The sequence below is a fragment of the Salmo salar genome, chromosome ssa06, assembly GCF_905237065.1.
Source record: "Salmo salar chromosome ssa06, Ssal_v3.1, whole genome shotgun sequence".
In the NCBI taxonomy this organism is placed as follows: Eukaryota; Metazoa; Chordata; class Actinopteri; order Salmoniformes; family Salmonidae; genus Salmo; species Salmo salar.
The window spans coordinates 10,770,675-10,842,763 of record NC_059447.1 but is presented as its reverse complement, the minus strand read 5'-3'; the positions used below and the strand labels follow the sequence as shown (position 1 = coordinate 10,842,763).

General features: G+C 45.3%; 2 protein-coding genes across 3 annotated transcripts in view; both read left to right on the top strand.

The window, feature by feature from the left end:
- LOC106594110 (protein sidekick-2) overlaps positions 1 to 18,951 on the top strand; it is a 416,824-nt gene extending 397,873 nt beyond the window's left edge. Inside the window, exons 41-45 of the mRNA XM_045719726.1 lie at positions 1 to 41; positions 307 to 447; positions 2,882 to 3,026; positions 10,433 to 10,562; positions 16,563 to 18,951. The exon at positions 1 to 41 is cut by the window's left edge and continues 124 nt beyond it. Coding sequence (XP_045575682.1) covers positions 1 to 41; positions 307 to 447; positions 2,882 to 3,026; positions 10,433 to 10,562; positions 16,563 to 17,096 — 991 coding nt within the window. The 3' untranslated portion in view covers positions 17,097 to 18,951. The remainder of the gene's footprint in view (positions 42 to 306; positions 448 to 2,881; positions 3,027 to 10,432; positions 10,563 to 16,562) is intronic.
- Positions 18,952 to 26,078: 7,127 nt separating this feature from the next.
- Positions 26,079 to 60,321, top strand: LOC106606328 (cdc42 effector protein 4). 2 transcript variants are annotated; one of them, XR_006770125.1, is made up of 3 exons: positions 26,079 to 26,409; positions 56,860 to 58,243; positions 58,364 to 60,321. XR_006770125.1 is itself a non-coding variant. In XM_014202482.2 (2 exons), exon 2 carries the CDS (start codon positions 57,081 to 57,083, stop codon positions 58,185 to 58,187), a length of 1,107 nt encoding a protein of 368 aa, XP_014057957.1. In that variant the 5' UTR covers positions 52,020 to 52,376; positions 56,860 to 57,080; the 3' UTR covers positions 58,188 to 60,319. The 2 variants fall into 2 exon arrangements, 1 of the variants encoding a protein (XP_014057957.1); XM_014202482.2 differs by lacking the exon at positions 26,079 to 26,409 and adding an exon at positions 52,020 to 52,376 and having other exon boundaries at positions 56,860 to 60,319.
- Positions 60,322 to 72,089: the final 11,768 nt, after the last annotated feature.

The following is a 72,089-nucleotide window of genomic DNA, read 5'->3' as shown; positions in this document are numbered from 1 at the left end:
CGGCTATGGCTCCCCCAGTGCTCCTTCACCCTCTATCTCTGGTTAGTTATGCTTGCTCAGTTATAATAAATGTCTGAATATTACAACATACATATGGATGCCTTTCCCAGACCTGGATTGAGCCTATTCCAGGACTAAAAACTATTTTAACCAATGGAATTTCTATTTGACTTACATTTTAACTCTGTACTTGTCTCCATCTAGGTCCGGGAAACCAGCCCATACAGTATAGGTTTAGTTAGTGACTTGTTCTTCCTCTTGGTACAGATGTCTGTTATCTAGCTCTCTTGTGACTCTCATCTCCAGCCCAGAAAGTGTCTCCCTTCTATGAAGAGTGGTGGTTCCTGGTGGTCATCGCTCTGGTGGGCCTAATCTTCATCCTCCTCCTCATCTTCATCCTCATCATCAGGGGCCAGAGTAAGAAGTACACCAAGAAGGCTGACTCAGGTAGACAACACAGAGAACTGCTCCATGTGTAACTGTCCTCTCTGATTCGTGTTTCTTTCAACTTTTTGTTCCATTCCCAACATTCCATTCCCAACATTCTATTCCCAACATTCCATTCCCAACATTCCATTCCCAACAGTCCATTCCCAATATTCCATTCCCAACATTCCATTCCCAACATTCCATTCCCAATATTCCATTCCCAACATTCCATTCCCAATATTCCATTCCCAACATTCCATTCCCAACATTCCATTCCCAATATTCCATTCCCAACATTCCATTCCCAACATTCCATTCCCAAGTTATTGATACTTTTGAGGGGCGGTTTCCCGGACACCGACTAGTCCTGGACAAAAAAATTATGTTTCGATGGCAATTCACCATTGATCTATCTTTTCAGTCCAGGACTAGTCTTAATCTGTGTCTGAGAAGCTGTCCCGTTAGGAGAATAGCCCAGGTCCATCAGTCGTGATTGGAACATCTGAAAACTATTTATACAATTATAAAAATACAGCATGACCATTGTAATATAAGACCAAGCTAAAAGCACTATCAAATTCAATTATAGCCCATTTAACAGTAACAGTTGTCACAAAGTGCCTTACATAAGCACAGGTAGACAGGAGAATGAGAGACGAGAGGTCATTATTGTCCCCTGTTTAGTAAGAATGTGTATCGATCTGCCAGTGTGAGTGTTCAGGGTTTGTTCTGATGTTTAAGCCAATAGTCATTCAGTCAGTACACTGTGTGTGACTTCTGTCCCTAACCCCACAGTGCCAGACTGACGCTCTGCTGAGTCATCCCAGGTTAAATCACTGTTGGACTCTGGCATCACGGGTTGACTGCCACTGCTCCTCCTCTGCATTTTTTGTGGGAGCACTGATGGCCAAATCCAGTAAAATAATCACTTGATAATGACCTGTTAGAACTCACAGGGATGGAGAGAAAGAGAGGGGGAGAGGAACAGGAGAGAGGAAGGGAAGCATAGACAGAGAGGGTGAGAAACAGGAGAGAGGAAGGAGTGGAAGAGAGGTCAAGCCTGCTGTGATCTCACACCATTACCTTGCAATGCCCCGTTAGTATTTAGTGTGGTGTTGAGAGTGGTCCTATAGTGTCCAGGGGTCCTGTAGGGGTCAGGGGTCAGTCAACAGGGCTTTGGCTGGTCCAGGAGAGACAAGGACCATGTTTTTCTGGGACACAAAGAGCCCCTTTTAGAGCCTGCACCCCCAGCTACCCCCCAGCCACCACTGGCAACACAGCCATTTTGTACCACTGACAAGTTGTTTGTTTTACTGTGGTCCAAACTTACCACCAGGACCAAGCACCAGCATGGTGAGTCACACTAACCAGCCAGGAGGAAGAGAGAGGAGAGGTCACTGCCCCCTAAACACTGACCTGTTCACCGGACGTGCTACCTGTCCCAGACCTGCTGTTTTCAACTCTCTACAGACAGCAGGAGCGGTAGAGATACTCTCAATGATCGGCTATGAAAAGCCAACTGACATTTACTCCTGAGGTGCTGACCTGTTGCACCCTCGACAACCACTGTGATTATTATTATTTGACCCTGCTGGTCATCTATGAACATTTGAACATCTTGGCCATGTTCTGTTATAATCTCCACCCGGCACAGCCAGAAGAGGACTGGCCACCCCTCATAGCCTGGTTCCTCTCTAGGTTTCTTCCTAGGTTCTGGCCTTTCTAGGGAGTTTTTCCTAGCCACCGTGCTTCTACACCTGCATTGCTTGCTGTTTGGGGTTTTAGGCTGGGTTTCTGTACAGCACTTTGTGACATCAGCTGATGTAAGAAGGGCTTTATAAATAAATTTGATTGAATTTGATTGATTTATACTGTGTATGAGGGTATATATTTGGGCATGTGGGTCAGTCAAAACATGGTTTTGTTGGATCAGGGCCTGGCAGCTCAGTAGAGTCTCTAACAATAAAGGTTTTATAGTGAGACTGCTGATTAACCTTAGTGCTAAATCATTGATGGTGTTGATGTGAGCAAGACCAGCCTTTCAAAAATAATTTCACAGCTATCGATGTGAGTGCTCTGGGGCGATGGTCATGTAGGCCTTCTGGGCACAGGGACTATGGTGGTCTACTTGAAACATGTATGTATTATAGACTGGGTCAGGGAGAGATTGAAAATGTCAGTGAAGATACTTGCCAGTTGGTCAGCGCATGCTCTGAGTGCGTCCTGGTAATCCATCTGGCCCTGCGTCCTTGTGAATGTTAACCTGTTAAAAGGTCTTACTCACATCGGCTATGGAGAGCGTGATCACACAGTCATCTGGAACAGCTGGTGCTCTCATACATGGTTCAGTGTTGCTTTCCTCGAAGCGAGCATAGAAGGCATTTAGCTTGTGTGTGTGCCCTGCCCCTACAATGGACTAACCTTCTCCCAGTGTCATCTTACCCCCACCTAGGGAGCCACAGTAACAGCACCTCCCTGCCCCTGTCCCATGGGGAGATGGTCAGGCTGGACGAGGGCCGTTTCCCCGCCCTAGAACTCAACAACAGACGCCTGTCTGTCAAGAACTCCTTCTGCCGCAAGAACGGCATCTACACACGGTCAGTAACACACACACACACACACACACACACACACACACACACACACACACACACACACACACACACACACACACACACACACACACACACACACACACACACACACACATACACACACACAGTCAATTCACACACAGATGATTTCTGCATGATGTCTATTTGTTGTTGTATTCTACTCTTTTCTAAAGCTCAAATAGTTGTAAAGCATCTATTCTAAGGGTCATGTTTCACAGTAAACCATCTATTATGAGGGTCATGTTTCACAGTAAACCATCTATTCTAAGGGTCATGTTTCACAGTAAACCATCTATTCTAAGGGTCATGTTTCACAGTAAACCATCTATTATGAGGGTCATGTTTCACAGTAAACCATCTATTCTAAGGGTCATGTTTCACAGTAAACCATCTATTCTGAGGGTCATGTTTCACAGTAAACCATCTATTCTGAGGGTCATGTTTCACAGTAAACCATCTATTATGAGGGTCATGTTTCACAGTAAACCATCTATTATGAGGGTCATGTTTCACAGTAAACCATCTATTATGAGGGTCATGTTTCACAGTAAACCATCTATTATGAGGGTCATGTTTCACAGTAAACCATCTATTCTGAGGGTCATGTTTCACAGTAAACCATCTATTATGAGGGTCATGTTTCACAGTAAACCATCTATTCTAAGGGTCATGTTTCACAGTAAACCATCTATTCTAAGGGTCATGTTTCACAGTAAACCATCTATTCTAAGGGTCATGTTTCACAGTAAACCATCTATTCTGAGGGTCATGTTTCACAGTAAACCATCTATTATGAGGGTCATGTTTCACAGTAAACCATCTATTCTGAGGGTCATGTTTCACAGTAAACCATCTATTCTGAGGTTCATGTTTCACAGTAAACCATCTATTCTGAGGGTCATGTTTCACAGTAAACCATCTATTCTAAGGGTCATGTTTCACAGTAAACCATCTATTCTGAGGGTCATGTTTCACAGTAAACCATCTATTATGAGGGTCATGTTTCACAGTAAACCATCTATTCTGAGGGTCATGTTTCACAGTAAACCATCTATTATGAGGGTCATGTTTCACAGTAAACCATCTATTATGAGGGTCATGTTTCACAGTAAACCATCTATTCTGAGGGTCATATTTCACAGTAAACCATCTATTATGAGGGTCATGTTTTTATTTTATTTAACTAGGCAAATCAGTTAAGAACAAATTCTTATTTACAATGATGGCCTAGGAACAGTGGGTTAACTGCCTTGTTCAGTGAGAGAACGACAGATTATTACCTTGTCAGCTCGGGGATTTGATCTTGCAACCTTTCAGTTACTGGCCCAACGTCCTAACTACTAGGCTACCAAACGGCACCATGTTTCACAATAAACCATCTGTTCTGAGGGTCAAGGTTCAGATTAAACCATCTATTCTGAGGCTGAGTCATGGCAAAGATTAGGCTCACATTCTGAGGGGTCATGGCTGAGATAATAGCTCTCATTCTGAGGGGTCATGGCTGAGATTAAAGCTCTCATTCTGAGGGGTCATGGCTGAGATAATAGCTCTCATTCTGAGGGGTCATGGCTGAGATTAAAGCTCTCATTCTGAGGGGTCATGGCTGAGATAATAGCTCTCATTCTGAGGGGTCATGGCTGAGATTAAAGCTCACATGCTCAGTGCATACTGATTGATTTGGAAGAAGATTAATCAGGAGATCAACTGCAGTTGAAACATGCCTCTTTATCTTCAGACAATAACAACCACAGGATGGATGGAGTGATGGATTAGCTGTTATACAGTCTGATGAACCAATTATACATACAGCGTCAGCTCCATTATGGGTTATGTTCTGTTGTGCTTTCTCTCTCTGATCTGTGTGGAAGGACTGAGGTGTCTGTATTGAAGCACAGGCAGGGAGAGAGGTGGGGGAAGGAGAGGGGGGTAAGGCAGGGGGAGAGAGGAGGAATGAGAGGGGGTAAGGTGGGGGAGAGAGGAGGAAGGAGAGGGGATAAGGCAGGGGGAGAGAGGAGGAAGGAGAGGGAGGTAAGGCGGGGAGGGTAAGGCAGGGGGAGAGAGGTTGAAGGAGACGGGGTAAGGCAGGGGGAGAGAGGAGGAAGGAGGGGGGTTAAGGCAGGTGGAGAGAGTGGGGTTAAGGCAGGGGTAAGGCAGGGGGAGAGAGGAGGAAGGAGACGGGGGTAAGGCAGGGGCAGTGAGGAGGAATGAGAGGGGGTAAGGCAGGGGGAGAGAGGAGGAAGGAGACGGGGTAAGCCAGGGGGAGAGAGGAGGAAGGAGGGGGGGGTAAGGCAGGGGGAGAGAGGAGGAAGGAGAGGGGGTAAGGCAGGGGGAGAGAGGAGGAAGGAGGGGGGGGTAAGGCAGACTGATCACCGGACACAAACCCCTTTAAAGATTATCCTCATGGAAGACTTCTCTCTCTGTTGATTAGGTCTGAACTCAATGAATAGACAGATAGATCCAGGGCCAGGGCCTTTGGGTTGCTTTTCATGGCCAATGACTGGGGTAACTAACCGTGTTCACTGTTCACATATTACAAAGTTATTTCAGGAGTGCAGGTCAAGGAAAATGACCCTTTCCTTCTAGGGGCCCCTCAGTCATCAAGTACATAAAGTAAAGCAGAAAAACATCTGTTAGGTCATTGATTTTCTCCACCGTAATGTATGTTCTGTTGAAGGCCAGGTGAGATCTGTGGAGATGTTTACTGTAGTCTGTTCTGTTGAAGGCCAGGATGAAGTCTGAGATGTTTACTGTAGTCTGTTCTGTTGAAGGCCAGGATGAGGTCTGAAATGTTTACTGTAGTCTATTCTGTTTAAGGCCAGGATGAGGTCTGAGATGTTTACTGTAGTCTGTTCTGTTGAAGGCCAGCATGAGGTCTGAGATGTTTACTGTAGTCTGTTCTGTTGAAGTCCAGGATGAGGTCTGAGATGTTTACTGTAGTCTGTTCTGTTGAAGGCCAGGATGAGGTCTGAGATGTTTACTGTAGCCTGTTCTGTTGAAGGCCAGGATGAGGTCTGAGATGTTTACTGTAGTCTGTTCTGTTGAAGGCCAGGATGAGGTCTGAGATGTTTACTGTAGTCTGTTCTGTTGAAGGCCAGGATGAGGTCTGAGATGTTTACTGTAGTCTGTTCTGTTGAAGGCCAGGATGAAGTCTGAGATGTTTACTGTAGTCTGTTCTGTTGAAGTCCAGGATGAGGTCTGAGATGTTTACTGTAGTCTGTTCTGTTGAAGGCCAGGATGAGGTCCGAGATGTTTACTGTAGTCTGTTCTGTTGAAGGCCAGGATGAGGTCTGAGATGTTTACTGTAGTCTGTTCTGTTGAAGGCCAGGATGAGGTCTGAGATGTTTACTGTAGTCTGTTCTGTTGAAGGCCAGGATGAAGTCTGAGATGTTTACTGTAGTCTGTTCTGTTGAAGTCCAGGATGAGGTCTGAGATGTTTACTGTAGTCTGTTCTGTTGAAGGCCAGGATGAGGTCCGAGATGTTTACTGTAGTCTACTCTGTTGAAGGCCAGGATGAGGTCTGAGATGTTTACTGTAGTCTGTTCTGTTGAAGGCCAGGATGAGGTCTGAGATGTTTACTGTAGTCTGTTCTGTTGAAGGCCAGGATGAGGTCTAAGATGTTTACTGTAGTCTGTTCTGTTGAAGGCCAGGATGAAGTCTGAGATGTTTACTGTAGTCTATTCTGTTGAAGGCCAGGATGAGGTCTGAGATGTTTACTGTAGTCTGTTCTGTTGAAGGCCAGGATGAGGTCTGAGATGTTTACTGTAGTCTGTTCTGTTGAAGGCCAGGATGAGGTCTGAGATGTTTACTGTAGTCTGTTCTTTTGAAGTCCAGGATGAGGTCTGAGATGTTTACTGTAGTCTGTTCTGTTGAAGGCCAGGATGAGGTCTGAGATGTTTACTGTAGTATGTTCTGTTGAAGGCCAGGATGAGGTCTGAGATGTTTACTGTAGTCTGTTCTGTTGAAGGCCAGGATGAGGTCTGAGATGTTTACTGTAGTCTGTTCTGTTGAAGGCCAGGATGAGGTCTGAGATGTTTACTGTAGTCTGTTCTGTTGAAGTCCAGGATGAGGTCTGAGATGTTTACTGTAGGGTTGTATCTCTGAAGGTCTAGACCACGCTTCCTCTCTATCTATCTTTATCTCTTTATTTCTCTCCATTTCTCTTTCCGTCTCTCTCGCTCCCTCACATCAGTAGTTTACATCTGTGGGCTTAACGTCGGAGACATGCTGCAACAGCTCAAAGAAAATAGGTTTGTGAGGTCAATCTGTACAAAATACTAATGAAGTACAGAAACCAGTCATTGTCTTTATATGAGATTAGAATCATTTGGTGCATAAAGGTGGAAAAGAGGTGAGCCTGACACGGCTTGTACCGCAGAGCCATTTAAACCACATTAAACTGATGACGGCTCTGTCTCCAGTGCTATCTTTCACGTACCAGGTTACAAGGGGACCTTTACATAGGCCACATGAAATGGCTAAATCATTGAGATTGGCTAAGGCGTTTGGAAGACATCACATAACAGTGTAGTCTATGAAAGGGTTAAGGCAACAAAAGGATTTGGGAGGGAAGGAGGGAAGTTGACATGAGGAGGAGGGAAGTTGTGATGAAGGAGAAACTTAAAATTCAGAGGCATTAGGAAACAGAGAGTTTAAATAATTGATCAGTACTGCCTACCCATTTCCTCATTCCTCCCCTCCTGCCTTCCCCCATCACTTCTACTCCTCTCTCCCTCTCTACCTCCTTCCTTCCATCCCATCCTCCACCCTCACCCCACCCTCTCCCTCTCAGGGCAGCCGGTCGTTAACGAAGCTGCACCCGACTGGAGCACTTCAGAGAGAAGGGAGGCAGGATGCAGCACTGGTTCCTTTGATCCCCGTCCCGGGCCTCCTCAGTCAGGAAGAGACCAGCACTGTCCCCACCCCCTCCCCCAACCTCCATCCATCTAACACATTCCTCCATAATGGGTGCACTGCAAAACCACCCTGATTGAGTCCCAAATATCACTCTATTCCCTATATAGTGCACTTCTTTTGACCAGGACCAATATGTAACAGGGTGCCATTTGAGACACGGCCTCACTCTGGTTTCCCCTGCACTGGAGGAATCGGACTCTGAACCTAACACTATATCTTAATATCTCAACCACCATGAGGTCCGTTAGCTTAGCGCCGCAACACATGACCAACCATACCACAGGTTGTTTACCCCAGCTCTGATAGGCCCAGTAGAACCATACCACATGTTGTTTACCCCAGCTCTGATAGGCCCAGTAGAACCATACCACATGTTGTTTACCCCAGCTCTGATAGGCCCAGTAGAACCATACTACAGGTTGTTTACCCCAGCTCTGATAGGCCCAGTAGAACCATACTACAGGTTGTTTACCCCAGCTCTGATAGGCCCAGTAGAACCATACTACAGGTTGTTTACCCCAGCTCTGATAGGCCCAGTAGAACCATACTACAGGTTGTTTACCCCAGCTCTGATAGGCCCAGTAGAACCATACTACAGGTTGTTTACCCCAGCTCTGATAGGCCCAGTAGAACCATACTACAGGTTGTTTACCCCAGCTCTGATAGGCCCAGTAGAACCATACTACAGGTTGTTTACCCCAGCTCTGATAGGCCCAGTAGAACCATACTACAGGTTGTTTACCCCAGCACTGATAGGCCCAGTAGAACCATTCCACAGGTTGTTTACCCCAGCTCTGATAGGCCCAGTAGAACCATACTACAGGTTGTTTACCCCAGCTCTGATAGGCTGGGGTAAACCATATCTACAGTATTTCAATGAAATGTTTCAAGGACATAATATAATTTAAAAGTATCTGCATTAAGGTGCCTGTAATAGAAGAAAATAACTGCTTTTCTAAAGCTTCCAAAATATTTTTTACTAGGTTGGGGGAGTGCCAAGATGAATGCGTGGTGGCTTCAAAACAGCACTCCTGTCTTTCATCTAGTGTATATATGTAATAATAATATGCGTTCCAAATGGCACCCTATTCCCTATATAGTGCACTACTTTTTTACCATAGGCTCTGGTCTAAAGTTGTGCACTATATAGGGACTATAAGGAATATAGGGTGCCATGTGCACTAAGAACTCTCACAGAGCTGCTCCATGTGTCTCAACGGAGATCTGTGCCAAGAGGACCAGAGGAGCAGGGTCTGTCCTGACCAATAATAACTGGCTTTTGTCTGACGCTGTGACAAACACTCAACAGAACACAGGCAGAAGGAAGCCTGTTGAATGTCAAGGCAGCAGCGTTGTGTTGACCTCATGTAAAGTGTAACTTGACACTCAACAGAACACAAGCAGAAGGAAGCCTGTTGAATGTCAAGGCAGCAGCGTTGTGTTGACCTCTTATATAAAGTGTAACTTGACACTCAACAGAACACAAGCAGAAGGAAGCCTGTTGAATGTCAAGGCAGCAGCGTTGTGTTGACCTCTTATATAAAGTGTAACTTGACACTCAACAGAACACAAGCAGAAGGAAGCCTGTTGAATGTCAAGGCAGCAGCGTTGTGTTGACCTCTTATATAAAGTGTAACTTGAGTTCCTACTACAGACTTTGTAGGCTGTCCTCAAGACTGACTGACTGATAGACTGACTGACTGACTGACTAACTGACTGACTGACTGACAGAGAGATTGACTGACTGACTGACTGACTGACTGACTGACTGACAGAGAGACTGGCAGAAAGACTGACTGACAGAGAGACTGACTGTGGGGAGACAGACTGACAGACTGACTGACTGACTGACTGACAGAGAGATTGACTGACTGACTGACAGAGAGACTGGCAGAGAGACAGACTGACAGAGAGACTGACTGACTGACTGACTGACTGACTGACTGACTGACTGACTGACTGCACTGACTGACTGACTGCACTGACAGACTGACTGGCTGACTGACTGCACTGGCAGAATGGCTGGCTGGCTAGCTAGCTGACTGACTGGCTGACTGGCTGACTAAGAGACTGCACTGAGGAAACAAACAACAATACATTATGGAAAACAGCCAATAGGCCGAGCCACTCAACTTAATGGAAAGGGAGAACTTGGAGTTCTATGAGCAGCAAGCTTGAATAGTTCAGAAGACATTCTGTAGTCTACATGACTGAGGATGGTCACTGAATGTTTTCTATTCAGGACACTAACAAAGTGACTTAAAGAACTGTCATGGTCAGTGGGCTATGCTGTCAACCTCACGATGTGTTTGACTTTCCAACTGTTAGATAAGACTGTAACAGAGAAACAATACCAAGTTGTCTAACACTTAAAATTGACCTTGAATTTCTCTCTCTGTATTTGTCTTTCTCTCTCTCTTTCCCTCTCCCTCTTTCTCTTTCACCCCCTCCTCTCTCCCCCCTCCTCTCTCCAGGTCTCCCCCGAGGCCCAGTCCAGGCAGTCTACACTACTCTGATGAAGATGTCAGTACCAAGTATAACGATCTGATCCCTGCAGAGAACAGCAGCCTGACTGAGAAGCCCTCTGAGATATCAGACTCACAGGTACAGTTACTGTAGATTACAGCAGCCTGACTGAGAAGCCCTCTGAGATGTCAGACTCACAGGTACAGTTACCGTAGACAACAGGTACAGTTACTGTAGACGACAGGTACAGTTACTGTAGATTACAGCAGCCTGACTGAGAAGCCTTCTGCGATATCAGACCCACAGGTACAGTTACTGTAGACGACAGGTACAGTTACTGTAGATTACAGCAGCCTGACTGAGAAGCCTTCTGAGATATCAGACCCACAGGTACAGTTACTGTAGACGACAGGTACAGTTACTGTAGATGACAGCAGCCTGACTGAGAAGCCTTCTGAGATATCAGACTCACAGGTACAGTTACTGTAGATTACAGGTACAGTTACTGTAGACGACAAGTACAGTTACTGTAGACTACAGGTACAGTTACTGTAGGGGACAGGTACAGTTACTATAGCCGATAGGTACAGTTACTGTAGATTACAGCAGCCTGACTGAGAAGCCCTCTGAGATATCAGACTCAGAGGCACAGTTACTGTAGCCGATAGGTACAGTTACTGTAGACAACAGGTACAGTTACTGTAGTCGACAGGTACAGTTACTGTAGGCGAGAGGTAAAGTTACTGTAGACGACAGGTACAGTTACTATATCCTACAGGTACAGTTACTGTAGCGTACAGGTACAGTTACTGTAGCCGACAGGTACAGTTACTGTAGCCGACAGGTACAGTTACTGTAGCCGACAGGTACAGTTACTGTAGACTACAGGTACAGTTACTGTAGGGGACAGGTACAGTTACTGTAGCCGACAGGTACAGTTACTGTAGCCGACAGGTACAGTTACTGTAGCCGACAGGTACAGTTACTGTAGCCTACAGGTACAGTTACTGTAGCCGACAGGTACAGTACATAAACCCATCATGAGCTGAATTCTGTCAGAGTTTAGCGATCACTGTAACGTCTTTAACTATTGTAATGTCTTGTTATATCCTCACCTTCCCCCCTCTCATGTAGAACTGGTCAGAACCAATACATTGTCAGTACGAGGGGTCAGTTTCAAGTGAGCACCAATACATTGTCAGTACGAGGGGTCAGTTTCAAGTCAGAACCAATACATTGTCAGTACGAGGGGTCAGTTTCAAGTCAGAACCAATACATTGTCAGTACGAGGGGTCAGTTTCAAGTCAGAACCAATACATTGTCAGTACGAGGGGTCAGTTTCAAGTCAGAACCAATACATTGTCAGTACGAGGGGTCCGTTTCAAGTCAGAACCAATACATTGTCAGTACGAGGGCTCAGTTTCAAGTCAGAACCAATACATTGTCAGTACGAGGGGTCAGTTTCAAGTCAGAACCAATACATTGTCAGTACGAGGGGTCAGTTTCAAGTCAGAACCAATACATTGTGAGTACGAGGGGTCAGTTTCAAGTCAGAACCAATACATTTTCAGTACGAGGGGTCAGTTTCAAGTCAGAACCAATACATTGTCAGTACGAGGGGTCAGTTTCAAGTCAGAACCAATACATTGTCAGTACGAGGGCTCAGTTTCAAGTCAGAACCAATACATTGTCAGTACGAGGGCTCAGTTTCAAGTCAGAACCAATACATTGTCAGTACGAGGGGTCAGTTTCAAGTCAGAACCAATACATTGTCAGTACGAGGGGGCAGTTTCAAGTCAGAACCAATACATTGTCAGTACGAGGGGTCAGTTTCAAGTCAGAACCAATACATTGTCAGTACGAGGGGTCAGTTTCAAGTCAGAACCAATACATTTTCAGTACGAGGGGTCAGTTTCAAGTCAGAACCAATACATTGTCAGTACGAGGGGTCAGTTTCAAGTCAGAACCAATACATTGTCAGTACGAGGGGTCAGTTTCAAGTCAGAACCAATACATTGTCAGTACGAGGGGTCAGTTTCAAGTGTGTCACCACCAACTAGAATGGCCTGTTATTGACATAAGATAGCTGACATGACTGACATTTCTCCCTCCCACTCTGAGTTTCTTATTTATCATTATGTCTCTCTCTGTCTTTCCACCCTTTTTCTCTTTCTCTCCCCCTCTCTATCCCCCCCTTTCTCACTCTCTCTTTCTCTGTTTTTATATGAGTTATTATTTATCCCATGGGAAGGAAGGATTTGTCTGATTCTCATGTCCTCAACCCCTCATGGCTTCAGTACCAGTTCATTCTCAGACTCAAACAGGAAATGTCATGTTAATCTGGGGTACTTGACGTGTCAGTGTGTAGCAGACTGAGTTTTGCACTTTTAGGACTATTCTGTTGGTTCCATTGCACCAGGCAAGCTCAATCATACAGAGCTCAAACAAGGATAAGGAACAAAATAGAATGAGAACCCAGGTGTAGCATGTAGAATAGTGAAACAGACTGTTCAGGGACATTGAGAAGGTTCAATAGTAACATGCTGTAAAGCAATACATCCTTCTAATTGGCTCCTTTGTGCACAGCAATCATGATGTCACATATGTAAGCACATCGTACGATCAGGTCAAACAAAAACGTTTAAAATTAAACTTGTTCTATCTTACCAAAGAACAACAAATCTAAATGTGTGTGTGTGTGTGTGTCATCCTATCCCCTGTACCCTCAGCAGTATTAATGGTCTATTAGCTAGACAGACAGATGTTGTAGTTTCCAGCAGGAAAGAGACAGTTCATTTATTTGTCTTAGTGTCAGGTAAACAGTGACTGCCATGCAGGGGAGTAGAATAACAGTAGTTTGGGGCTCCTTGGAGAGAGAGCAGTGTTTATTCAGAGTTGGGTTGAACAATGTTGTGACTGTGCTGTACAGGTAGCTGCAAACACAGACAGCCAGGGTGTTGGAAGACAGATGTTACAGATGTTACTCTGACAGAGTCCCATACCCTCCCCTCTCTCCCCAACGTTCCCTCTCTTCCCAGCGTAACCCCTTTCTTCCCAGCGTTCTCCCTCTCTTTCCAGCGTTCTCCCTCTCTTCCCAGCATTCTCCCTCTCGTCCCGGCATTCTCTCTTTCCAGCGTTCTCCCTCTCTTTCCAGCGTTCTCCCTCTCTTCCCAGCGTTCTCCCTCTCTTCCCAGCATTCTCCCTCTCTTCTCAGCATTCTCCCTCTCTAATCAGCATTCTCCCTCTCTTCCCAGCGTTCTCCGTCTCTTGCTAGTGTTCTCCCTCTCTTCCGAGCATTCTCCCTCTCTTCTCAGCATTCTCTCTCTCTTCCCAGCGTTCTCCCTCTCTTCCCAGCGTTCTCCCTCTCTTCTCAGCGTTCTCCCTCTCTAATCAGCATTCTCCCTCTCTTCCCAGCGTTCTCCGTCTCTTCCTAGTGTTCTCCCTCTCTTCCCAGCGTTCTCCCTCTCTTTCCAGCGTTCTCCTTCTCTTTCCTGCGTTCTCCCTCTCTTCCCAGTGTTCTCCCTCTCTTCTCAGCATTCTCCCTCTCTTCCCAGCGTTCTCCCTCTCTTCCCAGCGTTCTCCCTCTCTTCCCATTGTTCTCCCTCTCTAATCAGCGTTCTCCCTCTCTAATCAGCATTCTCCCTCTCTTCCCAGCGTTCTCCGTCTCTTCCTAGTGTTCTCCCTCTTTTCTCAGCGTTCTCCCTCTCTAATCAGCATTCTCCCTCTCTTCTCAGCATTCTCCCTCTCTAATCAGCATTCTCCCTCTCTTCCCAGCGTTCTCCGTCTCTTCCTAGTGTTCTCCCTCTCTTCCCAGCGTTCTCCCTCTCTTCCCAGCGTTCTCCGTCTCTTCCTAGTGTTCTCCCTCTCTTCCCAGCGTTCTCCCTCTCTTCCCAGCGTTCTCCCTCTCTTTCCAGCGTTCTCCCTCTCTTTCCAGCGTTCTCCCTCTCTTCCCAGCATTCTCTCTCTTCCCAGCATTCTCCCTCTCTTCCCAGCATTCTCCCTCTCTTCTCAGCGTTCTCCCTCTCTAATCAGCATTCTCCCTCTCTTCCCAGCGTTCTCCGTCTCTTGCTAGTGTTCTCCCTCTCTTCCGAGCATTCTCCCTCTCTTCTCAGCATTCTCCCTCTCTTCCCAGCGTTCTCCCTCTCTTCCCAGCGTTCTCCCTCTCTTCCGAGCATTCTCCCTCTCTAATCAGCATTCTCCCTCTCTTCCCAGCGTTCTCCGTCTCTTCCTAGTGTTCTCCCTCTCTTCCGAGCATTCTCCCTCTCTTCTCAGCATTCTCCCTCTCTTCCCAGCGTTCTACCTCTCTTTCCAGCGTTCTCCTTCTCTTTCCTGCGTTCTCCCTCTCTTCCCAGTGTTCTCCCTCTCTTCTCAGCGTTCTCCCTCTCTTCCCAGCGTTCTCCCTCTCTTCCCAGCGTTCTCCCTCTCTTCCCAGCGTTCCCCCTCTCTTCTCAGCGTTCTCCCTCTCTAATCAGCATTCTCCCTCTCTTCCCAGCGTTCTCTGTCTCTTCCTAGTGTTCTCCCTCTCTTCCCAGCGTTCTCCCTCTCTTCCCAGCGTTCTCCCTCTCTTTCCAGCGTTCTCCCTCTCTTTCCAGCGTTCTTCCTCTCTTCCCAGCATTCTCCCTCTCTTCCCAGCATTCTCCCTCTCTTTCCAGCGCTCTCCCTCTCTTCCCAGTGTTCTCCCTCTCTTCTCAGCAGATGTAATAAAGTTCAGTGGCTTGGAAGACATTTCAGATTAATGTCTGGAACGGAGCGAATGAAACCGCATCAAACAGATGGAAACCATTCCACTCATTCCGCTCCAGCCATTACCACGAGCCCATCCTCCGTAATTGAGGTGCCACCATCCTCCTGTGATAGTTGTATTGTTCTCTGTCCATCTATAGGAGACTCTTGTTTACACGTATCAGATCGGTGCTCCTCAGGGCTTTGGGTGAGGTCCTGCTGTCTGTTAGCTGTGTGTTAGCTCTCTGTTAGATGTGTGTTAGCTGTCTGTTAGCTGTGTGTTAGCTGCTGGAAGACAGATCCCAGATAGTAGTAGGTCCTGCTGTCTGTTAGCTGTCTGTTAGCTGTGTGTTAGCTGTCTGTTAGCTGTGTGTTATCTGTCTGTTAGCTGTGTGTTAGCTGTCTGTTAGCTGTCTGTTAGCTGTCTGTTAGCTGTGTGTTAGCTGTGTGTTAGCTGTCTGTTAGATGTGTTTTAGCTGTCTGTCAGCTGTGTGTTAGCTGTGTGTTAGCTGTCTGTTAGCTGTGTGTTAGCTGTCTGTCACCTGTGTGTTAGCTGTCTGTCACCTGTGTGTTAGCTGTCTGTCACCTGTGTGTTAGCTGCTGGGAGACAGATCACAGATAGTAGTAGCCTAATCCACAGTCTTGAGTTTTCTCAGTTAGATGAAGACCATTATTACTTGTTTGTAATCATGCCCTTTAGACCTGTAGAACAAAGCCTTTAGTAAATCAGGTTGACAATGAATCATAATTCCCATAGGAAGTCTTAATCTTCCTATTGTGTTATCTGAAACTGTATTTGATGTAGCTAGTATCTACATCCCCCGTTCTCACTCCTTATCTGAAACTGTGCTTGATGTAGCTAGTATCTACACCCACCGTTCTCACTCCTTATCTGAAACTGTGCTTGATGTAGCTAGTATCTACACCCACCGTTCTCACTCCTTATCTGAAACTGTGTTTGATGTAGCTAGTATCTACACCCACCGTTCTCACTCCTTATCTGAAACTGTGTTTGATGTAGCTAGTATCTACACCCACCGTTCTCACTCCTTATCTGAAACTGTGTTTGATGTAGCTAGTATCTACACCCACCGTTCTCACTCCTTATCTGAAACTGTGTTTGATTTAGCTAGTATCTACACCCACCATTCTCACTCCTTATCTGAAACTGTGTTTGATTTAGCTAGTATCTACACCCACCGTTTTCACTCCTTATCTGAAACTGTGTTTGATTTAGCTAGTATCTACACCCACCGTTCTCACTCCTTATCTGAAACTGTGTTTGATGTAGCTAGTATCTACACCCACCGTTCCCACCGTTCTCACTCCTTATCTGTGTTTGATGTAGCTAGTATCTACACCGACTAAGTTCTCATTCCTCAACTAAAACCACTATTCCTTTTTGTCCAACCCCAGGGCAGCGACAGCGAGTACGAGGTGGATCAGAACCGGGGTGGGCAGCCGAAGACCCACTCCTTTGTCAACCACTACATCAGTGACCCCACCTACTATAACTCCTGGCGCCGCCAGCAGAAGGGCGTCTCCCGCCCCCCGGCCTACGGATATACCCAGCCAGAGCCGCTGCACCCCCAACCCCTGGATGATCAGGACCCCATCCAGCCCACCACCAACACCACCCCGAGACACCCTCCACCCCTGCCCCCACTACCCCCCCTGCTGCCCCGGGCCCTCTCTCCATCCCCCCAGCCCCAGGGCCTCCAGGGGCTCCATAGCCAAGGGGGTCTCATCCAGGGTCTGGCACCCCAGTGTCAGGGCACACTATTCAGGCCAAAGGGCAGCCGGACTCCCACTCCCTCGCTGCTGTCCTGTTCTGTGTCTGAACCCCCCAGCCAGCATGGGACCCTCCTGTACAGCAGTAGGCCTCCAAGCAGCCTGGGCTGTTCCTCCACGCAGCAGCCTCCTACCGCGGGATTCTCCTCTTTCGTTTGAACCACGTTTAACACACTGCTCCCAGTAGGAACATACATCCCAGAGGTCTCTTTTATCCCTCATTCACACTATAGGGCTGACCCTGAGCTCTATTGGTCTGGCTACCCCTCATTCACACTATAGGGCTGACCCTGAGCTCTATTGGTCTGGCTACCCCTCATTCACACTATAGGGCTGACCCTGAGCCCTACTGGGCTGGCTACCCCTCATTCACACTATAGGGCTGACCCTGAGCTCTATTCGGCTGGCTACCCCTCATTCACACTATAGGGCTGACCCTGAGCCCTATTGGGCTGGCTAGCCCTCATTCACACTATAGGGCTGACCCTGAGCCCTATTGGGCTGGCTAGCCCTCATTCACACTATAGGGCTGACCCTGAGCCCTATTGGGCTGGCTAGCCCTCATTCACACTATAGGGCTGACCCTGAGCCCTATTGGGCTGGCTAGCCCTCATTCACACTATAGGGCTGACCCTGAGCCCTATTGGGCTGGCTAGCCCTCATTCACACTATAGGGCTGACCCTGAGCCCTATTGGGCTGGCTAGCCCTCATTCACACTATAGGGCTGACCCTGAGCCCTATTGGGCTGGCTAGCCCTCATTCACACTATAGGGCTGACCCTGAACCCTACTGTGCTGGCTTGGACAGTTTCTTTTCACATGATCCTGTCCAACATGGTTCCATCTACTATAGTGGATGTGTAACCTGGCCAGCGCCGTACAGCTCACTTTAGCTCATAGTGAAAAGGGGATTCTTTTGTTGTAGTTGGTTTACATTTTTTTCTGCTTGTTTCTTAATGACAACTATTTTTAAAGGTGTTCTCTCGATATTATAGTAAACATTGCAGGCATCTTAGATATTATTTTTTCGCTCTCCCGTGTGTGTGTGTGTGTGTGTGTGTGTGTGTGTGTGTGTGTGTGTGTGTGTGTGTGTGTGTGTGTGTGTGTGTGTGTATGATTGAGCAAGAGAGAGTGAGAGAGAGAAAGAGTGAGTGTGACAGAGAGAGAGAGAGAGAGAGAGAGAGAGTTTCATTTTGTTTTAAAAGACAATCATTCAGAATGTTTATGATGCTTGGCACATTAATAATAGTATTTTACATGACAGCCACGACACGTGAACCAGGAAATTAGTATTTAAAGTGCAGCCTATATGAACAAGAGAACAGTACCACATCACAAAGGATCAGTGGACTGTGGACTATGTCTTACAGAGAATGACAGAAAACACAATTAAAGGGGAAAAGACTCAATGTGGGCTAGAAATATGAACCAAGGACAAACGTAAGAGTCAACTGTAACATGACGAATGACATTTGGTACCACGACACTCAATCAGCTACAACGGCTTCAACACCTTTGATGTTCTTCTCACTTAAACCCAAAACATTGTTGCTATTTTATATGTACATATGTGATATGCATTTGTCTTCATTTTGATGAACAGATATTTATTTCTTAATGGTATCTATCAATCACTTCTGTAATGGTAATGTTATCAATCTCATTAAAAAAGTATTGCATAATGTTATCTGTGTGCTTACAGCTACAGTACATTCCTCTGCAACTGCATAATGTTGAATGTGGTTTTTCAACACTTTACAATATGATTTAGGCTTAATTCCACCTATACATAGATAAACACCCACATTTGTTGTATTATAATATTCATTTGACCAAAGTATTATGGGACATTTCTAACGGGATGGAAACCATTGGAAGAAGGTGCCTGATCACATTAAAGGTCCATAAGGACACTTATATCACCTGTGTTGTTGTGTGCTGAAACTCACTGTACACATCAGAACCACATGACCATGGTACTACTGCAACAATAAATTATTTTATTTTCTACAAATTGTTTCTTTGAATGCCTCAAATTGTAAGCCTTGAAATAGATACCCAGACTCTGTTGAATGTTCCTGCAGTTTATTCAGTTTCTACCTGAAAGGTCAGCCTCATAGGTCTGGAGCAGATATCAAGGCACTCGCTAAAGTTAAATAATCAGGTTCAGCCTCATAGGTCTGGAGCAGATATCAAGGCACTCACTAAAGTTAAATAATCAGGTTCAGCCTCATAGGTCTGGAGCAGATATCAAGGCACTCGCTAAAGTTAAATAATCAGGTTCAGCCTCATAGGTCTGGAGCAGATATCAAGGCACTCGCTAAAGTTAAATAATCAGGATCAGCCTCATAGGTCTGGAGCAGATATCAAGGCACTCGATAAAGTTAAATAATCAGTAATATGTTGAAGTATGAATAACATGAACTTGTCCATGTTTATGTACAGTAGCTAGGCAACACTACTGAAAGAACCCCATCCTCCTTCACATAGAACACAACTCTGTCAGAGCCAGAGCCATAAAGATGACTGACACTAGATGCTAATAGGCAGATAGCTGACCTGATTCTTCCCAGCCACATCAGAGACAGAGCAGAGACAGGACAGAGACAGAGCAGAGACAGAGCAGACAGGGACAGAGACCGAACAGAGCCGAGATGAGACATGGACAGAGACAGAACAGAGCCGAGCCGAGATGAGACAGGGACAGAGAAGAGAAGAGACAGAGACGAGACAGAGACGAGACAGAACAGAGCAGAGACAGAGCAGAGACAGAGACAGAACAGAAAAGAGGGTGACAGAACAGAGCAGAGACAGAGCAGAGACGGAACAGAACAGAAAAGAGGGTGACAGAACAGAAAGGTGACTGAGACAGAGACAGAACAGAACAGAAAAGAGGGTGACAGAACAGAAAGGTGACAGAGACAGAACAGAACAGAAAAGAGGGTGACAGAACAGAAAGGTGACTGAGACAGAGACAGAACAGAACAGAAAAGAGGGTGACAGAACAGAAAGGTGACAGAGACAGAACAGAACAGAAAAGAGAGTGACAGAACAGAAAAGTGACAGAGACAGAGACAGAACAGAAAAGTGACTGAGACAGAACAGAACAGAAAAGTGACTGAGACAGAGACAGAACAGAAAAGTGACTGAGACAGAACAGAACAGAAAAGTGACTGAGACAGAGACAGAACAGAAAAGAGACAGAGACAGAACAGGGGAGTAGGGCTGACAGGGGAGAAGGGAGGATGACAGGGGAGAAGGGAGGATGACAGGGGAGAAGGGAGGATGACAGGGGAGAAGGGAGGATGACAGGGGAGAAGGGGGATGACAGGGGAGAAGGGAGGATGACAGGGGAGAAGGGAGGATGACAGGGGAGAAGGGGGGGATGACAGGGGAGAAGGGGGGGATGACAGGGGAGAAGGGGGATGACAGGGGAGAAGGGAGGATGACAGGGGAGAAGGGAGGATGACAGGGGAGAAGGGAGGATGACAGGGGAGAAGGGGGATGACAGGTGAAAAGGGGGGGATGACAGGGGAGAAGGGGAGAAGGGGGATGACATGGGAGAAATGGGGATGACAGGGGAGAAGGGGGGATGACAGGGGAGAAGGGGGATGACAAGGAGAAGGGAGGATGACAGGGGAGAAGGGAGGATGACAGGGGAGAAGGGAGGATGACAGGGGAGAAGGGGGATGACATGGGAGAAATGGGGATGACAGGGGAGAAGGGGGGATGACAGGGGAGAAGGGGGATGACATGGGAGAAATGGGGATGACAGGGGAGAAGGGGGGATGACAGGGGAGAAGGGGGGATGACATGGGAGAAATGGGGATGACAGGGGAGAAGGGGGGATGACAGGGGAGAAGGGGGATGACAAGGAGAAGGGAGGATGACAGGGGAGAAGGGGGGGATGACAGGGAGAAGGGAGGATGACAGGGGAGAAGGGGGATGACAGGGGAGAAGGGGGGATGACAGGGGAGAAGAGGATGATAGGGGAGAAGGGGAGATGACAGGGGAGAAGAGGATGACAGGGGAGAAGGGGGTGATAGGGGAGAATGGGGGATGACGGGAGAAGGGGATGATAGGGGAGAATGGGGAATGACAGGGGAGAAGGGGATGATAGGGAGAATGGGGGATGACAGGGGAGAAGGGAGGATGATAGGGGAGAATGGGGGATGACAGGGGAGAAGGGAGGATGACAGGGGAGAATGGGGGATGACAGGGGAGTAGGGAGATTGATAGGGGAGAATGGGGGATGACAGGGGAGAAGGGAGGATGAAAGGGGAGAGTGGGGGATGACAGGGAGTAGGGAGATTGATAGAGGAGAATGGGGGATGACAGGGGAGAAGGGAGATGAAAGGGGAGAAGGGAGGATGAAAGGGGGAGGGTGGGATAGTAAGCCTGGAGATAATCTCTTTCTTTCTAACCGGAAAATCTGTATCCTTAGTAGAGGGGAAGGAGAGAGACGAGAGACAACAAAAAGAGAGAGGGGTTGAGAGAGAGAGAGAGAGAGAGAGAGAGAGAGAGAGAGAGAGGTGGGTACAACGAAATGAGAGGCCCGGTCTACAATCCACAGGAAGCTCCAGAAAGCTTATATTTTGCAGAAGCCCTCCTCTGACGGCAGTAATTGGACAGAAAGACAGATCCTTGGCAAATCGTTAATGCATCCACAAACCCAAACAGAGCACTGCAGTTGTCTAGAGATTCTCATTAAGATCCAACTCACAGGGCCAGGAGCCGGATGGAGTGAGGGAGAGAGGGAGAGAGAGAGAGAGAGAGAGAGAGAGAGAGAGAGAGAGAGAGAGAAAGAGAGTGGGAGAAAGAGAGAGTGGGAGAGAGCGAGAGAGAGAGAAAGAAAGAATACACTGGGAACTCGGCCAACAAGGAAAGGAAATGGCTATAAAATATGACTGATGGACATTGGCTGTTTAAATACAGTCCATCATGCTGTTCATTTCATTGCAGAAAGTACATGAGGGAGGAGAAAGAGAGAGGGGGATAAGGGGGGAGTTTACAGTAAAGTGCTTGTCATCATAAAGTTCATCACGCATCTTTTACAACAATTGAATTGTCTGAAAAAGTATTTTCCTAAATCATACTATGGATAGAGATGATGAATTAATTCACTGACTGTTCTTTCCTAGTGACTTGAACATTAGTTTTTTCTAGTGTCATCATCTATCACTCAACAGCAGCCCTGCCAGTCAGAGTAACAGAGGGGGCTGATTCTGAATAACTATATAGTCTAATGGCCATATCATCACAGACATTGTTAGGCCAGGTGTAGGATGGTTATTCTAACCTGGATTGTTAGGCCAGGTGTAGGATGGTTATTCTAACCTGGATTGTTAGGCCAGGTAGGGGATGCTTACTCTAACCTGGATTGTTAGGCCAGGTGTAGGATGGTTATTCTAACCTGGATTGTTAGGCCAGGTGTAGGATGGTTATTCTAACCTGGATTGTTAGGCCAGGTCTGGGATGCTTACTCTAACCTGGATTGTTAGGCCAGGTGTTGTATGCTTACTCTAACCTGGATTGTTAGGCCAGGTGTGGGATGCTTACTCTAACCTGGATTGTTAGGCCAGGTGTTGTATGCTTACTCTAACCTGGATTGTTATGCCAGGTATGGGATGCTTACTCTAACCTGGATTGTTAGGCCAGGTGTAGGATGCTTACTCTAACCTGGATTGTTAGGCCAGGTATGGGATGCTTACTCTAACCTGGATTGTTAGGCCAGGTGTAGGATGGTTATTCTAACCTGGATTGTTAGGCCAGGTGTAGGATGGTTACTCTAACCTGGATTGTTAGGCCAGGTGTAGGATGCTTACTCTAACCTGGATTGTTAGGCCAGGTGTAGGATGCTTACTCTAACCTGGATTGTTATGCCAGGTGTAGGGATGGTTCCTCTAACCTGGATTGTTAGGCCAGGTGTAGGATGCTTACTCTAACCTGGATTGTTAGGCCAGGTCTGGGCTGGTTCCTCTAACCTGGATTGTTAGGCCAGGTGTAGGATGGTTATTCTAACCTGGATTGTTAGGCCAGGTGTAGGATGGTTACTCTAACCTGGATTGTTAGGCCAGGTGTAGGATGCTTACTCTAACCTGGATTGTTAGGCCAGGTGTAGGATGCTTACTCTAACCTGGATTGTTATGCCAGGTGTAGGATGGTTCCTCTAACCTGGATTGTTAGGCCAGGTGTAGGATGCTTACTCTAACCTGGATTGTTAGGCCAGGTCTGGGATGGTTCCTCTAACCTGGATTGTTAGGCCAGGTCTGGGATGGTTCCTCTAACCTGGATTGTTAGGCCAGGTGTAGGATGGTTCCTCTAACCTGGATTGTTAGGCCAGGTGTAGGATGGCTATTCTAACCTGGATTGTTAGGCCAGGTGTGGGATGGTTACTCTAACCTGGATTGTTAGGCCAGGTGTAGGATGCTTACTCTAACCTGGATTGTTATGCCAGGTGTAGGATGCTTACTCTAACCTGGATTGTTAGGCCAGGTGTAGGATGGTTATTCTAACCTGGATTGTTAGGCCATGTGTAGGATGCTTACTCTAACCTGGATTGTTAGGCCAGGTCTGGGATGGTTACTCTAACCTGGATTGTTAGGCCAGGTGTGGGATGCTTACTCTAACCTGGATTGTTAGGCCAGGTGTGGGATGCTTACTCTAACCCGGATTGTTAGGCCAGGTGTAGGATGGTTCCTCTAACCTGGATTGTTAGGCCAGGTGTGGGATGCTTACTCTAACCTGGATTGTTAGGCCAGGTCTGGGATGGTTACTCTAACCTGGATTGTTAGGCCAGGTGTGGGATGCTTACTCTAACCTGGATTGTTAGGCCAGGTCTGGGATGGTTCCTCTAACCTGGATTGTTAGGCCAGGTCTGGGATGGTTCCTCTAACCTGGATTGTTAGGCCAGGTCTGGGATGGTTCCTCTAACCTGGATTGTTAGGCCAGGTGTAGGATGGTTCCTCTAACCTGGATTGTTAGGCCAGGTGTGGGATGGTTCCTCTAACCTGGATTGTTAGGCCAGGTGTGGGATGCTAACTCTAACCTGGATTGTTAGGCCAAAACACAACGTGCAGAACGAACGGCCGAATGAATGAACTGCAGAAGACCTTCAGATGGACCTTGGGCTGGGTACGCTCACTAAAACTTTGAGGACCATATGGTTCTGAATAAGGTTGAATATTTTCCATCAAATCTACCAATTCTGTAAGAAATTTGCAAGCTTCTCCCGGGCATCCTGGGTATTCCTGTTCAACTGACGTAATTCTGACGTAATTATACCTCATTTAGTTGATGTAGCCTGGTTTTAAAAGTAGGCCTATGAAGCTCTGTTGGCTGAGCGGTAAAATATGATGTGGTTATTATTACAGCCTAGTGAAAATGACATTAGTTTGAGTCTACCTTTGACTGAAAGATGTTAACCAGCTTGTTAAGTCCTTTTCTCTCCCCTTGTACCTGGCTATCAGGGGGATTTGGAAAGGTTGTGGCTGTTTTTAGATTATGATAACCCGCTTACTGTGGCATATCCGATGCTGCGTTTAATAAACAGACTAACAATAGCAGCACAAGCATAGATTCAGCACCATGGATAGAGCCGCGGTTGATCACTCCCCCGCAAATCTGACTAGTCAAGCCTGTGATCTCTTGCATGAGACTAGCCGGATTTGAAAAAGTCGCTTTTTGATTTTTTTTAAAAGTTCTGATGTCCGCCATTTTTTCTTACGAGACTAAAATCTCCTCTGCAAAACGTCTAAAATTAATTAGAGATTTCTTCAGTTATCTTAGATTAATTATATTTTGAGGAAATATACGACGTCTCAAAATGGACAAACAGTACTATTGCCACTTTATTCTCATTTTTCAAGTATAGGTCTTTTAAGGGCGTATGCGAGCACACTCGTTCGGATTCGGCTAGCCGAGTTAGGCTAAGCGCCAGCCAAACTGAAGCATGCTGACGCCATAAGCCGTCCGGCCTCACACATACCAGGAACCTTCCTCTTAAACTGTGCATCCTCTACTTAAAGTCTGTTATCACCCCCTTTAGAGGAGCCCTTTTCCATAGGCTAAAACATGGTACCTCTCACGCCCCTGAGTTGAACCAAACGCAATGCTCGGTCCCTCTGGGTGACCCTATCGTAATGAATCTGCTATCATGATGAATCTGTTGATAGACTGCATACCCCCCAGCATACTTCCACCCACCTCAACAACGCATGCGGGTCATGCCCCTGTGTTCTAGAAATCCTGCACCTATTGGAAATCAACTTCGTAAGTCATGTGACTATAGGACTACCTTTCCCCTCCCTGGGCAGTAAGTCATGTGACTATAGGCCTACCTATCCCCTCCCTGGGCAGTAAGTCATGTGACTATAGGCCTACCTATCCCCTCCCTGGGCAGTAAGTCATGTGACTATAGACCTACCTTTCCCCTCCCTGGGCAGTAAGTCATGTGACTATAGGACTACCTTTCCCCTCCCTGGGCAGTAAGTCATGTGACTATAGGCCTACCTTTCCCCTCCCTGGGCAGTAAGTCATGTGACTATAGGCCTACCTATCCCCTCCCTGGGCAGTAAGTCATGTGACTATAGACCTACCTTTCCCCTCCCTGGGCAGTAAGTCATGTGACTATAGGACTACCTTTCCCCTCCCTGGGCAGTAAGTCATGTGACTATAGGCCTACCTATCCCCTCCCTGGGCAGTAAGTCATGTGACTATAGGCCTACCTTTCCCCTCCCTGGGCAGTAAGTCATGTGACTATAGACCTACCTATCCCCTCCCTGGGCAGTAAGTCATGTGACTATAGGCCTACCTTTCCCCTCCCTGGGCAGTAAGTCATGTGACTATAGGCCTACCTTTCCCCTCCCTGGGCAGTAAGTCATGTGACTATAGACCTACCTTTCCCCTCCCTGGGCAGTAAGTCATGTGACTATAGGACTACCTTTCCCCTCCTTTGGCTGTGTGAGATATGGTACCCGTTGCCACACACACACACAAATTTGAATGTGACAATCATTCACTGCACATCTCCGTTTGGAAAACATGCGGTCGGTCTCAGTAAAGTGAGAATAGCCTGAATTCTAGAATACCCCTGTATCGCTTTAAGACGCCATGTGGGAGGGGCGTGGTCAGACTCACGAAAGGAGTGGAAACGTGATGAACGTTGCACCGGTGTACAGCCACCCCTGACAGAAGCACAGAGGACACATCATAGCTACTATTTTACTCTGGAAATCAACTTCACTATCTTATGTTGGTGTTGTTTTTAAAAAATAAAATAATAGAATTGGGAGTTTGGAATAGTCGATAGGGTATATATTCTCTACAGTTTGCCTGGTCCCGTTGTTGAGCGGATCCTAGCCTACTACAAGACAAGCCAACGTTGTGTGATGAACGCGCTCTTGTCTTGAACCTGGGGACCCGTTGAAACTGTCACGCGGATCAACGCCTTGTGAATGGGATGCTTTTCACGGTGAGTTCCGGGTGGCCTATGCATGCGCTTTATATTAGATTCATTAAAAAAATACTTACTTGTGGATCTTTTATTCCGTCTTGATCATAGTGCATACAGCTTACAAACAGACAGGAGCGCAGATAGGGGGACCACGGGGGGTGAATATTGGGAGGGGAGACGCTTTTGTAATCATCAACCAGGCTACTTATTGTTCCCTCGTCAGTGATCCTCCGCCGTGTTGAAACCCTAGTTAAACCAGTCATTTCATGATTCTCTTTTTAACAAGTTCATTGGACTAGTTATCCCCTTTCTGTCGAGTGTAGACTATTCCCCACATTACAAAGAACAGACCATTGCAACATGCAGTGGTTTTGGGCGCTGCCGGGTGCCTGTTTATTGAATGCAACGATGTTGCAAAAATGACGGTAGTCAGTAGAAATAGGCTCGTGTTACTTTGTTGCCTTTTCTGTGTCTGGCTTCATGATCATTTGCTTTGCGTTTTGAAATCAATACAATAAGATTGTGTTTTAGGTTTTCTGTTAGAATTCTAATTATTTTCATATTTCTTAACTTTATATTCGACTGATTCATTTAGAAGTTGTGTAACTTAAAGGAATTCAAGGAAATATGGTGCGACTCACTTTGTATTATGGTAAAAAGAAAAGTATCGGTTGTATTGAAGGCAGTGGTTTAGCTCCTGGATAGGTTGTCTAGACTAGGGGAGCATGGTGGCCTAAATCTATGATGATGGTGACTCCGGTGAAATCTTTTCTGATGTACTCCATCATACCATGTTCACGAACAACGTCCTCTTTGATAGCCTAACTACTAATTGGTTGCACCAGAGCACTTTCTTAAAGAACATGCATTTGACAGAATGGGAGAAAATGCATTTTTGCCAACTCATTCTGCAGCATTGGTAGTGGTGAGTTTGGATCTCAGGCCAGAGAATTGTTCAATCATTAACCAACAGACATTAGATAAAGTGGAACTGTTGGTGACAGAATGGACAAACTGACCCTGTTAAGTCCAAAACTGTGTGTGTGCGCACACACACACACTTTGTAGCAGACAGTTCACCTACTGTTTAGCTTCTCGTCGTGTGTGCGTATGCGCTGGTACACTGCTCAATGTGCATCCCATTCTCCCAAACCATTACCCTCCCAGCCAGAGACTGTTGACATGGCAACCAGATCTGTGTCACTGGGCATGGCTGTCAGTCATGGCATCAGATCAGCTCATTGGCTGGAAGTCCTCTACTGTCTGTGTTCCAAATGGCACCATAGTAACTATACGGTGCACTACTTCTGACCAGGGCCCATAGGGACGGATAGGGAGCCATTTGGGACACAGACCTCTGGTCCTCCTGTCATAATGGACCATGGGGTGTTGTGGTTATTAGGGCTAAACTTTATTAAAAAAATGTGCAACGGAAAATTCAACCAAACCAATCGTTTCTCATTGGACAAATTTAGGTAGTTGCCTACCCCAAGTTTCACTCAGGTTTCTTCCGTTTTGTTGAATCAAAGATAAATGAAATGTTTCAACTGTCATTAAATTAATGGATCTTTTCATTTGTCTGTGTTCCTGTGTGGTAGCTGTGAACCGCTGTGTTCTGTCTTTCACCACGCACTGTGTTCTGTCTTTCACCACGCACTGTCTTTCACCACGCACTGTGTTCTGTCTTTCACCACGCACTGTGTTCTGTCTTTCACCACGCACTGTGTTCTGTCTTTCACCACGCACTGTGTTCTGTCTTTCACCACGCACTGTGTTCTGTCTTTCACCACAGCACTGTGTTGTGTCTTTCACCACGCACTGTGTTGTGTCTTTCACCACAGCACTGTGTTGTGTCTTTCACCACAGCACTGTGTTGTGTCTTTCACCACAGCACTGTGTTGTGTCTTTCACCACAGCACTGTGTTGTGTCTTTCACCACAGCACTGTGTTGTGTCTTTCACCACAGCACTGTGTTGTGGCTTTCACCACAGCACTGTGTTGTGTCTTTCACCACAGCACTGTGTTGTGTCTTTCACCACAGCACTGTGTTGTGGCTTTCACCACAGCACTGTGTTCTGTCTTTCACCACAGCACTGTGTTCTGTCTTTCACCACAGCACTGTGTTCTGTCTTTCACCACAGCACTGTGTTGTGTCTTTCACCACAGCACTGTGTTGTGTCTTTCACCACAGCACTGTGTTGTGTCTTTCACCACAGCACTGTGTTGTGTCTTTCACCACAGCACTGTGTTGTGTCTTTCACCACAGCACTGTGTTGTCTTTCACCACAGCACTGTTGTCTTTCACCACAGCACTGTGTTGTGTCTTTCACCACGCACTGTGTTCTGTCTTTCACCACGCACTGTGTTCTGTCTTTCACCACGCACTGTTCTTTCACCACAGCACTGTGTTGTGTCTTTCACCACAGCACTGTGTTGTGGCTTTCACCACAGCACTGTGTTGTGGCTTTCACCACAGCACTGTGTTGTGTCTTTCACCACAGCACTGTGTTGTGGCTTTCACCACAGCACTGTGTTGTGGCTTTCACCACAGCACTGTGTTGTGGCTTTCACCACAGCACTGTGTTGTTGGGGGGGGGGGGGAAAGGCCATGCATCATGCTTTAAACTGAACTCTTTCATAGAACGTGTGTGTGTGGGGGGTTGACGTTCCAGGAAATTCCAACAGTGTTATTTTCTCCTAGGAATGTCTCTGCGGACTGCGACACTGAGCTGAATGATGCTGAGTATGTGGTGAAGGGTTGTACCCTGTAGTTTGGGTGACTGATGTTGCCAGTTCAACACATAGAAGTAGGTCTTTCAGCGACCAGGGACGCTTTGAGGTTGGAATGGATCCATCTTTATCATTGGTTCCCCTCCTCTGATCCTGACTGTTTACTGTTCTGACAGGTTGTATCCCTCCTCTGATCCTGACTGTTTACTGTTCTGACAGGTTGTATCCCTCCTCTGATCCTGACTGTTTACTGTTCTGACAGGTTGTATCCCTCCTCTGATCCTGACTGTTTACTGTTCTGACAGGTTGTATCCCTCCTCTGATCCTGACTGTTTACTGTTCTGACAGGTTGTATCCCTCCTCTGATCCTGACTGTTTACTGTTCTGACAGGTTGTATCCCTCCTCTGATCCTGACTGTTTACTGTTCTGACAGGTTGTATCCCTCCTCTGATCCTGACTGTTTACTGTTCTGACAGGTTGTATCCCTCCTCTGATCCTGACTGTTTACTGTTCTGACAGGTTGTATCCCAGCTGACACCCTGTCCCCCTATAGTCTGTATCCCAACTGACACCCTGCCCTCTATAGTCTGTATCCCAACTAACACCCTGTCCTCTATAGTCTGTATCCCAGCTGACACCCTGTCCCCTATAGACTGTATCCCAGCTGACACCCTGTCCCCTATAGACTGTATACCAGCTGAAACCCTGTCCCCTATAGTGCTCTACATAAGATCCTGCTAGGGAATAGGGTGTTGTTTAGGATGCAGACATCATTTGACCGTGCTTTTGGCACACGGTTCTAAGGGTCTGTAACTAACTAACTAGGTCCATGATTTGTGCACAGGAGCTAACCTTTGAGCTTTGGTTCATTAGTTCACTGCAAACTGTATGTAACCCCTGTTATGTTGCCCCAACATCTATATTCCAAGGGGGTTTGGTGAGTCTCAAATGTCACTGTGAATACTGTGTTTGTTCCTGGGACCCTCTTGTTTCAGGCCTGATAGTAATAGTGTGTGAGAGCATACTAGTGTGATAGTAGAGTTTGTTCACAAGCCAGAGGAAATGTTTATTCAGCAACCCCCTGCTATCTGGGGTCCTGAGGACGTCTGACTCATTATTCAGTCCTCTGCTCTCTCATCATTATACAGTCCTCTACACTCTCTCATCATTATACGGTCCTCTACACTCTCTCATCATTACACGGTCCTCTACACTCTCTCATCATTACACGGTCCTCTACACTCTCTCATCATTATACGGTCCTCTACACTCTCTCATCATTACACGGTCCTCTACACTCTCTCATCATTACACGGTCCTCTACACTCTCTCATCATTACACGGTCCTCTACACTCTCTCATCATTATACGGTCCTCTACACTCTCTCATCATTATACGGTCCTCTACACTCTCTCATCATTACACGGTCCTCTACACTCTCTCATCATTACACGGTCCTCTACACTCTCTCATCATTACACGGTCCTCTACACTCTCTCATCATTACACGGTCCTCTACACTCTCTCATCATTACACGGTCCTCTACACTCTCTCATCATTACACGGTCCTCTACACTCTCTCATCATTATACGGTCCTCTACACTCTCTCATCATTATACGGTCCTCTACACTCTCTCATCATTACACGGTCCTCTACACTCTCTCATCATTACACGGTCCTCTACACTCTCTCATCATTACACGGTCCTCTACGCTCTCTCATCATTACACGGTCCTCTACGCTCTCTCATCATTACACGGTCCTCTACACTCTCTCTCATCATTACACGGTCCTCTACACTCTCTCATCATTATACGGTCCTCTACACTCTCTCATCATTATACGGTCCTCTACACCTCTCTCATCATTATACGGTCCTCTACACTCTCTCATCATTACACGGTCCTCTACACTCTCTCATCATTACACGGTCCTCTACACTCTCTCATCATTACACGGTCCTCTACGCTCTCTCATCATTACACGGTCCTCTACGCTCTCTCATCATTACACGGTCCTCTACGCTCTCTCATCATTACACGGTCCTCTACGCTCTCTCATCATTACACGGTCCTCTACGCTCTCTCATCATTACACGGTCCTCTACGCTCTCTCATCATTACACGGTCCTCTACGCTCTCTCATCATTACACGGTCCTCTGCTCGCTCTGAACAGATGAGTGTCAACATCATGATGCATCTAAAGCACAGGTAACAGTGAAAGGTCAGGAAGCACGTACAGTTTAGAAGTACAGTACAGTTTAGGAGTACAGTTTAGAAGTAGAGTACAGTTTAGGAGTACAGTTTAGAAGTACAGTACAGTTTAGGAGTTCAGTTTAGAAGTAGAGTACAGTTTAGAAGTACAGTTTAGAAGTACAGTACAGTTTAGAAGTACAGTTTAGAAGTACAGTTTAGAAGTACAGTACAGTTTAGAAGTACAGTTTAGAAGTACAGTTTAGAAGTACAGTTTAGAAGTAGAGTACAGTTTAGGAGTACAGTTTAGAAGTACAGTACAGTTTAGAAGTACAGTTTAGGAGTACAGTTTAGAAGTACAGTACAACGTCATTAAAACCTTATTGCTGCTGGTTGTTTTAGATTAATGTCTGTTTATTTGTTTGGATTGGTGTGTGTGTCCGAGTTAATTTCTGTTGAGATGGGAGACTCCTACTCCCCCTGCCCTTCCTGTGGGCTCAGACCTTTATTTATACACACACACACACACACACACACACACACACACACACACACACACACACACACACTCCCCTGTACCGCCACAGTGTGTCACCAGTAATTGCCATGTAAAGCTAACTGATGTCAGTTAACTTATCTTTCTAGTGTAATTAGGAACATTCCTTTAGCGCTATGCAATGCAGAACACAGTTCAACAGCCATGGACGTGTGTCTCAGATGTTCACCAATTAGTCCAACCAATGAGGTCAAGTCTTTGGTCCAGCTGGTGAACTGGAAGGCCAAGCCTTGTGGTTTAGGAACTGAGGACAGCAGTAATTTTAAGGAGGAAAACTTAACCATCCCCCATATCTTACTTCTGATATAACCTCCAAGTGTATAATTTTAAATGGCTGAGAATTAGAATGCATTTTAATATTCCTTGAATGTTCCGGAGTTCCACTCTGTTGTAATCTCCCTCACTGTGCCCACTCTCTTTAGGCTGTGTAGTAAGTCTTCTAAATGCCATGGAGGGAGGTGTCCCCTCTGAAGGCCTCTACCTGTTTACTTCTAGATGCCATGGAGGGAGGTGTCCCCTCTGAAGGCCTCTGCCTGTTTACTTCTAGATGCCATGGAGGGAGGTGTCCCCTCTGAAGGCCTCTGCCTGTTTACTTCTAAATGCCATGGAGGGAGGTGTCCCCTCTGAAGGCCTCTGCCTGTTTACTTCTAGATGCCATGGAGGGAGGTGTCCCCTCTGAAGGCCTCTGCCTGTTTACTTCTAGATGCCATGGAGGGAGGTGTCCCCTCTGAAGGCCTCTGCCTGTTTACTTCTAGATGCCATGGAGGGAGGTGTCCCCTCTGAAGGCCTCTGCCTGTTTACTTCTAGATGCCATGGAGGGAGGTGTCCCCTCTGAAGGCCTCTGCCTGTTTACTTCTAGATGCCATGGAGGGAGGTGTCCCCTCTGAAGGCCTCTGCCTGTTTACTTCTAGATGCCATGGAGGGAGGTGTCCCCTCTGAAGGCCTCTGCCTGTTTACTTCTAAATGCCATGGAGGGAGGTGTCCCCTCTGAAGGCCTCTGCCTGTTTACTTCTAGATGCCACACTCAGTGCCATTACATCACTCTGTGCAACGGTTGCAAAGGGAGGGTATATTACTGGAAAATGTCAACGTTTACCAGTAAACTACCAGCATTTTGGTGACGTTCAAGGATTTTATGTAAGTTTTTCACAAGACATCTAGTGTCCCTTTTGGGTCCTTCAGATTTTCACACGTGTGTAATTATCTCCGGCCCTCTGTGTGGCCTTATCGCATGTCAAATATTCAAAGATATATAAGATTTTAAAAAAATAATAATAGCACGACAAAGCTGTAAATCATTATCCTGAATACAAAATCAACTTAGTGAAAATGATTGGTATTTAATGAGGGTTTCTGCATGAAATATCCTTTTGTTTTCTTTAAACACATTAATTATCCTACTATATCTTTGTTGTAAATGTATTGGTCGCCAAACTGGTGGCAGTTGTGAGAAAAGTGAATTGTTAGTTGCAGAGTTAATTGAATATAATGCCTGTGTGTGTACAGTGGCAAGAACAAGTATGTATAAACCCTCTGGAATTACCAGGATTTCTGCATTAATTGGTCATCAGATTTGATCTGATCTTCATCTATGTCACAACAACAGACAAACACAGTGTGCTTAAACTAATAACACACAAATTATTGTATTGTTGTTGTCTATATTGAATATATAATTTAAACATTCATAGTGCAGGTTGGAAAAAGTATGTGAACCCCTAGGCTAATGACTTCTCCAAAAGCTAATTGAAAACAGGAGTCTGGAGTGCAAACAATGAGACGAGATTAGAGATGTTTGTTAGAGTGTATATATATATACAATAATAAAAATGGAGTTTAAGTTACCTGTGATGAATGCTGAAAACAAAAACTGTAATTTCTATATGCAGGAAATCCTATTTTAATAATGGGCATGGTAAGAATTGACTACCAAAGTGCGAGTCATAATTCCCATGACACCTTCTAGCAAAATCTGAAAAGCGGTTCCTTCATTTATTCCATAGGATATTTTTAGATTAACTTAAAATAAGGTCTGTGTTTGGTTTAGGCTTACACCACCTTGCCAATTTTATAACTGTGTAGATATCCATAGGATATAACTCTGATCAATATAAGCGAAGAACGTTTTTTTTGTGGAGTTGATTTATGAAAATATGTTGACAAACGTTACCTAGTGAGATTTACATGGGTATCAAAACACCGAGGCGGTTTAAGCACAAAACACAGACCTTATTTGAAGTAGATCAAGACATTCTCTATGGAAGACATGAACGGTAAAATAACGAAGGAACCCCTTTCAAGTTCAGCCGCAAGTTATTACAGGAATTATGACGCGTCAACTATTTCTCTCTAAACCATATACCTTTGACTATTACGAGCCTGCTGCTGCCTACCACCGCTCACTCAGACTGCTCTATCAAATCATAGACTTAACTATAATATAATAAACCTTAGTTTCCAGATTTGACCATATTAATGACCTATCATCTCGAAAACATTATTCTTTCAGTGACATACGAAACCGTTACGTATTTTATCTAACGTGTGGCATCCATAAGTCTAAATATTCCTGTTACATCGCACAACCTACAATGTTATTTCATAGTTCCGTAAAATTCTGGCAAATTAGTTCGCAACGAGCCAGATTCTGTATACCCTGATTCTGTGTGCAACGAACGCAAGAGAACTGACACAATTTCACCTGGTTAATATTGCCTGCTAACCTGGATTTCTTTTAGCTAAATATGCAGGTTTAAAAATATATACTTCTGTGTATTGATTTTAAGAAAGGCATTGATGTTTATGGTAAGGTACAGTCGTGCAACGATTGTGCTTTTTTTCGCAAATGCGCTTTTGTTAAATCATCCCCGTTTGGCGAAGTCTGCTGTCTTTGTTAGGAAGAAATAGTCTTCACAGTTCGCAACAAGCCAGGCGTCCCAAACTGCTGCATATACCCTGACTCTGTTTGCAAGAGAAGTGACACATTTTCCCTAGTTAAAAGAAATTCATGTTAGCAGGCATTATTAACCAAATATGCAGGTTTAAAAATATATACTTGTGTATTGATTTTAAGAAAGACATTGATGTTTATGGTTAGGTACACGTCGGAGCAAAGACAGTCCTTTTTCACGAATGCGTACCACCTCAATTATATGCAAAGCAGGACAGGCTAGATAAACTAGTAATATCATCAACCATGTGTAGTTAACTAGCGTTTATGATTGATTGATTGTTTTTTTTATAAGATAAGTTTAATGCTAGCTAGCAACTTACCTTGGCAACGTAAAGCAGGTGGTTAGAGCGTTGGGCTAGTTAACGTAAGGTTGCATCCCCAAGCTGACAAGGTAAAAATCTGTCGTTCTGCCCCTGAACAAGGCAGTTAACCCACCGTTCCTAGGCCGTCATTGAAAATAAGAATGTGTTCTTTAACTGACCTGCCTAGTTAAATAAAGGTTTAAAAAATAAATTAAAAAATATAAAATAAAAATCGGCAAAAAAGAATAATCGGCAAATCGTGGCCAAAAATACCGATTGTCATAAACTTGAAATCGATCGTAATTAATTGGCCATTCCGATTTAATCGGTCGACCTCTAATATTTACCATAACATATATGGAGACAAACAAACCTTTTACCTTATCATCAGTAGACATAATGGCAAATGATTAAATACTTCCAATATAACAAAAAAAAATCTACATTTAGTTACGAATTGAACTTTATATAAATGAGTTGACTCTTCACATGAGATGATTTCACTGAACAACAAAAGTAAGGGAATATTGAATGATCCCCAATGATCCATTGCATCTATAAAATTATAGTCTAGAAACTAAAGCTTTGGTTGTCTTCCTCAAACTTCCATGTCTTCTCCCTGGACCTCCTCATTGTCCACCTCTTGAACATCAGACTCTGAGGCCTCATCTTCACTGTCATTTTCCAACCTTATTGAGGATGGCTTGTTGTCAGGCTCAAAAAGCCTCAAAATTGCCCGGATGGCCACCAATTTTTCAACCCTTGTATTGGTCAGCTTGTTGCGCGCTTTGGTGTGTGTGTGTTCCCAAACAAGGACCAGTTGCGCTCTGAGGCAGCTGATGTTGGTGGGATTTGGAGGATGATGGAGGCAACAGGAAAGAGCCTCAGATCCACAAAGTCCACTCCATCAGGTGGCTGATGAGATATGTTGGCACGACTGCCATATTGCATCTCCATCCCAATGCCCTTGCTTGGAAGTATACTCCGCCAGACTGCCAAGAACCTTGCCCTCATCCAGGCCAAGGTGGCGAGACACGGTAGTGATGACACCATAGACCTTGTTGATCTCTGCACCAGACAGGATGCTCTTGCCAGCATACTTGAGGTCCAACATGTACGGTGCGGCGTGTATGGGCTTCAGGCAGAAGTCTTCACGCTTTTTGATGTATTTCAGAACTGCTGTTTCCTCTGCTTGGAGCAACAGGGCAGGGCAGTACGGATTTCTTCTCTTACATCTGCAAGCAGAGTCTGAACATCAGACAGGATGGCATTGTCTCCCTCAATCTGTGCAATGGCTACTGCTATAGGTTTCAGGAGTTTCAGGCTGCTTACCACTCTCTCCCAAAATACATCATCCAGGAGGATCCTCTTGATGGCGCTGTCCATATCGGCAGACTGTGATATGGCCATTTCTTGGAGAGACTCCTTCCCCTCCAGGAGACTGTCAAACATGATGACAACACCACCCCAACGAGTGTTGCTGGGCAGCTTCAATGTGGTGCTCTTATTCTTCTCACTTTGCTTGGTGAGGTAGATTGCTGCTATAACTTGATGACCCTTCACATACCTAGCCATTTCCTTGGCTCTCTTGTAGAGTGTATCCATTGTTTTCAGTGTCATGATTTCCTTGAGGAGCAGATTCAATGCATGAGCAGCACAGCTAATGGGTGTTGCGTGAGGGTAGGACTCCTCCACTTTTGACCAAGCAGCCTTCATGTTCGCAGCATTGTCGGTCACCAGTGCAAATACCTTCTGTGGTCCAAGGTCATTGATGACTGCCTTCAGCTCATCTGCAATGTAGAGACCGGTGTGTCTGTTGTCCCTTGTCTGTGCTCTTGTAGAATACTGGTTGAGGGGTGGAGATGATGTAGTTAATTATTCCTTGCCCACGAACATTCGACCACCCATCAGAGATGATTGCAATAGTCTGCTTTCTCTATGATTTGCTTGACCTTCACTTGAACTCTGCATCCAGCAAATGAGTAGATAAAGCATGTCTGGTTGGAGGGGTGTATGCTGGGCAAAAACATTCAGAAATCTCTTCCAATACACATTGCCTGTGAGCATCGGAGGTGAACCAGTTGCATACATAGCTCGAGCAAGACATTCATAATTTCTCTGATTACGTTCCTCCATTGAGTCAAAAAAACTTGTGATTCCAGGAGGACCATGAGCTGTTGCTATTGATACGGTGTCTGATTCATCATTTTCACCTCGAATAGAAGTAAGAGGGACTTTTGTCAGAGGTTGTAATCGCTGAGGGAACTTTATGCACTGGCCCAGATGATTCTGCATCTTTGTTGCATTCTTCACACATGATTTGGCACAGTATTTGCAAATGTACCAGTGAAATGTCTCCACACATCAGATCGTGCCCATGACATTTTCCTGTAAAGATTAGGAAAAAATGAGTAAAAAAACCCACAACAACTACACGTACAGATAAATTGTTAAGCAGTTAGATTAAACAACTCCTTTGTAAGATAAATGTTTTCAATTGAAACATGTATGGAAACAGGTGAATTAACACTCCCCAGCATGGCGCAAGCTAAAACCCACATGGTAGCAAAAACGAACTAGCAGAAAGTTAGAAATGATTTAAACACACTTTGCTGTAGGCTACTATTTACTAGTTAACAAAAAATCATGTATGCAATATATATTCACCCCACCCAGTATTGTAATCAAAACTTACCAGAAAGTGTGTAGTCCTTGGGTCAGACAGTGTAGTAGTGTGGGCTCTGTAGCATCTCATTAGTGTGCAAGATCTTGAGAATCAGCTGTACGTGGTGGAAGAATGCACTGCACATGTGATGGAAGAATGCAGAGGGTTGCAATTCCATTGAATTGGGGATAGTTTAACCAAAATATGACATAAGACCTAGAATTGCCTTATGTGTATCCCACAAAAAAAGGCTCACTGTTATAAGCACATTTTTCTTTTGTTGAATTTAAGCAAAATACCCCAAATTCCGGGGCTTAACTTCCCATGGAAATTTCCGGGGAAATTCACCGGAAAGTTTCCCACCCTTTGCAACCCTATTCACTAGAAGCATTGCCTGATGTGATCCATGCCCCGAACAAAAGATATCTCAGAAGACCTAAGATTAAGAATTTTAACTTGCATAAAGCTGGGAAGGGTTACAAAAATATCTCTAAAAGCCTTGATGTTCATCAGACCATGGTAAGACAAATTGTCTATAAATGGAGAAAGTTCAGCACTGTTGCTATTCTCTCTAGGAGTGGCCGTCCTGCAAAGATGACTGGAAGATGACGCAGAATGCTCAGTGAGGTTAAGAAGAATCCTAGTGTGTCAACTAAAGACTTACAGAAATCTCTGGAACATGCTAATATCTCTGTTGACGAGTTTACGATATGTAAAACACTAAACAAGAATGGTGTGGAAGAAGCCACTGCTGTCCCTCTCTTCCTCCGCCCCTGACCCCGTCCCTCTCTTCCTCCGCCCCTGACCCCGTCTATCACTTCCTTCTCTTCCTGACCCCGTCCCTCTCTTCCTGACCCCGTCCCTCTTCCTCCTCCCTGACCCCATTTCTCTCTTCCTTCCTCACTCCCTGACCCCATTTCTCTCTTCCTTCCTCACTCCCTGACCCCATTTCTCTCTTCCTTCCTCCCTCCCTGACCCCGTCCCTCTCTTCCTTCGTCCCTCCCTGACTCCGTCCCTCTCTTCCTTCCTCCCTCCTCCCCGACCCCGTCCCTCTCTTCCCTCCTCCCCTGACCCCGTCCCTCTCTTCCTTCCTCCCTGACCCTGTTCCTCTGTAATTGTTTTCCTTCTTCCTGGTGGTGTTTTGGAGGTTTAGTCACCTGCAGTTCTTGTCAGTGTTTAAACAGCAGCTCAGTAACAGGACAGAGGTCACAGCACATGGAGTCTACGTCACAAATAGCACCCTATTCCCCTGTATTAGTGCACTACTTTTGACCTTACAAACAACACCTTGTAACAACAAGCCATAGTTGAACGAACTTTGTTTAGCTTTCAGGCTTATCTTTTAAACCCATGCAGGATCGCCCGTAGGGTGCACTAGGCCCCATAGGGCTCTGGTCAGAAGTAGTGCACTATATAGGGAACAGGCTGCTATTTGAAACTCAACCATCACCTAGTAGAAACATCTTGACTGAGAGGAGAGAGCAGCATTCCATAGAACACGCTGCCTCCCCTCTGTTGTCCGTGTGGGAGGTGTGACACGAGCATGCAATGCTGATGACCACACACACACACACACGTTAGGTGAGCGCTGATGGTTGGAGGTGATGGCAGCACCATGGTTTAACACTACGGCGTCCGTTCACACCACAGGGTTGGTTCACAACACACACCTCTGTGTGGGTGGAGGTGTGAGGTGAGACAGAGGAGTAACCAGCTCACACTGGGGTCTATATTTAGTCTGGCTCTGGCCTATATACTCTGGACATCAGTCTAGCCAACAGAAAGGCCTGTTTTGTACGCCATGACAATTTATCCTAGACAGACTTCTAAATATAGAACATCTATTTGGCTATCAGTGATTCATCGAAAATGAGCATTTCTTGAAAGTGCAACATGCTCCATTAAAATGACGCCCCCGACTGTAAGTGATTATTGTGCTGCTGTCTGCATGGTCCCACCCTGTTGGTCTGATGGAGAGATAATGGGCTGTTCCTCTCTGATGTGTTTGGGCTGTTCCTCTTCTAAATGGGACGTTCAGCTCTGGTAAGTGGCTGTGTAGCACGACCCAGAGGCATACATTAAGAGTTTGTCCAGGTTTGAGAAGGGCTGCCATGGTAACGTCTTTATTCTCTAGATGTTGGTGATGTAACAATACTAGAGTGACAGTTCCCTATGAAATGACCCGCCGTAAACAAACAAAACAGAGCAGCGAATTTCAGATGTTTTAATTGATTAGCGTTCAGGATAGTGAGCATCCAAGTCGGTATTGTGGTGTGGTGTCAAACAAATGCTGTATCTGCTTTCACTGGACATCTTCATAGGTTTAAAAACCTGTCCGAAATAAACCCGTGTAACTCGGAAGTGTGGCAGTGGCTACAGAGTCTTATCACTTGGCTACTGAGGAGAAAGTGGCACTCTCAGAACGTTAAGACAGAAACCTCTCTAGATCCATGTATAGGACTCTGGCACAGCCCCAGCAGCCTGCTAGGACTCTGGCACAGCCCCAGCAGCCTGCTAGGACTCTGGCACAGCCCCAGCAGCCTGCTAGGACTCTGGCACAGCCCCAGCAGCCTGCTAAGTTACTTGGTGCAGTAGAGACCGACATCTAGCAGAGACCAACGGTCTGGTGAATTACTGGGAGTAGTGGCAAGAATCATGTAATATAACCCAGGTCACCGATGTCTGGGAACTTCCAATGTCATCAGTAGCTGGAGGACTGTACTGTAAAAGATTGAAGAAGACTATTCTAGTCTGTTCTTATTCCCAGGTCTTATGTATGTCCAACAGTCTGGGGAATGACTGGGATAAGAGGCAGATCTCTGAAGAAACCCAGTTTAGGGTAATCCATGCCTGTGTAGAATGAACATCTAGAACAAGCCTGCCGAGCCGCCATAGCCGGTCCCTATTTCCAGGTCTTGTGGATTGGGCCATATGCGAGGGTGATCCCACCTTCTCTGGGGTTGGATGGGCCGCATGGTGGGGGAGGGTGATCCCACCTTCTCTGGGGTTGGATGGGCCGCATGGTGGGGGAGGGTGATACCACCTTCTCTGGGGTTGGATGGGCCGCATGGTGGGGGAGGGGGATACCACCTTCTCTGGGGTTGGATGGGCCGCATGGTGGGGGAGGGGGATACCACCTTCTCTGGGGTTGGATGGGCCGCATGGTGGGGGAGGGGGATACCACCTTCTCTGGGGTTGGATGGGCCGCATGGTGGGGGAGGGGGATACCACCTTCTCTGGGGTTGGATGGGCCGCATGGTGGGGGAGGGGGATACCACCTTCTCTGGGGTTGGATGGGCCACATGGTGGGGGAGGGGGATACCACCTTCTCTGGGGTTGGATGGGCCACATGGTGGGGGAGGGGGATACCACCTTCTCTGGGGTTGGATGGGCTGCATGGTGGGGGAGGGGGATACACTCTGGAGAAATTGATTATCAGGGAAGTGTGTCAAGTATTGTCAATACTCAATTAAGGAAATGGTATGTAGGAGTCATGTTCATGAATGGTGTGTGAGTGTATTGAAAGGATGTGAAGAATGATGTCAGTCCTGAAACCCAGGAAGCTGTATCGTAAACTCCCTCTAATGAAGCTGGGCTGTTAGTAATGTAGAGTTCTGTAATCTGAAGAAGTGGATGAGGTATTCAGTAGAGGGTTGTAAAACATAATGCACAGTGTTATTTATGAATGGAGATTAGTGAATGTTTCTCCTCGTAACTCAGGTTACAGCTCCCACAGCGACTGTTACTGCTGTCATTTCCTCACAGTGGGTGTGTGGGACGGAATAACTTATTTTAGTAACTACAGTACAACTCAACAGCATTTGTCTTTCAACTCAATCAAGCCAAGTGTGTTTTGCCTCTAATTCACTCTGATTCAAGTGGAGGAAATCTGTCTGTTTAGAGGAAGCTGAAAGCTAAAGCCTTGTGGAACCCACTCATTGGCCTTTCTCATGATGCCTTAGTGTTCAGGGCTATCTCTCCCCATAATGTTGGGTCTTAATGAAGCAGAATTATACCCCAGTCAGGCTTACAACCCTCCTCAGACCTATACGGTGTTCATTCTGTCTTGTAACCTATAAACACCTAACATTTAGAGTGCACGTCCCCAAATGGCACCCTATTTCCTGTATAGTGATGGGCCCTATGGGCTCTGGTCAAAAGAAGTGCACTACATAGGGAATAGGGTACCCTTTGGGAAGCAGCCAAAGTTAACACGGCATTTCCATGGCGTTCCCAGGGTAAGAATACTGTTGGGAAAAGCCTCTGGAATTCCAGAATGTGTCTTCCTGACCAGATGTCACATGATGAGGAAAAGAGGAACATATTTTGGAACGTGTGTGTGTGTGTGTGTGTGTGTGTGTGTGAAGGCTGTTGGTGAGTCACCGTGGGAACTCTGGGGTCACTGCTTGGGAATTGACTTTTCAAACACACGTTTACAACACACACACATGCTCTTTAACAAAATGCAACATCCATGTCACGTGGGCCAGAACACAGAGAATAGAAACAGCTGGGGTGTCTGTCTGTACTTTAACCCTAGTCAACAGCCAGTGGAATCGCGTGGCGCGAAATACAAATACCTCAAATGCTATAACTTCAATTTCTCAAACATATGACTATTTTACACCATTTTAAAGACAAGACTCTCGTTAATCTAACCACATTGTCCGATTTCAAAAAGGCTTTACAGCGAAAGCAAAACATTAGATTATGTCAGGAGTGTACCCTGCCAAAAATAATCACACAGCCATTTTCAAAGCAAGCATATGTCACAAAAACCAAAACCACAGCTAAATGCAGCACTAACCTTTGATCTTCATCAGATGACACTCCTAGGACATTATGTTATACAATACATGCATGTTTTGTTCAATCAAGTTCATATTTATATAAAAAAAACAGCTTTTTACATTAGCATGTGATGTTCAGAACTAGCAAACTTCCGGTGAATTTACTAAATTACTCATGATTAGCGTTCACAAAAAACATAACAATTATTTTAAGAATTATAGATACAGAACTCCTTTATGCAATCGCGGTGTCAGATTTTAAAATGGCTTTTTGGCGAAAGCACATTTTGCAATATTCTGAGTACATAGCTCGGCCATCACGGCTAGCTATTTTGACACCCACCAAGTTTGGGGCTCACTAAACTCAGAATTACTATTTGAAAAATTGGATTACCTTTGCTGTTCTTCATCAGAATGCACTCCCAGGACTTCTACTTCAACAACAAATGTTGTTTTGGTTCCAAATAATCCATAGTTATATCTAAATACCTCAGTTTTGTTCATGCGTTCAGGTCACTATCCGAAGGGTAACGTGCGAGCGCATTTCATGACAATTTTTTTAAAATATTCCATTACCGTACTTAGAAGCATGTCAAACGCTGTTTAAAATCAATTTTTATGCTATTTACCTTGGAAAATAGCGATTATATTCCAACCGGGCGACGTTGTATTCATTCAAAGGCTGAAAGAAAAAAATTGAGAATTCTCGTGAACGCGCTTCTCAGTCTCACTGTCCCCAGGCTGACCACTCACAAACTCTCCTGCTGTTCTTTGCCCAGAGACAGCAGACACCCCATTCCACTTTCTGGCGGCTTTAGAGAGCCAATGGAAGCCTTAGAAAATGTCACGTTACAGCATAAATGCTGTATTTTCGATAAAGATGCAACAGAAGGACAACAAATTGTCAGACAGGGCACTTCCTGTATGGAATCTTCTCAGGTTTTGGCCTGCCATATGAGTTCTGTTATACTCAGACACCATTCAAACTGTTTTAGAAACTTTAGAGTGTTTTCTATCCAAATCTACTAATTATATGCATATTCTTGTTTCTGGGCAAGAGTAGTAACCAGTTTAAATCGGGTATGTGTTTTTTATCCGGCCGTGCAAATACTGCCCCCTAGCCCCAACAGGTTAATGGACATTCATAGATTGCAGTGTTCTGTCACCACTGTACTAAAGTATTCATTATCCCCTATGGGATTTAAATACTTGAATATCCCATAGTCTGTATGTTGCAAACCATATTTCACAATGTTCAGAGAGAGAGCGGTAGAGCGAGAGAGATAATGAGAAAGAAAGATCAAAAAGGGTGGAGAGAGGCATTCAGACTAAACATGCCTTCCTCCCACACCCCAACACACTCAGCACGACTCTGACCTTTGACCCAGAAGTGAATTATGGGGCCTGAGCTAGCAGGATGTCAGAGATGAACCATGCATAACATACTGTGAAACATCTCAACTGATGATCTGACATTCAACGCACACAGTCTTGTACAGCTACCCACATTTGCAGTGAAAGTAGAGGGGTCTTGGTCTTTGCAAATTGTGGTTTATAACCCTTTCGCAAAAGTGTATTATAGAATGGCATTTGCTTATGAATGATTCGCCTTCCCTTGCAAGTAGTAGCTAGCAGGCATCCCGACTAGCTGGTTTTAGCTTGGGTAAAAACATAAACTTGCTAGCCTTTTAAAATCAAATCAAATTGTATTAGTCACATGCGCCGAAGACAACAGGTGTAGACCTTACAGTGAAATGCTTACTTACGAGCCCCTAACCAACAATGCAGTTTCAAAAAATACAGAAAGGAGAGAAAAGTAACAAGTAATTAAAGAGCAGCAGTGAAATAACAACAGCGAGACTATATACAGGGGGGTACTGACAGTGTCAATGTGCGGGGACACCGGTTATTTGAGGTAGTTTGTACATGTAGGTAGAGTTTTATTAAAGTGATAATGCATAGATGACAACAGAGAGCAGCAGTGTAAAAGAGGGGGAGGGGGCACTGCAAATAGTCTGGGTAGCCATTTGATTAGATGTTCAGGAGTCTTATGGCTTAGGGGTAGAAGCTGTTTAGAAGCCTCTTGGACCTAGACTTGGCGCTCCGGTACCACTTGCCGTTCGGTAGCAGAGAGAACAGTCTATGACTAGGGTGGCTGGAGTCTGACAATTTTTAGGGCCTTCCTCTGACACCGCCTGGTATAGAGGTCCTGGGTGGCAGGAAACTTGGCCCCGGTGATGCACTGGACCGTACGCACTACCCTCTGTAGTGCCTTGTGGTCGGAAGCCGAGCAGTTGCCATATCAAGCAGTGACGCAACCAGTCCGGATGCTCTCGATGGTGCAGCTGTAGAACCTTTTTGAGGATCTGAGGATCCATGCCAAATATTTTCAGTCTCCTGAGGGGGAATAGGTTTTGTCATGCCCTCTTCACAACTGTCTTGGTGTGCTTGGACCATGTTAGTTCATTTGTTGGTGATGTGGACACCAAGGAACTTGAAGCTCTCAACCTGCTCCACTGCAGCCCCGTCGATGAGGTTGTTGTTTTGGCACCACACGGCCAGGTCTCTGACCTCCTTCTTTGAGGCTGTCTCGTCACTGTCGGTGATCAGGCCTACCACTGTTGTGTCATCGGCAAATTCAATGATGGTGTTGGAGTCGTGCCTGGCCGTGCAGTCATGAGGGAACAGGGAGTACAGGAGCAAACTGATTACGCATCCCTGAGGGGCCCGTGTTGAGGATCAGCATGGCGGATGTGTTCTAACCCTTACCACCTGGGGGCGGCCCGTCAGGAAGTTCAGGATCCAGTTGCTGAGGGAGGTGTTTAGCCCCAGGGTCCTTAGCTTATTGATGAGCTTTGATGGCACTATGGTGTTGAACGCTGAGCTGTAGTCAGTGAATAGCATTCTCACATAGGTGTTCCTTTTGTCCAGGTGGGAAAGGGCAGTGTGGAGTGCAAAAGAGATTGCATCATCTATGGATCTGTTGGGGCGGTATGCAAATTGGAGTGGGTCTAGGGTTTCTGGGATGATGGTGTTGATGTGAGCCATGACCAGCCTTTCAAGGCACTTCATGGCTACTGATGTGAGTGCTATGGGTCGGTAGTCGTTTAAGCAGGTTATCTTAGTCACTTTGCCCAAGAACACTATGGTGATCAGCTTAAAACATGTTGGTATTACGGACTCGGACAGGGAGAGGTTGAAAATGTCAGTGAAGACACTTGCCAATTGGTCAGCGCATGCTCGCAGTACACGTCCTGGTAATCCATCTGGCCCTGCGGCCTTGTGAATGTTGACCTGTTTAAAGGTCTTACTCACATCGGCTGCGGAGAGCGTGATCACACAGTCTTCCGGAACAGCTGGTGCTCTCATGCATTTCAGTGTTATTATACTCAAAACGAGCATAGAAGTAGTTTAGCTCGTCTGGTAGGTTTGTGTCACTGGGCAGCTCTCAGCTGTGCTGCCCCTTGTAGTTTGTAATGGTTTGCAAGCCCTGCCACATCCGACGAGTGTCAGCTGGTGTAGTACGATTTGATCTTAGTCCTGTATTGATTCTTTGCCTGTTTGATGGTTTGTCGGAGGGCATAGCTCTAGCCTTTAGCTCAGTGCGGATGTTGCCTGTAATCCATGGCTTCTGGTTGGGGTATGTAGGTACGGTCACTGTGGGGTTGACATCATCGATGCAGTTATTGATGAAGCCAATGACTGATGTGCTGTACTTCTCAATGCCATCGGAGGAATCCCGGAACATATTCCAGTCTGTGCTAGCATAAGTCCTGTAGCTTAGCATCTGCTTCATCTGACCACTTTTTTTTTTTTATATTGATCTAGTCACTGGTGCTTCCTGCTTTAATTTTAGCTTGTAAGCAGGAATCGGGAGGATAGAATTATGGTCAGATTTGCCAAATGGAGGGCGAAGGAGAGCTTTGTATGAGTCTGTGTGTGAAGAATAGGTGGTCCAGAATTATTTTTCCTCTGGTTGCACATTTAACATGCTGATAGAAATTTGGTAAAACTGATTTAAGTTTCCCTGCATTAAAGTCCCCGGCTACTAGGAGCGCCACCTCTGGGTGAGCGATTTCTTGTTTGCTTATGGAGGAATACAGCTCATTCAATGCTGTCTTAGTGCCAGACTCTGTCTGTGGTGGTATGTAAACAGCTACAAAGAATACAGATGAAAACTCTCTCGGTAGGAAGTGTGGTCTACAGCTTATCATGAGAAACTCTACCTCAGGTGAGCAATAGCTCGAGACTTCCTCCGATATCGTGCACCAGCTATTGTTTACAAAAATACATAGACCGCCGCCCCTTGTCTTACCAGACACCGCTGTTCTATCCTGCCGGTACATCGTATAACCAGCCAGCTGTATGGTGGTGATGTCGTTCAGCCACGACTCCGTGAAGAATAAGATGTTGCTGTTTTTAATGTCCCACTGGTAGTTTAATCTTCCCAATAACTCCTCGATTTTATTTTCCAAAGATTGCATGTTTGCTAGCAGAATGGAGGGAAGTGGGTGTTTTATTAGATCGCCTGCGAATTCTCAGAAGGCAGCCGGACCTTCGGCCCCTCTTTCTCCACCTCCTCTTCACGCAGATCACGGGGATTGGGGCCTGTTCCCGAGGAAGCAGCATATCCTTCGTGTCGGGCTCGTCAGAGTTGTGAAAGGAAAAAGAGGATTCTGCTAGTCCGTGGTGAGTAATCGCAGTCCTGAATCGCAGTCTAGAAATAATTTTTGGTCATAAGAAATGGTAGCGGCAACATTATGTACAAAATAAGTAAATAAATTAGTTACATTCTTGTTGTTTGGTTTACTGTTTGAACATTCGCTGAGATTATATTTGGTTATCAATGCAAAATAGGCTTCTTTGATGAATAGCCTATATATTGTATAGATCAGATCTAGGAACCAAGTGACAACACTGCCCCCACGTCTGTGGAAGGCCTGATACGCGTTTCAAAATGTTTTCGTAGTAAAAAAGTCAGTCGAATGCCGGAGCGTATTACAAGGAGCCGCCCCTTTTTTGTGACAAAAAAAAACGACATCGCAATCTTCAGACTCTTGAGTTTGCGTAGAGCTTGTAGTAAACTTAACACCTGGGTCCCCATGTCAGGTGAAATTAAGGCAGCGTGTGCTTGAGGCCTGAAGGGTGGAGTAGAGAGAGGGAGAGAGGGAGGGAGAGAGAGCATAGATGGAGAGTATAGATGGTGAGTGTATGCTTGAGGCCTGAGGGGAGGAGTAGAGGGAGGGAGGACATGTGGCAGCAGAGGTAGGGCTTTCTTGGTAAGAAACTATTGGACTACTACATCTTTCATGTACTGGTTGCTTTCCTGTCAGATCATCATGCCACCCAGAAGCAGTGTCTCATAAATATACAGCTGTCTTTGTCTGGCATGCTTTTAATTATTCCTGCTTCCATTTTCTTTCCATACAAACATGTCAGTGGAGGATGCTGGGTAACAACAAACATGTTTGGGTATGTATCTGCTTTAGCCCCTGTATTTGTGTGCTTTAGACCAGCCTATCAACAGAAACATCACTTGTCATGGAAACTAAAACACTATTATTTACTCACTACAGCTAGATGGATGTTGTTCCAAAACATGGCTGGTGTTATTAGATCAAGCTATTTGGCTGCCAACATATGTGCAGTCGGTGTCATAATGGATTTCTCTGACATCAGGAAACTACTGATATACTTTCACTATATTAGTCAGGATTTGAACATGCTGTGCAGTGTGTACCAAGAAAAGCAAGGTGAAGTGGGTATCTTATCAAATGTATTACTTGTGGTGAATATCAGTGCAGTGTTTCTCAGTCTTTTCCAAACCAGGGACCGGCAAGCTATGGCTTTTCACTGCTCAAATGACTTCTTGTAAGAAAGAGGGCATCTTGCGTCGATCAGAAAGAGGACATCTGGTGTAGATAGGGTTGCAAAGGGTCAGAAACTTTCCAAGATTTTGCTTACATTTAGCCGGTAGCCTAGTGGTGAGAGCGTTGGACTAGTAACAGGAAGGTTGCAAGATCGAATCCCTGAGCTGACAAGGTAAAAATCTGTTGTTCTGCGCCTGAACAGGGCAGTTAACCCACTGTTCCTAGGCCGTCATTGAAAATAAGAATTTGTTCTTAACTGACTTGCCTAGTTAAATAAAGGTCAAACAAAAAAATAAGTGAACCTTTTTTTGTGGGATACACATAAGGCAATTCTAGATATTGTGCCATATTTTAGTTAAACTTTCCCTCTGCTTGCACAGTGCATTCTTCCACCACATGTACATCTGATTCTCAAGATCTTGCACACTAATGAGATGCACTACTACACTAATGAGATGCACTACTACACTGTCTGAGCCAAGGACTACATGCTTTCTGGTAAGTTTTGATTACAATACTGGGTGGGGTGAATATATTTTATGACATTCTTTTTTTGTTAACTAGTAAATAGTAGCCTATAGCAAAGTGTGTTTAAATCATTTATAACTTGTAAACAATTTCTGCTAGTTAGTTTTTGCTACCATGTGGGTTTTAGCTTGCTCGAGCCTGTTAACTGAGGAGTGTTAATCCACCTGTTTCCATACATGTTTCAATTGAAAACACTCTGAAGTTTCTAAAACTGTTTGAATGATGTCTGTGAGTATAACAGAACTCATATGGCAGGCGAAAACCTGAGAAAAATTCAACCAGGAAGTGTGGAAATCTGAGGTTTGTAGTTTTTCAAGTGATTGCCTAAACAGTATACAGTGACTTAGGGTTCATTTTGCACTTCCAAAGGCTTCCACTAGATGTCAACAGTCTTTAGAACGTTCTTTCATACTTCCACTGTGACTGGGGAGAGAATAAGAGGTCCTGGAGTCAGATGACTGAGAAAATGACATGAGTTCAGTGGCGTGCGCTCACGTGAGAGTTAGCTGTGTTCCTTTTCTTTTTTGAAGACATTGGAATTGTCCGGTTGGAATATTACTGAAGATTTATGATAAAAACATCCTAAAGATTGATGCTATACATCGTTTGACATGTTTCTACGAAACGTAAATATAACTTTTTTGGACTTCGTGACATTTTGCGCGCGCTTCCTGCATTTGGAGTAGTGGACTAAACGCGCGAACAAAAAGGAGGTATTTGGACATAAATTATGGACTTTATCGAACAAAACAAACATTTACTGTGGAACTGGGATTCCTGGGAGTGCATTCTGATGAAGATCATCAAAGGTAAGTGAATATTTATAATGTAATTTTTGTCATTTCTGTTGACTCCAAAATGGCGGCTATCTGTATGGCTTGTTTTGATATCGGAGCACTGTACTCAGATTATTGCAAAATTTGCTTTCGCCGTAAAGCTTTTTTGAAATCTGACACAGCAGTTGCATTAAGGAGAAGTGCATCTATAATTCTTTGAATAACTGTTGAATATTTGATCAACGTTTATGATGAGTATTTCTGTAAATTGATGTGCTCATTTACCGGAAGTTTTGGGAGGCAAAACATTTCTGAACATTGCAAGCCAATGTAAAATGGGATTTTTGGATATAAATATGAACTTTATCGAGCAAAACATACATGTATTGTGTAACATGAAGTCCTATGAGTGCCATCTGATGAAAATCATCAAAGGTTAGTGATTCATTTTAGCTGTATTTCTGGTTTTTGTGACGCCTCTCCTTGCTTGGAAAATGGCTGTGTGGTTTTTCTTGTCTCGGCGCTGTCCTAACATAATCTAATGTGGCCGTAAAGCCGTAAAGCCTTTTTGAAATCGGACAATGTGGTTGGATTAACGAGAAGTGTTTCTTTAAAATTGTATGTTTGAGAAATTTGAATTGAGATTTTTGTTTTGAATTTGCCGCCCTGCTATTTCTTCACTGGCTTTTGAATAGTGTGTCACGCTAGCGTCCCACATACCCCAGAGAGGTTAAGAACAAATTCTTATTTTCAATGACGGCCTAGGATTAACTGCCTTGTTCAGGGGCAGAACGACAGATTTGTACCTTGTCAGCTTGGGGATTCGAACTTGCAACCTTTCGGTCATTAGTCCAACGCTCTAACCACTAGGCTACCCTGCCGCCCCCGTCTGCCGATATGGACAGCCCTATCAAGAGGATCCTCCTGGATGATGTATTTTGGGAGAGAGTGGTAAACAGCCCGAAACTCCTGAAACCTATAGCAGTAGCCATTGCACAGATTGAGGGAGACAATGCCATCCTGTCTGATGTTCGAACTCTGCTTGCAGATGTAAGAGAAGAAATCCGTACTGCCCTGTTGCTCCAAGCAGAGGAAATAGCAGTTCTGAAATACATAAAAAAGCGTGAAGACTTCTGCCTGAAGCCCATACACGTCGCAGCGTACATGTTGGACCTCAAGTATGCTGGCAAGAGCATCCTGTCTGGTGCAGAGATCAACAAGGTCTATGGTGTCATCACTACCGTGTCTCGCCACCTTGGCCTGGATGAGGGCAAGGTTCTTGGCAGTCTGGCGGAGTATACTTCCAAGCAAGGGCATTGGGATGGAGATGCAATATGGCAGTCGTGCCAACATATCTCATCAGCCATCTGATGGAGTGGACTTTGTGGATCTGAGGCTCTTTCCTGTTGCCTCCATCATCCTCCAAATCCCACCAAGATCAGCTGCCTCAGAGCGCAACTGGTCCTTGTTTGGGAACACACACACACCAAAGCGCGCATCAGGCTGACCAATACAAGGGTTGAAAAATTGGTGGCCATCCGGGCAATTTTGAGGCTTTTTGACCCTGACAACGAGCCATCCTCAATAAGGTTGGAAAATGACAGTGAAGATGAGGCCTCAGAGTCTGATGTTCAAGAGGAGGACAATGAGGAGGTCCAGGGAGAAGACATGGAAGTCTGAGAGGAAGACAACCAAAGCTTTAGTTTTTAGACTATCTTTTTACAGATGTATGTTGAAAATGTTTTTGGGAGATGCAATGGATCATTCAATATTCCCTTTCTTTTGTTGTTCAGTGAAATCATCCCATGTGAAGAGTCAACTCATTTAATGAAAGTTCAATTCGTAACTATATATATATTTTTTTTAATTTCTATGGAAGTATTTAATCATTTGCTATTATGTCTTCTTATGATAAGGTAAAAGGTTTGTTTGTCTCCATATGATATGGTAAATATATCCAATGCAAAAAACATCTATTTAATATTAACTTGCATATATTTCTGTTAATTCTCATGTTTTCCAGTTAATTCCCATGTATTCCCACGGAACATTTCCACCTCTGAATATTCCCCAAAATGTATTTTGCAGCACACACACTTGATGCCTCTGCAATGTGTACACACACACACACACACACACACACACACACACACACACACACACACACACACACACGCTTGATGCCTCTGCAGCCCTCAGACATTCACACAGACAGGAAGTAGGGTCGTCCGCTTGCCTTGCAGGGGGGGGTAACCACGGAGACAGAAGCAGCAGGAGTGGGGTTGCCGTGGAGACAACAGCAGGTGAGGGCATTATAAACAGGAAGTGGATTGAGGCTGTGCCTCGACTGGCAGAGGGGCGGAGCCTCGGAGAGAGAACGAGGTTGACGGCTCTGCTGGGCTGCACACTGCTGCCTGCTACCAGGAAACCTCGGCAGTCAAAATCTGTGGCTTCCTCCCCACCACCCATCCTAAACCGAGACTTTCTAAATGTGTTATGAAAGCAGAGCTAGGAGGAGAGCGATCTGGAAGGAGTGAGGAGTAAAGCCTGAATGGAGTACACAAAGGAAAAGACAGCCGCGTGATCAGATCAGATACAGGGATTGACAGTGGAGCAGGTCAGTACATGGGTGATGGGTTGAAGCAGTGGAGCAGGTCAGTACATGGGTGATGGGTTGAAGCAGTGGAGCAGGTCAGTACATGGGTGATGGGTTGAAGCAGTGGAGCAGGTCAGTACATGGGTGATGGGTTGAAGCAGTGGAGCCGGTCAGTACATGGGTGATGGGTTGAAGCAGTGGAGCAGGTCAGTACATGGGTGATGGGTTGAAGCAGTGGAGCAGGTCAGTACATGGGTGATGGGTTGAAGCAGTGGAGCAGGTCAGTACATGGGTGATGGGTTGAAGCAGTGGAGCAGGTCAGTACATGGGTGATGGGTTGAAGCAGTGGAGCAGGTCAGTACATGGGTGATGGGTTGAAGCAGTGGAGCAGGTCAGTACATGGGTGATGGGTTGAGGCAGTATTTGAGTGTGTAATCATTTGTGTACTATGTATGTAGGCCTGTGTGTGGTACATATTGATTTGTAGGGACTCTTATTAGGATGGGCTTTCAGCATGGCATGTTGCATCATTTTCATCTGTGACTATGTTTCCTGGTTGACTTTCACATGTTTCACTGAAACACTGCAGCTCTTTCTATTAACCAACCTGTTTAATATTGTACTGCTCCTCTCCTTCAGGTCAGCAACCTGGGGTGACTATAGCTGCAGCCTGGTGGTGACTATAGCTGCAGCCTGGGGGTGACTATAGCTGCAGCCTGGGGGTGACTATAGCTGCAGCCTGGGGGTGACTATAGCTGCAGCCTGGGGGTGATTATAGCTGCAGCCTGGGGGTGACTATAGGGGTGAGGTCAGGGCAGTAGAAGAGTCTGGTCTGAACACTGCAGGTCATAACAGTGATGCAGTAATGTGCGTTGTCAGGTCAGCTGCCTGTCAGGACTCATCTCTGTCTCCTGGAGGAATGCTCTGAGTACACACACACACACACACACACACACTCCTACTGCATCACCTGCCTTCCCTAGCTGAAGGGCATAGTTCTGTCTGTTCACTAAAAGCAGCATGGGCTCTATATCAGCCTGATCTGGTCTGTTCACTAAAAGCAGCATGGGCTCTATATCAGCCTGATCTGGTCTGTTCACTAAAAGCAGCATGGGCTCTATATCAGCCTGAGCTGGTCTGTTCACTAAAAGCAGCATGGGCTCTATATCAGCCTGATCTGGTCTGTTCACTAAAAGCAGCATGGCCTCTATATCAGCCTGATCTGGTCTGTTCACTAAAAGCAGCATGGGCTCTATATCAGCCTGATCTGGTCTGTTCACTAAAAGCAGCATGGGCTCTATATCAGCCTGATCTGGTCTGTTCACTAAAAGCAGCATGGGCTCTATATCAGCCTGAGCTGGTCTGTTCACTAAAAGCAGCATGGTCTCTATATCAGCCTGATCTGGTCTGTTCACTAAAAGCAGCATGGTCTCTATATCAGCCTGATCTGGTCTGTTCACTAAAAGCAGCATGGCCTCTATATCAGCCTGATCTGGTCTGTTCACTAAAAGCAGCATGGGCTCTATATCAGCCTGATCTGGTCTGTTCACTAAAAGCAGCATGGGCTCTATATCAGCCTGAGCTGGTCTGTTCACTAAAAGCAGCATGGTCTCTATATCAGCCTGATCTGGTCTGTTCCCTCCGGTCAAGGCTGTTTCTCACTGGTTCCACCACTATAGTGTCAAGAAAGATGATGTTTTGTTTTCCCCCTCCGGTCGAGGCTATTTTTCACTGTTTACACTACATTATGCTACTGTTGTGTCTACAACGATGACAAGGACATTTTCAAAGTCAAAATAGAACATTTAGCTTTTTCCACCATTAAGTAGTATTAAAGGCCATTGGCAACAGTTTGGCTCTTTCTCTCTGTGTTCAGGCTGATATAGAGACCATGCTGCTTTTAGTTTACGACAGTGTGCTGTTTGTCGTACTGTACGTTGTTATGGTTTACGACAGTGTGCTGCTCTACAGATGAATGGGTTGTCAGAATGAGTGGCACATGTCATGAAACGACAGAGTGATGTACAATGTGAAACTGTGCAGATGTGCGTTCTATGACAGCTAAGCTAGATATAACACTGTGGTCTGGGGTTTAACAGTTTGGCTCTTTCTCTGTGTGTTTATATAGGCCTGGTCTGGGGTTTAACAGTTTGTCTCTTTCTCTCTGGGTTCTCTGGGTTCATATAGGACTTTTCTGGGCTTTTGGCTTTTCCAGTCCAGTCTCCTGATGCATCCCAAACACCCCTCTATAATGTAGCAGTGGTACAGTCCAGTCTCCTGCTGCACCACCAGGTGCCGGAGAGAGATCCCTCCATGTCAGTCAGACAAACAAGAACACAAAGACAGTTCAATCAGTAATACTGTGATAATCAGTAATATTGTGGTCTAGTTTGGCCCTTCCTTTCTGTGTTCATATAGTACTGGGGTTTTGAACCTCAATTTCAATGCATGGTGGCAGTATACTCCCCTACAGTTCAATGTCATTTTCAATGCACTTTAAAAAAAAACATGGATGTGCCCCAAATATACCCTATAATAGTACACTTCTTTTGTGCAGAGCCCAATAGGTCCTGGTCTAAAGTAGTGCACTATGTAGGGAATAGGGTGCCATAGAGCCCTGGTCTAAAGTAGTGCACTATGTAGGGAATAGGGTGCCACCTATACCCTGACTCTGCGTGCAATGAACGCAAGAGAAGTGACACAATTTCCCAAGTTTAATATTGCCTGCTAACCTGAATTTCTTTTAACTAAATATGCAGGTTTAAAAATATATACTTGTGTATTGATTTTAAGAAAGGCGTTGATGTTTATGGTTCGGTACATTGGTGCAACGATTGTGCTTTTTTCGCAAATTCGCTTTTGTTAAATCATCCCCCGTTTGGAGAAGTCGGCTGTCTTTGTTAGGAAGAAATAGTCTTCACAGTTCACAACGAGCCAGGCGGCCCAAACTGCTGCATATACCCTGACTCTGTTGCACAGAACGCAAGAGAAGTGACACAATTTCCCTAGTTAAAATAAATTCATTTTAGCAAGCAATATTAACTAAATATGCAGGTTTAAAAATATATACTTGTGTATAGATTTTAAGAAAGGCGTTGATGTTTATGGTTAGGTACATTGGTGCAACGACAGTGCTTTTTTTTTCGTGAATGCGGTAGTTAAATCACCCGTTTGGCGAAGTAGGCTGTGATTCGATGAGAAATTAACAGGCACCGCATCGATTATATGCAACGCAGGACAGGCTAGATAAAGTAGTAATATCATCAACCATGTGTAGTTAACTAGTGATTATGTTAAGATTGATTGATTATTTTTTATAAGATACGTTTAATGCTAGCTACCACCTTACCTTGGCTCCTTGCTGCACTCGCGTAACAGGTAGTCAGCCTGCCACGCAGTCTCCTCGTGGAGTGCAATGTAATCAGTGTCCAAAAATACCGATTGTTATGAAAACTTGAAATCGGCCCTAATTAATCGGTCGACCTCTAGTCCAAACTGTTTCATATACTCTGCTTGCACTGAACGCAAGAGAAGTGACACAATTTCCCTAGTTAATATTGCCTGCTAACATGAATCTCTTCACTAAATATGCAGGTTTAAAAATATATACTTATGTGTATTGATTTTAAGAAAGGCATTGATGTTTATGGTTAGGTACATTCGTGCAACGATTGTGCTTTTTCGGCAATGCGCTTTTGTTAAATCATCACCTGTTTAGCAAAGTAGACTGTGATTCGATGATAAATTAACAGGCACCGCATCGATTATATGCAACGCAGGACAAGCTAGTTAACTACACATGGTTGATGATATTACTAGTTTAACTAGCTTGTCCCGCCGATTATATTGCAATCCACGAGGAAACGGCGTGGCAGGCTGATCACCTGTTATGTGAGTGTAGAGTCAAAAGGACCTTGTGGCTGCAAGGAGCCAAGGTAAGTTGCTAGCTAGCATTAAACATATCTTATAAAAAACAATCAATCTTCACATAATCACTAGTTAAAGTAGTAATATCATCAACCATGTGTAGTTAACTAGTGATTATGTGAAGATTGATTGTTTTTTATAAGATACGTTTAATGCTAGCTAGCAACTTACCTTGGCTCCTTGCAGCCACAAGGTCCTTTTGACTCTACACTCACATAACAGGTGATCAGCCTGCCACGCCGTTTCCTCGTGGATTGCAATATAATCGGCGTCCAAAAACGCTGATTGATGATTGTTATGAAAACTTGAAATCAGCCCTTATTAATCGGCCATGCTGATTTTTAATCAGTCGACCTCTAGACTGAACCACTGATCAGTTATAGAGGGGTGTTTGGGATGCATCAGGAGACTGGACTGGACCACTGGTCCATTATAAAGGGGTGTCAGATCTGAGTTTGTTTTTATCTAAAACACGTTGTTATCCACTCTTGTTTCAGAGCAATGATATGATGACATGGTATGAAAGAATGTCTTGTCATGATCATATATATCTAATCTTGTTTTCCCCTCTTTTCAGATTGAGCCACCCTGGAACTGAAGAAATGTGTTATTGTTTCTGGGGACTGCAATGAGTGTGACACGGATCTACCTTGAAGACTTCCCAAACACTTCTATCTTTGAACTCCTTACAAAGAGAGAGATCTGTCCTTCTGGGCTATTGACTGACTGACTGACTGACTGACTGACTGACTGACTGACTGTGTCTGTGTGACAGACTCTGTGTGTGTGACCTCAACCATGCCCATCCTAAAGCAGCTGGTATCTGGTTCGTCCCAGACCAAACAGCGCCGCTCCCGTGTGGACCTGACCCGGGAGATGATCAGTGCTCCCCTGGGGGACTTCCGCCACACCATGCACGTGGGGCGCAGCGGGGACGCTTTCGGGGACACCTCTTTCCTCTCCACCCACTCCGGGGAGGCCCCCCACCAGGCCAAACCCCAGGCCCATCCCCACTCCCCCCGCCCGGGGCTTTTATCCAGAACCTTCCGCAGCAGCAAACGCTCCCAGTCCGTCACCAGAGTGGACCAGAGAGACTGCTCGCTAGCGCCACCCGGTGGCTCGCCCACCTTCGTGAAGAACGCCATGTCACTCCCCTTCCTCAATGATGAAAACGGTGACCATGTTGATGGAGGACACAGGGTGCCTAAGAGCCTCTCGTCCAGCCCACTGAAACAACTGAATGAGCAGGATGGAGGTGGAGGTACCAGGCCGTCTAATGGGGCCGCTGCTGGGGCACGCTCTCTGGAGCTGGATGAGAGGAGCTTTGGGGAGCTGACTGACCTGCCAAGCCCCAGCCGCGGGTACTACGGAGGGGGGATGAAGCACGCTGTGTCGGTCATGTCGTTCCACATCGACCTGGGGCCCTCCATGTTGGGGGACATCCTGGGGGTGATGGAGAAGGAGGATGATGATCTGGGATACGAGGAGGGGAAGAGCAGTGAGGGACGGGCCTCTCCTACACTACTCCTGGGGAGGGAGGTGGGAGGAGAGGAGGAGGGAGAAGAGGAACCGGAAGCTGACCTACTGCAGCTGCAGGAGGAGGCGGTCCCTGTACCTGTGAGTCCAACCAGCTCTGTAGAACCTGAGGTGGGAGAGGACGAGGGAGCACCCTACACCCCAGAGTACACCCCAGAGCCCCGCCCTAAACACCTACAGCACCAATTAGATACCTGTTCTGTGTCCAGCTCCGCCTCTGGCTCCACCCACGTGGAGCAGGAGAAACCAGCCGGACAGCTCCACAGGGGGGAGACGGACAGCGCCACTTTCAGCGCCCCACCTGAGGAGGAGGAGCTGGAAAAGTTTTCTTCCTTCTTGGAGGACGAGGATGATGAGATCCGTGTATGAAACAAGACGTACAAGCTCAAACCATATACGGAGCGCATAAGTGTGGATTAATACAGATGGATAGATTCTATACTGGATGGATATGGATGAGTACAGATGGATAGATTCTATGCTGGATGGATATGGATGAGTACAGATGGATAGATTCTATACTGGATGCATATGGATGAGTACAGATGGATAGATTCTATACTGGATGGATATGGATGAGTACAGATGGATAGATTCTATGCTGGATGGATATGGATGAGTACAGATGGATAGATTCTATGCTGGATGGATATGGATGAGTACAGATGGATAGATTCTATGCTGGAAGGATATGGATGAGTACAGATGGATAGATTCTATGCTGGAAGGATATGGATGAGTACAGATGGATAGATTCAGTACTGGATGGATATGGATGAGTACAGATGGATAGATTCAGTACAGTATAAAGTCCCACATCACAACAGAGACGTATAGACTGGATGGCTTACAGGATGTTGTGGACGTGTTGAGTTGATACAGGAATGAATGAATTACTACTATGGATGAAACCACTCTATAAAGGCACATATATTATGACAGCGATGTACAGTCTATACTGGGTGGATATGGATCACAGTGCAGTAGCAGTACCTCTGGTAGAGTGAAGGACATGTTGATACAACAACAAACTAATACAGTGGATGAAACTCTACTCTGTCTAGTCTGGATAGAAGGGTTATAGTACAGCACCTCTGGTAGTGTGGATGACGTGTTGAATTAAATAGAAGAAACTGCTACTGCTTCCTCTATCCTTCCTGTGAGAATACAAACATCTGGACATAGTCATGTGGACTGGGATCTGTGGACTGGGATCCTGCTTTAGGGGGAAAGGGAAAAACAGTCTGTAGGACACTGGCTCCTTCTGGATGAATACAACCCCCATCTGTTACATACAGAACAGTTTGCTAACTTCTCCCTCCCTCACACACACCACATTACAGCTACTGTCTGTCTGTCTGTACACTGAGAGAACTGACATGGAAGAGAAGTCCAAGTGTGTGAACGCATGAATTTAGCAGAGACACTTAAGATAATAACATTTTGATAAACAACATGACTTTATTAAGCCTCTGTCCAGTGCTATTCATTCCCCTTACATGTGTCATAATAATAAGGGCTTTTCTTCATTGATAATCTGTGCCATTTCATATGATGCATCTCCTCTCTTGTTCTGTGCTCCTCTCGGCCTATTAAGTGTAACTGTGTTGGTGTAATCAAGTGGTCTGGCCGGAACAGCGAGCTACTGTTACCGCGGTGATGGGGACCTGGCTGCCTGTCTGTCACAATAAAAGGCTTGTGTTGTGTGTATCACTCCACCAGCTGTGATGAGGCTTTTTCCATGCTAGAGCCTGGTAGAGAATCTTTACTAGAGCCTGCTACCCATCACATTGTGACTAGAGCCTGCTACCCATCACATTGTGACTAGAGCCTGCCAGCTATAACATTGTGACTAGAGCCTGCGAGCTATAACATTGTGACTAGAGCCTGCCAGCTATAACATTGTGACTAGAGCCTGCCAGCTATAACATTGTGACTAGAGCCTGCCAGCTATAACATTGTGACTAGAGCCTGCCAGCTATAACATTGTGACTAGAGCCTGCCAGCTATAACATTGTGACTAGAGCCTGCCAGCTATAACATCGTGACTAGAGCCTGCCAGCTATAACATCGTGACTAGAGCCTGCCAGCTATAACATTGTGACTAGAGCCTGTTAGCTACAACATTGTGACTAGAGCCTGCCAGCTACAACATTGTGACTAGAGCCTGCCAGCTACAACATTGACTAGAGCCTGCTAGCTACAACATTGACTAGAGCCTGCCAGCTACAACATTGTGACTAGAGCCTGCCAGCTACGACATTGTGACTAGAGCCTGCTAGCTACACTACTGTTCAAAAGTTTGGGGTCACTTAAAAATGTCCTTGTTTTCCATTAAAACATACTTGAAATGAGTTGCAAAATGAATAGGAAATATAGTCAAGATGTTGACAAGGTTATAAATAATGATTTTTAATTGAAATAAGTGTCCTTCATACTTTGCTTTCGTCAAATAATCCTCCATTTGCAGCAATTACAGCCTTGCAGACCTTTGGCATTCTAGTTGTCAATTTGTTGAGGTAATCTGAAGAGATTTCAACTCATGCTTCCTGAAGCACCTACCACATTTTACATTGACATTTTAGTCATTTAGCAGACTCTCTTATCCAGAGCGACTTACAGTAGAGAATGCATACATTTCATACATGTTTTTTCCCGTACTGGTACCACAAATTGGATTGGCTTGATGGGCACTTCTTACATACCATACGGTCAAGCTGCTCCCACAACAGCTCAATAGGGTTGAGATCTGGTGACTGTGCAGGCCGCTCCATTATAGACAGAATACCAGCTGACTGCTTCTTCCCTAAATAGTTATTGCATAGTTTGGGGCTGTGCTTTGGGTCATTGTCCTGTTGTAGGAGGAAATTGGCTACAATTAAGTGCTGTCCACAAGGTATGGCGTTGTAAAATGGAGTGAAAGCCTTCCTTCTTCAAGATCCCTTTTACCCTGAACAAATCTCCCACTTTATCACCACCAAAACACCCCCGACCATCACATTGCCTCCACCATGCTTGACAGGTGGCGTCAAGCACTCCTCCAGTATCTTTTCATTTTTTTTCTGCATTTCACGAATGTTCTTTGTGATCCGAACACCTCGAACTTAGATTAGTCTGTCCATAACAATTTTTTTCCAATCTTCCTCTGTCCAGTGTCTGTTCTTTTGCCAATCTTTTCTTTTTATTGGCAAGTTTGAGATATGGCTTTTTCTTTAACAACTCTGCCTAGAAGGCCAGCATCCCGGAGTCGCCTCTTCACTGTTGATATTGAGACTGGTGTTTTGCGGGTACTATTTAATGAAGCTGCCAGTTGAGGACGTGTGAGGCGTCTGTTTCTAAAACTAGACACTCTAATGTACTTGTCCTCTTGCTCAGTTGTGCACTGGGGCCTCCCACTCCTCTTTCTATTCTGGTTAGCGCCTGTTTGCGCTGTTCTGTGAAGGGAGTAGTACACAGCGTTGTACGAGATCTTCAGTTTCTTGGCAATTTCTCGCATGGCCTTCATGAAGAGCCATGCGTCATTTCTCAGAACAAGAATAGACTGACGAGTTTCAGAAGAAAATCCTTTGTTTCTGGCCATTTTGAGCCTGTAATCGAACCCACAAGTGCTGATGCTCCAGATACTCAGCTAGTCTAAAGAAGGCCAGTATTATTGCTTCTTTAATCAGAACAACAGTTTTCAGCTGTGCTAACATAATTGCAAAAGGGTTTTCTAATGATCAATTACATTTTTTTAAATTATAAACTTGGATTAGCTAACAAAACGTGCCATTGGAACACAGGAGTAATGGTTGCTGATAATGGGCCTCTGTCCGCCTATGTAGATATTCCATTAAACTTTTGAACAGTAGTGTATAGCATCTTGACTAGAGCCTGCTAGCTATAGCATCTTGACTAGAGCCTGCTAGCTATAGCATCTTGACTAGAGCCTGCTAGCTATAGCATCTTGACTAGAGCCTGCCAGCTATAAGGTCGTGACTGGAGCCTGCCAGCTATAAGGTCGTGACTGGAGCCTGCCAGCTATTAGGTCGTGACTGGAGCCTGCTAGCTATAAGGTCGTGACTGGAGCCTGCTAGCTATAAGGTCGTGACTGGAGCCTGCTAGCTATAAGGTCGTGACTGGAGCCTGCTAGCTATAAGGTCGTGACTGGAGCCTGCTAGCTCTAGTGAATGAAATGAACATACAAATCATTAAAATCCAGACAGAAAATATTTACACAAGAAGCAACCTAATATCACACAGTCAACCTCTCATTTAATTTCACTAGAGCCTGCTACCTGTCAGAACGATAGATCATCTAGTTAGTTCATTGTTACATCAACACCAGTTCTGTTTCACATTCTATCTAACATTTTCCTCACATTATCTGTGACACGTTACACACGTTTGTTGCTGTGACGTTACACACGTTCGTTGCTGTGACATGTTACACAAGTCACCTATTTGTTGGTTGGTGTTTGTGCCTCAACCTCTTGTCATTTCCTGTAATAAAGTGGACTGTATAACATGGGCGGGAGGAGATTTTCCCCTGTTTACCTAGCATTGAGAGATTAGCCTTAACTCTCCCAGCCTGATGCTGTTGGTAAACTAGTGTTAGGAGGGTCGTAAAGCAGACCGATGGAAGCATAGGGCCTGTGGCGATTATCAAACACTGGTTACAGCAGGACTTTTAGAGCAGAGAGAAGTGTGTGTACACCAAACTGAAGAGATGTTTGTGTTCCTCTTTCTCCACCTGCAGATCAGGTTAGATCAGTTTTGTGAAATTCGGATGCAAATTCTTTGATCTATTTGCCTATTATTTGTCTATATTTCCCTGCAATGAAAATCCTTCTGCAAGTGTGTGTCAGTCAGGTTCTGCAATCATGTCAGAGCTAACAGGCTACAGAGTGTCTGATAATAACAGCTAACCACTTCCTTCCTTCCCCACTTAAAAAGAGAGTTAGAAACTGTTCATAGCTGCAGTAGTCTAGTGCACCTGGCCTGGCTGCATCAACATGTCCGTTGCATCCCAAATGGCACCCTGTTCCCTACATTGGGCCCTGTAGGCCCGGGTCCAAGATAGTGCACTATAAAGGATGCCATTTGGGATGCTGTTCTCACTCACCTCTATGGCCCCCACTAGGACGGTCCAGCTGTCTCACTATTGAACTGGACCTTTTTAGTGTTCATTAGGGCACACCGTAGCAAAATGTTTTGCAATAGAAAATGAACATTTTGTGTTGTTATTGGAGACGTTCATGTAGAATCTCTCAATTTAAAAAAATTAAAATACAAAAAATGTTCCACCTAAATACGATCCTGGCTGGTAATTATAGCCTTATGTTTTGTTGAACCACATCGACGCATCAGCAAGCTCTGCTCTGTTAAACCAGACACTAACTGTGTGGTGGTCTGTAACATGTTGATGATGCTTTGTATCTGGACATACAGACAGAGAATATCTGTTTTTAAAATGTGTATTTAATTACAGGAAGTGTTAATGAAAGACGTGTATAAACAGGGGCGCAACTTTCACTGGAGACAGGGGGGACATGTCCCCCCACATTCTGAAATTGTATTTTTGACCCCCCCAGGTTTATCATTGGAATGTGATACTAAATGAGGCAACGGTGTGGTTTAGGACCATGCGGATGCCTCTGAGAGGTTGGGTAGGCTGTTTGGAGTGTTTATCTGACTGGATTAAAAAAAGAAATGTTGATGTGTTCCCCCCCACTTCTCAAACCAAAGATTCGCCCCTGTGTATAAATATGTGTGTCTGGCTTCAGAAAGAAAAGCATTATTGAAGAAGAAGAAGAAGACTGCTTCACAGGTATCTATCTGTACAGGGATGCATTAAGGTGGCTGACTGTTACTTTTTTACACTGTGTGAGATTTGTCATTTTCCTAGTGTGTGCAGCAGTGAGTGAATATGCCAGTGAACAGATGTTATTCCAGGTATCTTAATAGTGACGTCTATATTAATTCTCAGTCATAACTCGGTCTACGTCCCAAATCGCACCATATTTCCTATATAGTGACCTACTTTTTACCAGGGTCCATAGGGAATAACCAGGGTCCATTCATCCCAAATGGCACCATATTCCCTATATAGTGCACTAGGGACCAGAAGTAGTGTACTGTAAAGGGAATGGGGTGCCATTTTGGACGAATCCTAAGACTGACCAATGTGCATCAGTAATATAATCACATAACTTTGGTTATGAAGCTCAAAGTTATGAGAGCCTGCAAAGACTCCTGGTCCTTCCTCCTTGATTGGTTAATCACTGTAGATATCCAGTTAAAGGTCAAATATTCTGGCTCTGCCTCTATGATTAATCAACATTGTACTTTTTTATCAGTTATTAAAGGCTCCCTCTCTGATTTCAGTCGAGCCAGAAATAAATACTGTGATTGTTTCAACATTTTATCTCCTAGAAAAGAAAATGGAAAAACAGAGAATTTATTTGTTACAGTATAGTCATAGTAGCCTGGTTGAGTCAGTCTGGTTGAGGCTATATTCACAGTTCTCTCTCCACTTTAACACTAACAGTCAAATATTCACAATTACCCAAGTTTAAAATCATGAGGCTGCAATGAAAGCAAAATGTAGGATTCTGTTGCTATTGCCTACGTATATTTGTGTTGAAGCTGTATTTTATCTCTTGCTATTCTTTGTCTTTGTATGAATAATGTATGTTTACACGCTCTCCTTACTCTCCCAAATAACTGCTCTATTTTGTAATAAAATACAAGCTGTCCATCATTACTCCACCCGTCTGGTATGTTTTAGAGTCATGTTGCTGTGTTTGCTTTCTGACGTACTGTATTCACCTGCCGTGTTTTGAAGCAGATGCTTACGGGATCAAATATGTTCTACAAATGGTAAACAAACTCTCTAAGGCTGTGCTTACACAGGCAGCTCAATTCTGATCTTTTTTTCCACTAATTTGTCTTTTGACCAATCGGATCAGATCTTTTGCCAATAATTGGGTGAAGGATCAGAATAGGTCTGCCTGGTGTAAACGCAGCCTATTCTCCCAGGTGCTTTGTCAATGTTTCAACCCTTATGTCTTCATTTGTTTGTATTGGTTCTTGAAGAGTAGCATCCCCTTGTCAGCCACTGACAGACAGTTACATGTACTATACATGTCTCAGCTAACAAACTAAAAGCATCAGTGTTGGTGTTGACTTGGGCTGGACCATGGACCAGAGGGAGGAGGACAGGCCCTGGGGCAGGACCAGAGGGAGGAGGACAGGCCCTGGGGCAGGACCAGAGGGAGGAGGACAGGCCCTGGGGCAGGACCAGAGGATGGAGGACAGGCCCTGGGGTAGGACCAGAGGATGGAGGACAGGGGGAGGACCAGAGGGAGGAGGACAGGCCCTGGGGCAGGACCAGAGGGAGGAGGACAGACCCTAGGGTAGGACCAGAGGATGGAGGACAGGGGGAGGACCAGAGGGAGGAGGACAGGCCCTGGGGCAGGACCAGAGGGAGGAGGACAGGACCAGAGGGAGGAGGACAGGCCCTGGGGCAGGACCAGAGGGAGGAGGACAGGACCAGAGGGAGGAGGGCAGGGGAAGGACCAGAGGGAAGAGGACAGTACTTTGTTTATATGTTCGGTCTGTTTGTGATCAGCACCATTTCTGCAGGTTAAATTCATGGTACATGTAAATGTAGTTGTCTAATAATGATGATTCTGGAGGATCAGTAATGGGGGAGGGGTCAAAGGAGCAGGCAGTCATGGAGACCGGGATTGGGAATATCTTTGTCCTACCTCCTGTTCCCTGCCGGGGGTGGCTGGCTGGATGGATGAACACAGATCTGATGTGACGGCTGTTTGTTAGGCTGCTGCTCTGAGGGCTGGGTGAACTCAGCTGGGGCCTTGGGGAGGATGGAGGAGGGTCCTACTGTCAACATGACTGTACTGAATCTGTTCATGGAGGTCCTGACAGACAACCAGTTTGATGTATCTGTTCATGGAGGTCCTGATAGACAACCAGTTTGATGTATCTGTTCATGGAGGCTCTGCCCTGATCGACAACCAGTTTGATGTATCTGTTCATGGAGGTCCTGATAGACAACCAGTTTGATGTATCTGTTCATGGAGGTCCTGATAGACAACCAGTTTGATGTATCTGTTCATGGAGGCTCTGCCCTGATAGACAACCAGTTTGATGTATCTGTTCATGGAGGTCCTGATAGACAACCAGTTTGATGTATCTGTTCATGGAGGCTCTGCCCTGATAGACAACCAGTTTGATGTATCTGTTCATGGAGGTGCCCTGACAGACAACCAGTTTGATGTATCTGTTCATGGAGGTCCTGATAGACAACCAGTTTGATGTATCTGTTCATGGAGGCTCTGCCCTGACAGACAACTAGTTTGATATTTTTATTTATCTGTACACAGAGGCCCTGATAGACAACCAGTCACCTTTTTCTGGATTCCCCTTTCCCTGCCAGTTTGTGTATGGAAAGGTTTTAGTGATCAGATGTTTGTGTATGGAAAGGTTTTAGTGATCAGATGTTTGTGTATGGAAAGGTTTTAGTGATCAGATGTTTGTGTGTTTTGCAATGTGTGTGTTGTGTAAGCCTGTGGTATAAGTTTCTGAGGCTCTTCCGGGTGGCGCAGTGGTCTAAGGCACTGCATCGCAGTGCTAGCTGTGCCACCAGAGATTCTGGGTTCGAGCCCAGGCTCTGTCGCATCTGGCTGCTACCGGGAGGCCCATGGGGCGGCGCACAATTGTCCGGGTTAGGGAGGGTTTGGCCAGCAGGGATATCCTTGTCTCATCGCGTACTAGCGACTCCTGTGGCGGGACGGGCGCAGTGCACGCTGACCAGGTCGCCAGGTGCACGGTGTTTCCTCCGACACATTGGTGCGGCTGGCTTCCGGGTTGGATGTGCATTGTGTCAAGAAGCAGTGCGGCTTGGTTGTGTTTCGGAGGACGCATGGCTCTCGACCTTCGCCTCTCTCGAGTCCGTACGGGAGTTGCAGCGATGAGACAAGGCCATAACTACTACCAATTGGATACCACGAAATTGGAGCGGAAAAGGGGTAAAAAAATAATAATAAAAAAATTTCATCCTACACTCAGGCATACAGTCATGGCCAAAAATATTGGCACCCTTGCACTTTTTTCAAATAATGCACAATTTCTTCCAGAAAACTGTTGAAAATAATTTTTAAAAGTATTCTGCTATCCACATATGTATGTATTTGGTTTGCAGTTGAACAAAACAAAAAAATCGAAGTAATTGAGTAAATGTTAGCTTATTCCACAAATAAATCCTAAAATGTCCCAGACAATATTATTTGCACCTTCCAGAAGTATTTCAAGCAAGTGATTCTCCTTTACTTTGGAATTGAACTCACCTTTGGTGAGTTGCAGGTGCCTTCAATATAAAAATCACTCATTCAACCAGTTTGAATAGAGAAAAGGACTCATTCTCCTGTTTTGTTGTCACTGTGTGTACCGCAATGAGCATGGAGAAAAGAAAAGAAACTGAGTTATTCAAGGTCAGAGAAGATTGTAGCCAAGCATGGACAATCAAGGCTACAAGTCCATCTCCAGAGACCTTGACGTTCCTGTTTCTACCACATGTAATGTTATCAAGAAATTTAAGGCCCATGCCACTGTCGCCAACCTACCTGGACGTGGCCGCAAGAGAATTTTATGGAAGATTGCAACGAAGGATTGTTAGAATGGTGGAGATTGCACCTCGATCAACTGCCACACAGATTCAAGCTGACCTTCAGACAGAAGGTACGAAAGTTTCAACTCGCACCATCCGTCACCAACTCAAAGAAGGGAGTTATATGGTAGGAGACCCAGGAGGACCCCACTGCTGAGAGAAAGACATAAGAAAGACTGACTTCAATTTGCCAAAACACATGTGAACATGCAAAAATCATTCTTGGAGAATGTCCTGTGGACAGATGAGACCAAATTAGAGCTTTTTGGTAAAGCAAACCATCTCAATGTTTACAGAAAATAAAATTAAGCCTTCAAAGAAAATAACACCTTCCCTACAGTCTAACAATGAGGAGGTTCAGTGATTTTTTTTTTGGGGGGGGGGGTTGCTTTGAACGTGTGCATTGCATCATGAAATCAGGAGAATACCAAGGCATTTTGGAGCCAATGTTGATCCCAGTGTCAGAAAGCTGGGTCTCCGTTAAAGGTCATGGGTCTTCCAGCAGAACAATGACCCCAAACACACTTCAAAAAGCACCCAGGAAGGGTTCAAGACAAAACACTGGACTGTTCTGAAGAGGCCAGATCTAAATCCCATTGAAAACTTGTGGAGAAATCTGAAAACAGCAGTTGGGAGAAGGCACCATCAAATCTGGGAGAACGGGAGCACCCAGGCATACAGAGGCATACACCTTAATTAGCCTTAATTTTTCAGAACAAAAATAGACTGACGAGTTTCAGGTTCTTTGTTTCTGGCCATTTTGAGCCTGTAATCAAACCCACAAATGTTGATGCTCCAGATACTCAACTAGTCTAGAGAAGGCCAGTTTTATTGCTTTTTTAATCAGAACAACAGTTTTCAACTGTGCTAACATAATTGCAAAAGGGTTTTCTAATGACCAATTAGCCTTTTAAAATGATAAACTTGGATTAGCTAACACATCGTGCCATTGGAACACAGGAGTGATGGTTGCTGTTAATGGGCCTCTCTACGCCTATGTAGATATTCCATTAAAAATCAGCCGTTTTCAGCAACATTAGTCATTTACCACATTAACAATGTCTACACTGTATTTATGATCAATTTGATGTTATTTTAATGGACAAAAAATATTCTACAATGTGGAAAATATTACAAATAAAGCAAAACCCTTGAATGAGTAGGTGTTCTAAAACTTTTGACCGGTAGTGTACATATACACCACCCAGGAATACATACACCAGCCACCAAGGTGCAGCAGAGGTCAGACCTGATGGCTCCTAGAACTCCTCATTCTAATTCTACAGTTCACTCTCTCTGGTGCTTTATGATGGACTGGGTCTCGTCCCCCATTGAAATGCATCCGTCCTTGTACAGCTCCATATCTCAATCACTTAACAGCTGTTCTATCTCTTTCTCTCCCTCCCTCCTCTCCTCTTTCTCTCTGCCTGTCTTATCCTTCTCCATCCCCTCTGTACTGCTGGGTGTTCCTCCAATGCGAGAGGAACCGCTGTTCTATCTCTTTCCCTCCCTCCCTCCCTCCCTCGATTTCTCTGTCTAACTGCTCTTCCAATCCTGGTCATTCCTCCACTGCTAGGGCTCTGTTCCAAATAGCTCCCTATTCCCTACATAGTACACTACTTTTGGGGCCTGGTCAAAAAGGGAACAGGGTGCCCATTGGAACACTTCCATTATCCTGATGGCCTGAGTTAAAACATTTAGTATTGATTATGGTTATTGATGATGGCGATCAATACAAAACGGAGTGCCTTAATTGATCCTTGTTCTGTCTAACTGTATATAAACCATTAGTGGTTACGGTATGTGTGTTTAGGCCATTTTGGTTTACTGTATGTCTGTTTGGGCATGCAGATCACAGGAGGCTGGTGAGGGGAGGATTCTGTTCCAGCCGTTACTTTGAGCCTGTCCTCCCCAATTAAGGTGCCACCAGCCACATGATGTCCTGTCCTGTCCACCAGATACATGCAATTCTAAATTCTCACTATCTTTTTGTGTCCGTATTTCTGCAGGTGTTCTCCAAGTCACTGAATTCAGATTCCATCATTATCATCAAGTTGAATTCCAAATCAACCTCCAGCCTCTACACGCTCCTGAGTGGCGCAGCAGTATAAGGCACTGCATCTCAGTGCTAAAGGTGTCAATACAGACCTGGTTCGATTCCAGGCTGTATCACAACCGGCTGTGATTGGGAGTCCCATAGGGCGGCGCACAATTGGCCCAGCGTTGTCCGGGTTTGGCCGGGGTAGGCCGTCATTGTAAATAAGAATTTGTTCTTAACTCAATTTGCCTAGTTAAAGGTTAAAAATAAACTTCCACCCAGGCCTTAGCCTTCCTCTCTGACTGTTGTCTTCTGCCACCTAGTGGACTCTGGAGGAAAAACATGGATAGGGGTGTGTCTGGAACAATGGAAACGTTAGATCAGTCTACAGGATGTTAGAGTTGTTTGACTGTTTTTCTCTCTGATGACATCTGTTTGTTTCAATGCACAAACTGTTACAAACATTTTAAGTCTATGGCATTGGTTATTATGTAATTCAGCTTAGGCTATAATCTCTTCTTGGGGGACAGACTGATCTCAGGAAATCACATTTGGTTATAATTGCAACGTTGACATATTTGTAGTGTTAGACATCCAACTTTAAAAGTACATGGGGAAAATGTTCATTGCCATTTTTTTCATCACTCCCTGAACTGTTATTCTCTCTTTCCACCACTAGGGGGTGATCACAGCCTTCCAGTGAGTTCCCCTATGTAACCCCTGGCGGGACATAACAGCCTTTTTGCCAAATTCCATGATCAGACTTGGGCTGAGTTCCTATGGGCCCTGCTCAAAAGTAGTGCACTATATAGGGACTAGGGTGTTATTTGGGACGTAGCCTTGCAATGCTTCCAGGGCGACCGCATGCGAAAATCTGGAAAGCATTATTAAGCAACCTGCTGGTAAAAAGAACTGGGAAAGGAGGGAGAGAGGGCGGGAGGAGGTAGGAAGGGAAGGAAGGAAGGAAGGAAGGAAGGAAGGAAGGGAGGAAGGAAGGAAGGGAGGAAAGGAAGAGGGATGGAGGGAAGGAAGGAAGGAGAGAGGGATTGGAGTTGGAGGTGGGGGATGGGAGAGAGAACCAGGAACAGAATGATTGATTGTTTACAACTGTTTTTAGCCTGGCTGTTGTTCCCTCTCTTCCCCTCCTACATGCATGCACACACACACATGCATGTTACATTCCCTAGAGTGTAATTCTCTTCCTCCATACTAGACCTAACTGAACCACTCCCCAAAATCCCCCCCCACCCATAGCAGATCCTATTTTGTCTTGGCTGTCTGCAGAGTTTGTGGGTGCTGTTTTATGGCTCCAAAACATACAGTTTCTGCTGCAATCCAGATTTTGCTAAGGGAGGGAGAGGGGTGTGTGTGTTTGAGGTTGGGGTGAGAGAAGGAAGATCTGAATGCCATCCAGACAGATTTTCCCAGGGTCTGCTACACATTCAGTGTCTATGACCAAATATACACACATGGTCCCGTGTGGCTCAGTTGGTAGAGCATGGCACATGCAACGCCAGGGTGGTGGGTCCTGTGTGGATCAGTTGGTAGAGCATGGCACATGCAACGCCAGGGTGGTGGGTCCTGTGTGGATCAGTTGGTAGAGCATGGCACATGCAACGCCAGGGTGGTTTGATTCCCACGGGGACCAGTATGAACAAATAGTCAAATGTATATGAAAATCACTACTGTAAGTATCTCTGGATTAGAGTGTCTGCTAAAATGTTCATGTAAAAATGGTGCGTATCTGGGAGTGGGAATACTGTACTGTACGTTGGTACTTGTACTGTGTTGGTGAGAGGCCTCGTACTGTATGTTTGTGAGATGCCTTGTACTGTATGTTTGTGAGAGGCCTCGTACTGTATGTTTGTGAGATGCCTTGTACTGTATGTTAGTGAGATGCCTCGTACTGTATGTTTGCGAGAGGCCTCGTACTGTATGTTTGCGAGAGGCCTCGTACTGTATGTTTGCGAGAGGCCTCGTACTGTATGTTTGCGAGAGGCCTCGTACTGTATGTTTGCGAGAGGCCTCGTACTGTACTGTATGTTTGCGAGAGGCCTCGTACTGTATGTTGGTAAGAGGCCTTGTACAGTATTTACATGTGCAAACAGGGAAAGATTAGTAATAAATCAACCCTTTATTGTCAAAAGAGAATGTCTGGTCTTTAAGCAAGAGTGACATGATAAAGATCCACATACAGTCCGTGTGTTTGGACATACTAAATCACATGTGTCATGATGCCAAAGCAGCTGTCAATCAATGAGAGAAGGAAACAGAGATAAGTAGTAGGGGGGAAGGAAACGGAGATAGCAGATGAACCAGGTTGTCTAGACCAGATGAAGTAGTTTGTCTAGAACAGATGAACTAGGTTTTCTAGAACAGATGAATTAGGTTGTCCAGAACAGATGAACTAGGTTGTCCAGAACAGATGAATTAGGTTGTCTAGAACAGATGAATTAGGTTGTCCAGAACAGATGAACCAGGTTGTCCAGAACAGATGAACTAGGTTGTCCAGAACAGATGAATTAGGTTGTCTAGAACAGATGAATTAGGTTGTCCAGAACAG

Bases quoted from the DNA above. Each gene is read 5' to 3' on its own strand.
- LOC106606328 (XM_014202482.2), top strand. From the start codon at position 57,081: ATGCCCATCCTAAAGCAGCTGGTATCTGGTTCGTCCCAGACCAAACAG.